The sequence below is a fragment of the Panthera pardus genome, unplaced genomic scaffold (genome assembly GCF_024362965.1).
Source record: "Panthera pardus isolate Hobbes unplaced genomic scaffold, ASM2436296v1 HiC_scaffold_22, whole genome shotgun sequence".
Classification (NCBI taxonomy): Eukaryota; Metazoa; Chordata; class Mammalia; order Carnivora; family Felidae; genus Panthera; species Panthera pardus.
In genome coordinates this window covers 47,679,593-47,740,540 of record NW_026526788.1, presented here as the reverse complement: position 1 = coordinate 47,740,540, position 60,948 = coordinate 47,679,593, and the positions used below count along the sequence as shown (strand labels likewise).

Below are 60,948 nucleotides of genomic sequence, written 5' to 3'. Positions count from 1 at the left end.
AGAGCTTTTTCCCTGAGATCAGGAACACGACAGGGATGCCCACTCTCACCGCTGTTGTTTAACATAGTGCTGGAAGTTCTAGCATCAGCAATCAGACAACAAAAGGAAATCAAAGGCATCAAAATTGGCAAAGATGAAGTCAAGCTTTCACTTTTTGCAGATGACATGATATTATACATGGAAAATCCGATAGACTCCACCAAAAGTCTGCTAGAACTGATACATGAATTCAGCAAAGTTGCAGGATACAAAATCAATGTACAGAAATCAGTTGCATTCTTATACACTAACAATGAAGCAACAGAAAGACAAATAAAGAAACTGATCCCATTCACAATTGCACCAAGAAGCATAAAATACCTAGGAATAAATCTAACCAAAGATGTAAAAGATCTGTATGCTGAAAACTATAGAAAGCTTATGAAGGTAATTGAAGAAGATATAAAGAAATGGAAAGACATTCCCTGCTCATGGATTGGAAGAATAAATATTGTCAAAATGTCAATACTACCCAAAGCAATCTACACATTCAATGCAATCCCAATCAAAATTGCACCAGCATTCTTCTCGAAACTAGAACAAGCCATCCTAAAATTCATATGGAACCACAAAAGGCCCCGAATAGCCAAAGTAATTTTGAAGAAGAAGACCAAAGCAGGAGGCATCACAATCCCAGACTTTAGCCTCTACTACAAAGCTGTCATCATCAAGACAGCATGGTATTGGCACAAAAACAGACACATAGACCAATGGAATAGAATAGAAACCCCAGAACTAGACCCACAAACGTATGGCCAACTCATCTTTGACAAAGCAGGAAAGAACATCCAATGGAAAAAAGACAGTCTCTTTAACAAATGGTGCTGGGAGAACTGGACAGCTACTTGCAGAAGATTGAAACTAGACCACTTTCTCACACCATTCACAAAAATAAACTCAAAATGGATAAAGGACCTGAATGTGAGACAGGAAACCATCAAAACCTTAGAGGAGAAAGCAGGAAAAGACCTCTCTGACCTCAGCCGTAGCAATCTCTTACTCGACACATCCCCAAAGGCAAGGGAATTAAAAGCAAAAGTGAATTACTGGGACCTTATGAAGATAAAAAGCTTCTGCACAGCAAAGGAAACAACCAACAAAACTAAAAGGCAACCAACGGAATGGGAAAAGATATTTGCAAATGACATATCGGACAAAGGGCTAGTATCCAAAATCTATAAAGAGCTCATCAAACTCCACACCCGAAAAACAAATAACCCAGGGAAGAAATGGGCAGAAAACATGAATAGACACTTCTCTAAAGAAGACATCCGGATGGCCAACAGGCACATGAAAAGATGTTCAACGTCGCTCCTTATCAGGGAAATACAAATCAAAACCACACTCAGATATCACCTCACGCCAGTCAGAGTGGCCAAAATGAACAAATCAGGAGACTATAGATGCTGGAGAGGATGTGGAGAAACGGGAACCCTCTTGCACTGTTGGTGGGAATGCAAATTGGTGCAGCCGCTCTGGAAAGCAGTGTGGAGGTTCCTCAGAAAATTAAAAATAGACCTACCCTATGACCCAGCAATAGCACTGCTAGGAATTTATCCAAGGGATACAGGAGTACTGAAGCATAGGGGCACTTGTACCCCAATGTTTATAGCAGCACTCTCAACAATAGCCAAATTATGGAAAGAGCCTAAATGTCCATCAACTGACGAATGGATAAAGAAATTGTGGTTTATATACACAATGGAATACTACGTGGCAATGAGAAAAAATGAAATATGGCCTTTTGTAGCAACGTGGATGGAACTGGAGAGTGTGATGCTAAGTGAAATAAGCCATACAGAGAAAGACAGATACCATATGGTTTCACTCTTATGTGGATCCTGAGAAACGTAACAGAAACCCATGGGGGAGGGGAAGGAAAAAAAAAAAAAAAGAGGTTAGAGTGGGAGAGAGCCAAAGCATAAGAGACTGTTAAAAACTGAGAACAAACTGAGGGTTGATGGGGGGTGGGAGGGAGGGGAGGGTGGGTGATGGGTATTGAGGAGGGCACCTTTTGGGATGAGCACTGGGTGTTGTATGGAAACCATTTTGACAATAAATTTCATATATTAAAAAAAAAAATATCCTGATCTAAAAGTCAGGAGATATAAGATAGAGCCTCAATAATACATTATGGAGTCATCCCTGTCTAAGTGCATTGTAACTTTCCCCCAAGTGAAGCAGATAAGATTAAAAAAATTTTTTTAATCTTTATTTATTTTTGAGAGAAAAAGAGAGACATGGTGTGAGAGGGGAAGGACAGAGAGAGAGGGAGACACAGAATCTAAAGTAGGCTCCAGGCTCCGAGCCGTTGGGCTCAAACTCAGGAAATGCGAGATCATGACCCAAGCTGAAGTCAGACGCTTAACCAACTGAGCCACCCAGGCGCCCCTGAAGCAGGTAGATATTGACTGTCTTTATCTACTTGGATAGTAAAGAATGCTGAGCACAAGTCTGTTACACAAGAATTTATCCTCAGGTAGGACTAAGGAAACTATGCTGTTTGGACGAGGCTATATAAAAAAACAAAGTATACTATTATATTAATTACACAAAAATATTGAACTGAGCCACAGTCTCGTCTATTTAGCCCTTATAGATAAAACAGAAGTATTACAAGGACCAGTGAAAGGGATGATTAGTTTTGCTTTTAAATAATGTGGGACACTGACTCTTCCCATTACCTTTTTGCTTATATAGCTGCACATATTATCATTAATAGTTCTTTAATTCTTAGATGATGGAGGGCCTTTTAATTCAATCTCTGTTTCAGGGACCAGTTGTGGGGTTTTTTTGGTTTTTGGTTTTTGGTTTTTTTATATCTCAAGGGCCATACATTTGTTGTTGGCCCTAAGCTTGTCAATTTTTCCAAGTGCATTTGAAAATGTTCAGCCAAATATTGGAGAACCTCAGAACTACAATTTCTCATATAATTTTTGACTAGGTTCCCTATTTCATATTTTAGCCCACTTATACAAAGAAAGGACAAGGATACTTTTACATTAGCTTAGAGTCCACCTGAGAATATTGTTTAAAATTTTCTTGAAACAGAATTCTAGAATCTGGTCTAGAGCTGTCTTTTTTATTTGCTTATAACTGTAGCTATTAATCTTGATAGCTTCAAAAATGACCTACTTTTCTTACTGCTTCTAAGCCTTGTTCAGTGTTTTCCATGATGGAATTTTAAAAATTATTTTAACTTTCCCACATGATAGGTTTCAATAAATTTTGTCTTCATCTGAGAAAGCTTAATTGGTTTAAATCTAGAGTCCCTGGCCAGTAAATTACTAATATAATTCAAAATCCCATAGCAATGTTTTGGTTTTTCTGTGATTTGGAAAGTTTTTTCATTATGGTTCTAATATAATTCAACTTATATTCATCTTCCTTTGATTTATGTTCTGGCAAAGCAATCTGGAGTGAGGAATGACCCACTAAATCAATAGTCTACTGGGGGAAGATGTTGAGGAGAGTAGTCTAAGTTGTGAAATCACAGCAGGTAGGACACAAGAAGGGACAATAAGGGCCCGTGTATGAAGATACGAATAAAGTGTGCTCTTAACTTTAGCTTTTCCCAGAGGAATTTTGAGGAAGGCTGTAATGGAGTCAAAATTTTGTTTTGAGCCCTCAGCATACCAATCAAAACAACTTCCTTCTGAGTATTTGGTGTGTTTCCTTCCTTCTGGAAGTCATTCCAAGATGTTTTAACTTCACCAACTCAAAAGTTCCCCATGATAAACTTTGCAATTCTAAATCATGTTTAGTGAAATTGTACTATTTTAGAATATAAGCACGTGAATTGTGGTTATAGTGAGAATACTTATGATTTCTGCTTGAAGAAGGTTTGGTGTGGGCACAGAGACACCCATTTGGGCACAAAAAAAGGAAAGTCTCCATAGCCAGCATCTAGTGGTCCTTATGAAATGGTGTGTCAGGTGTTTTATTATAAAACTGTAATAGCCAGGAAATCATTAGCTCTGAAGTAGGGAACTATGAATAAAGACCTCCTATATTTTTATCTTGTATTTCTTTCCCTTCCCCTCTGTTCATCTGTTGTGTTTCTTAAATTCCACATGAGTGAAATCATACATTTGTCTTTCTCTGGCCGACTTATTTCACTTAGCATAACACACTCTAGTTCCATCCACATTGTCGCTAATGGCAAGATTTCATTCTTTTTCATCACCAAGTAATATTCCATTTCCATTGCATATATACACCACATCTTCTTTATCCATTCATTAGTTGATGGACCTTTGGGCTCTTTACATAATTTGGCTATTTTTGATAGCACTGCTATAAACACTAGGGTGCATGTGCCCCTTCAAATCAGCATTTTTTTTTATCCTTTGGATAATACCCAGTAGTGCAATTGCTGAGTCGTAGGGTGGTTCTATTCTTAATGTTTTGAGGAACCTCCATACAGTTGCTGGAGGGGAGGTGGGTGAGGGGATGGGCTACATGGGTGACAGGCATTAAGGGGGGCACTTGTGATGAGCACTGGGTGTCATATGTAAGATGAATCACTGGGATCTACTCCTGATTTAAATAAATTTTAATAAATAAATTTAGTTTAAATTTTAAATTAAACTTTAAATTAAAGTTTAAATAAATAAATTATAAGGGGTGCCTGGGTGGCTCAATTGGTTGGGCTCAGGTCATGATCTCATGGCTTGTGGGTTCAAGCCCCACATGGGGCTCTGCGCTGACAGCTCTGAGCCTGGAGCCTGCTTCAGATTCTGTATCTCTCTCTCTCTCTCTCTCTCTCTCTCTCTGCCCCTTCCCCACTAGAGGTCTGTCTGTCTCTCTCAAAAATAAATAAATGTTAAAAAAATTAAATAAATTGTTACTCTAAAATTTTTTTTTAATTTTTAAAAAGGCCTCATGTGTTAAAGTGCTATCTTTTTTAAACAGACAAGATGGAACCTGCCCTTGGAGTGTTTTCTAGAGGAAGCATTTATTGTTCCAGCAATAAATAAAAGTAAAAGCTGGCCTAATACAAATTAGTCCCCAAAGCCAGCTGAATGGTGAATAAAAAAGTCTCAATCACTCCCCTGTCCTTATGAAGCTTCCCTTTTAACATTTAAGCTAGGGTCAAACAATATAGGCAAGAAAAAGGAGAGAGAACCTCAGAACTTCGTTAATAACAGTGAACTAAAATGACAATGTGGAAAGTCTGTACTTCTCTCAGGAAGGGTTTCTATCACAAGTTCCTATCTATTTATAATTTTAAAAACCTAAGTAATCAAATAAGGCATGTGCAAGAGGACTTACAACACCACCAGTCCTAGGAAAGCAAAATAAACACAGTTAGATTCAGTGGTAAGAAGCTCTGTTAAAGAACTGAAAGCTTCTGATGACCAACAGGAACATGCACCAATCATGATCGGACTGAGTTGACCTAAGTCACCATGATAAAAGGAACCATGGCTGATTACAATGTTTCTACAAAAAAGAACAAGGTGCCTGGGCAGCTCAGTTAGTTAAGCCTTCCACTTCAGTTAAGGTCATGATCTCATGGCTCATGAGCCCTGCATCAGGTTCTCTGCTTTCAGCACAGAGACTGCTTCAGGGCTCTGTACACACACACACACACACACACACACACACACACACACACACACGCCCCTCCCCTGCTCATTCTCTCTCTCTCTCAAATTAAATTTAAAAACTTTAAAAAAGATAAAAGAAAGAAGGGGCCCCTGGATGGCTCACTTGGTTAAGCATCCAACTTCAGCTGAGGTCATGATCTCGCAGTTCGTGGGTTTGAGCCCCAAGTCTGGGCTGACAGCTCAGAGCCTGGAGTCTGCCTTGGATTCTGTGTCTCCTTCTCTCTCTGCCCTTCTCCCGTTTGTGCTCTCTCTCTGTCTCTCAAAAATAAATAAACGTTAAAAAATTTTTTTAAATAAGGGCACTGGGTGATTCAGTCGGTTGAGCATCTGACTTTGGCTTAGGTCATGATCTCACAGTGTGTGAGTTCCAGCCCTGCATCAGGCTCACTGCTATCAGCACGGAGTCTGCTTCAGATTTCCTGTCTCCCCCCAACACTTCCCCTTCCTGGCTTGTGCTCTCTCTCTCTCAAAAATAAATAAATCTTTTTAAAAAAATTTTTAAGGGGCACCTGGGTGGCTCAGTCAGTTGAGCGTCCGACTTTGGCTCAGGTCATGATCTCGCAGTCTGTGGGTTCAAGCCCCACGTCGGGCTCTGTGCTGACAGCTCAGAACCTGGATCCTGCTTCAGATTCTGTGTCTCCCTCTCTCTCTCTGCCCCTCCCCTGCTCATGTTCTGTCTCTCTCTCTAAGATAAACATTAAAAAAACTTTTTAAAAATTTTTTTAAATAAAAATAAGGGCTACTGGGTGGCTCAGTCAGTTAAGTGTCCAATTTCAGTTCAGGTCATGATCTCATGGTTCATGGGGTCAAGCCCTGAGTCGGGCTCTGTGCTAGACAGCTCAAAGCCTGGAACCTGCTCCAGATTCTTTGTCTCCCTTTCTCTCTGCACTTCCCCTCCTCACACTCTGTCTCTTTCTCTCTCTCTCAAAAATAAATAAACATTAAAAATAATAATAGTAATAATTTAAAACATTTTTTTAAAGGAAAGAACAAGGTGAGGTCCTTGGGGTGTAAAAAAGTTAGGAGGTGCCCCCAAAATAATGGAGTCATGTCAAATGGCACATGGGGCTAACTTGAAGGGACTCCCAGTGGCCACGCATGGAACAATTTGAGCAATACAATGAACAGTGGTACTAACAGATAAAGGTCATTAAACAAAACAAATACCTGTGAGTTATCATACTGATATGAGTAAGTAATTGAATAAATAAACAAATATGGAGAGAAGGAAAACAGTAGAACTCTATTAAGTGTAGACAGAATGATGGAAATAGAATATCACCATTTGAAAATACCTCAGTAATAGTTGTTTCAAGCAAGAATCATCATTTGATACTAAATGAGTGGGCAAAAATGTAAGGATGGAATATTTACATAGTCTCAGAGCATTTTCCAATAAGATATTAATTACAAGGGGAAAAATAGTAGCTTTACTAATTTTTTTAGTTTATTTTATTTATTTTGAGAGAGAGAGAGAGAGTGCATGTGCTAGCTGGGGAGGGGCAGAGAGAGATGGAGAGAGAGAGAATGCCAGAGAGAGAATTCCAAGCAGGCTTTCTGCACTGTCAGCATAGAACCCAATTCAGGTCTTGACCCCATCACCATGAAAGCATGACCTGAGCCAAAATCAAGAGTCAGATGCCTAACTGAGTCCTGTAACTTCATTAAATTTTAAACAAACACCACTTTAAACAAGCGATTACCTGTAACTACTAGTAAACTAATACCACCAGTAATAAGATATGGTGACAACATATACCTGAGAAAGCCACATCATTTCTATGGGATTTTTGACAAAACTTCATAACTTAACTGTAATCAGATAAACCCACATTGACAATCATTGTATAAAATAAATAGCACTCTTCAAAAGTATCAAAGTCATGAAAGTCAATGAAATGTGGAAGAAACTGTCCCCAACTGGAGAAGGTCTAGGAGACAAGAAACTATGCCTGGATACAATATGTGCCCAGGATTGGATATTGGACCAGAAAAAGGACATTACTAGGACAACTGAAAAAATATAATATGCAAATTAAATATTACTTTCCTGATCGTGATCATTGTTCTGTGGTTATATGTTAATATTTGAGGAAGCTATATGAAAAGTGTATGAGATTTCTTTGCCTTCATTTTGCAACTTTTTTTGGTAAGTCTAAAGTTATTTCAAAGTGAAAAGTTTAAGAGGAAAAAAGCAAGCTTAAAAATAATGTAATCAATATGATCTGACTTTTATAAAGAGAAAAATGCCCATTGAATCTACTTAAGTATAGTTAATACATGAGTATTCAAGCACACAAGCATTTAAGGAAGGCTACAAACTCTGTAACTAACACTGGCTGCAGGAAGGGATTGTGTTGGGATGGAGATAGAGACATGAGACGGGAAGGGAAAGGAGAGATTAGTCACTTTTTTTTCTAAACACTTTCTGTGTAGAAGGCTAATAAAATCCATTCTCCTCTAAGGACAGATTTACCTTTGACCACCTTTCCAACTCTATTCCACTGGAAATCTTATAAAGGTGGTGTGGCATATAGACTCTCACATGGCCTCCAATTATCTCACCTCCTGGTATTCACACCCTTGTGTAATCTCCTTCCACTGAGTATGGGCAAGGCTTGCGACTTACTTATAACCATTTAACACTATAAATGTCCCTGGAAACACTGCTTTAGCTCCATCCCACAAATTTTGATATGTTATATATATTATCACTATTATATTAAAAATATGAAAATATTTTCCTTAATACTTCTTACTGGTAATAAATAAATAATAGATTAAAATAAATTAATAATTTCTATTTGGCCAAGAAATTATTTTGAGGTGTAGTATATAATTTCTACGTACCTGGGGGCACCTGGATGACTCAGTTGGTTAAGCATCTGACTTCAGCTCAGGTCATGATCTCGCGGTTCATGAGCTCGAGCCCTGCATCGGGCTCTGTGCTGACAGCTCAGAGCTGGAGCCTGCTTCAGATTCTGTGTCTCCCTCTCTCTCTGACCCTCTGCCACTCATGCTCCATCTCTCTCTCTCTCAAAAATAAATTTAAAATTTTTTTAAAAATTTCCAAGTACCTGAAAATTTTCCAGTTATCTCTGTTATTAATTTCTAGCTTAATATGATTATGGTCAGAGAATATATATGATTTGTATGATTTAAATTATTGTAAATTTGTTAAAATATATATTATAACAGAAAAAAGTCTATATTGGCAAATGCTCAAGTACAATTACAAATGATGTATATTTTGCTGTTGTTCAGTAAAGTATTCTGTGTCAATTATATCTGTTTAGTTAAGAGTGTTGTTCAGTTCTTCCACATATTTGCTGATTTTCTTTCCCCCAGTAATATCCATTACTAATAGAGGAGTGTTAAAGTCTTCAATTATATTTGTGGATTTGTTTCTCTTTAATTCTGTCCTTTTTTTGTCCCAAGTATTTTGAAGTTCTTTTGCTAGGTATGCATACATTTAGGAATTTTGCAGCTTCTTGGCGAATTGACAGTTTTATCATTATGTAATCTTTCTTTTTAATTCTTGGTAATTCTCTTTGCTCTGAAGTATAGTTTGTCTGATATTAATGTAGCTACTCCAACATTATTTTGATTAGTGTTTGCATGTTCTGTCATTTTCCATCCTTTTGCTTATAACTACCTGGGTCATTATATCTCAGATTTGTTTTTGTAAAGCACACATACTTTGGTCCTGTTTTATTTCTTCAATTTTATGTTTTTTAATTTGACAGTCTCTGTCTTCTTATTGTGGTAAAAATCACATAACATAAAATTTACCATCTGAACCTTTTTTCAGTGTACAGTACAATAGCATTAAATATATATCCACATCGTTGTGTAACAAATCTCTCAAGCTTTCTCATCTTGCAAAACTCAACCTCTATTTCCATCAAACAACACCCCTTTCCCTCTCCTCCCATCCTGTCAACCACCATTCTACTTTCTATTTCTAAGAGTTTGACTACTTGGGATACCCCATAAGTAGAATTTTCAGTATTTGTTAATGCCAATGCCAATCTCTGCCTTCTAGTTGGGTGAGTTTAGGTCATTTCCATTTAATGAAATTATTGATATGTTTAGACTTAGGTGGACCATTTTGTTATTTGTTTTATGTGTTTGTTCCTGTTTTTCCTTCATTCATTTCCCTATATCCTGCCTTCATTTGAGTTCTTTGAATATCGCTATTATTCCATTTTAATTGATCAGGTCTTTAAAAATAATATCTATTTATATAGATTGTTTTAGATGGTTTCTATAAAAATTACAATTTACATATTTAACTTTCCACAACTTAATTATAATCAACACTTTATGACCCGGTATGTGATCTATTTTAGAGAATGTTCCATGTGCACTCAAGAAGAATGTGTATTCTGCTGCTTTAGGATGAAAAGTTCTGAATATATCTGTTAAGTCCATCTGGTCCAATGTGTCACTCAGAGCCATTGTTTCCTTATTGATTTTCTGTCTAGATGATCTGTCCATTGCTGTAAGTGGAGTATTAAAGTCCCTTACAATCACAGTATTATTATCTATATATGTGTTTATGTTTGTGATTAATTGATTTATATCTTTAGGTGCTTACATTGGGGACATAAACATTTACAGTTGTTAGCTCTTCTTGATGAATAGACCCCTTAATTATGATAGTAATGCCCTTCTTCATCTCTTGTTACTGTCTTTGTTTTAAAATCTAGCTTGTCTGATACAAGCACTCCAGCTTTCTGTTGATGTCCAGTAGCCTGAGAGATGGTTCTCCTTCCCCTCACTTTCAATCTGCAGGTTTCCTCAGGTCTAAAACGAGTCTCTTGTAGGCAGCATATAGATGGGTGTTTTTATCCATTCTGATACTTTATATCTTTTGATTGGGGTATTTAGTCCATTTACATTCAGAGTGATTATTGAAAGATATGGATTAAGTGTCATTGTGTTATCTGTAGGTTTCATGTTTGTGGTGATGTCTCTGGTTCTTTGTAGTCTTTCCTGCTTTCCACTCACAGAGCCCCCTTAGGATCTTCTGCAGGGCTGGTTTAGTGGTCATGAACTCCTTTAGTTTTTGTTTTTCTGGGAAAGCCTTAATCTCTCCTTCTGTTCTGAATGACAGTCTTGCTGGATAAAGAATTCTTGGCTGCATATTTTTCCCATTCAGCACATTGAATATTTCCTTCCACTCCCTTCTGGCCTGCCAAGTTTCAGTGGGCAGGTCTGCTACTACTCTTATGTGTCTACCCTTGTAGGTTAAGGACCATTAGTCCCTAACCGCTTTCCGAATTCTCTCTTTATCTTCGTATTTTGCCAGTTTCACTATGATATGTCATGGCGTTAACCTGTTTTTATTGATTTTGAAGCAAGGTCTCTGTGCCTCTTAGATCTGGATGCCTGTTTCCTTCCTCAAATTAAGGAAGTTGTGTTTGGGCTGCTCTATCCCACTGGTCAGTCCTCTGCAAATCTCCTCTTTGCTCATAGTGGGGGAGTGTTTGGACCTTCCACCAGGTGTGCTTTGATTTGTTCACCGAAGTAACCCTTGAGTCCACCAAGCTGTCTCCCTCCACCTGCCACTCCTCAGATTGATTTCCTGGGTGTTCCAAGTGATCTGACCTCCATACAGCTGTTTGAGGGACCAGGGAAATCCCGGTCCCCCTACTTCTCCACCATCTTAACTCCTCCTCTGTAAGTCACCCTGAATAAACCCTGGTCCATGTCAATGCAGGGCTCCCTGCTGCAGTCGAGGCCACAGCAGCTGTGGTGCCGCCAGGCTGCTTGCAGCATGGAGGCCCTGCTCCCAAAGTGTTGGGTGGACAAGCACCTAGAAAAACACTCAACCACTTAAGTGGAATTTAGTAGCCTCCTATGTATGTTTTAATTATTTTATATATCATATATGTATACACTGAAACCCCTGCAGATGACATTTTTCCTGTCAACCATCATATATGTTTTTCAAGAACTCAAAAGCAGACTAGGTACCAACATATTTACCATTTCTCGTGCTTATTATCCTTGATGTACCATTTTCTTTTGGTATCATTTCCCTCTGTCTTTAAGAACTTTCTTTAAATAAATAATTTTAAAAATAAATTAAGAAATAAAATAATAATATCAAGAGCTTCCTTTACTCCTAGATTCTTTCACAGCAGATCTGGCGGCAACAAATTCTCTTAGCTTTCCTTCAACTCAGAATATCTTCACTTTACCTTCATTCCTAAAGGTGCTTTCTGCTAAGTATAAAATTTCAAGTTGACAGTTCTTTTCCTTCAGCAATTGAAAAATATCGTGACACTTCCTTATGCAGTTTTTGATTAGAAATCCACAGTCATTGAAATGGTTCTTCCCCTACAGGTAAAACACCTTTATTTTTCTGGTTCATTTCAATAGTTTCTTTTGTGTTTGGTTTTCTACAGTTTAACTATGTTTGGTCCTAGCATGGAATTTCTTTGGATTTATCCTCTTTAGGCTTTGTTCAGCCTCTAGAATCTATAGGGTTATATGGTTTTCCAAATATAGGAAGTTTTCAGCCATTATCTCTTAAAATACATTTTTCAGTACTGAATTCTTTGTGCTTGTCCTTCTGATGACAAGAAGTTATACCTTTTATTCTTCCACAGGTCCCTGAAGACCTGTTCATTTAAGTCTTTTTTTCTCTTCCTTTTCAAGGCTGGATAATTTCTACTGATCTATTTTCAATTTTACTGACAATTTTATCCATCATCTCCACTTAGCATCTGAGCTCAGCCAGGGAGTTTTATATTTTAGCCATTGTATTTTTCAGGTCTAATATTTCCATTTGCTTCTTTAAATATCAGTGCTGAGTCCTATTTTTCTATTAATTTACAAGTGCTTTTAATTTCTTGTTAGAATATTTTAAAATAATTGATTTAAGTCTTTGTCAGATACTTCCAACATCTCTGTCATGTGAGAGTTGATGTCATTATTACAGAGTTCATTATCATTTCTCATAAGAATTGAGATTTTCCTGGTTCTTCATGTGCTGAGTCATTTTGAACTGGGATATCATGTTTGCCGACTCTGAGTCTTTTTAAAAACCCTTTGGAAAGTGTTTATTTCCTCATTCTGGCAAGAAATGGACCTGATTTGGTTCAGGCCATAAGTTGCATCCCATCTTCTATAGTCTACAGTTTCAACGTCAGTGAACTTTTCAAAACCTTTGCAAAATATTCACATAAGTCACACATGTGCATCACCAGGGAAGTCTGGCTTCTGGCCAGAAATCTTTCTGGTAATTCTGTTTTCAAAGTCTTTATTATGCTGATCAAGATCAGATCTAGTCATGCACAGTTTGGGAGTAAATCTTTGAGTTTTTTAACAAGTTAATGTGATCTCTTTCCTCAGGTTCCCCCTCATCACAATCTCCCCAATACATCTCATTTCCCTAAAGTGCCTCTTCTAGCTTCTGTGGCCAGAAGCATGGGGACTTCATCACTCTTCTCTGCTGCTCTGCTTTGACTGGACCAAGAAGTGAGAGAACCAGAAGACAAAAAAACCATGGTAAACTCACCACTGATTTGGTGGTACTTCAAATTCTGATCTTCTTTTCAGTTCTTCCGCTACTATTCACAATGCAGAATCCTCTAATGGCTACCAGATCCATCCTGTTTTACAGCCATTTTCAGTGGGGGAGACAGGGCATATCATCTTTGCCCCAACCTACCTGAAATTGGTTCCTACAGTTATTTATTTACTTCTTTATTTCTGCCTATCACCTACATCCAATCTTGGACCTCCAGTGTTTGAACACCTTCTGATCTTGACTCATTTTCCTTGTTCCCCAGCCAAAGTCCAGTACTCAGTCACTGTAGTATTCAATCATTTGCACACCTTTTGTGTTGTAACTGCCTTGCCTAGCCCCATCCTGAGATCAAAGGGAAGACTCCCTGAGGTTTCTTGGGGGGAAATGCCTGATAACTACTTCCCTGCGTTAATTACCTAGAGCATCAGCAAGATAATGAAAGCAACATATTATGATTTCCCACAGGCATGTAAGTTTCACCGAAAAATATTTTCAAGTTGACCTAAACAATGGAAAAAGTACTCCCTGAAGAATTAATCATCTGCTAATTTATCCTCTCTGGAGTCACTGGTAGGCTAGAAAATGAATTTGTTACTTTTTATTATAAGCCCAAGTAGACAGAGAATTTCTGTATGGTAGCTCCTTACTCATGGTGTTCAGGGATGACTAGGGTCCTATGTAGCCCTGCAGAATTCCCTGATAATGCTATCACAATTACCACTAACTAACTCTGAAGCCACTTCTGCTCATGACTCTCAGAGCCACTGATACACAAAGTAAGCACAAATAAATAAACTTCCTCTTGCCTGTCACTCTGTTTCTTTGTTCTTTGTATTCCTTCTTCCTACAAACAGTTCAATTCTAATAATCCCCTCGCCTGAAGCTCCTATTCTCCACTGCATTCATTTGCTTATACTCCACTTTGTTCCTGGATATAAAACAGCTTATTATTTCCTTGGCTTAATTCCCCTCACTAGTCGTCTTCTTCAAAGACAAACTTATACTTACTGGAAGAGAATTGGGATGATGTCAAAGGAGTGAAATACTTCATCGGGTCTCAAAGTGTAGTCCCTACACCTGTAGGAATACATCACCTGGTAACGGGTTATAAATGCATATTAGTGGGCACCACCCATAGCATCAAAAACTCTTGGGGTGGGCCCAATAATCTGTGTTTTAGCAAACCCTCCAGGTGACAATGATGCATGCCAAAGTGTGGGAACCATTGCAACTAGGGACTTAATAATTGTCTGGCGGGGGTAGAATGAGGGAGAAGATTATTTCAGCTTTGGATCACCTGACAAATTGTGAGGACCTATTGCATTGGTTTTCCACCATGCTTGGAAGAAGACTTATTGTTAGCAACCTGAGTGGCAGGTAGGGTGGAGTAGGGGAGGTGAAGTATAAATATTGAGTAAGATGGGCTGACAATGCCAGAAGCTTTCATTCCCTCTCGTCTGCCTGCTCCATCTGTTGGCCTGGATATTAATCTCTCCAGCTACTGATAACACTTTGGCAATGATCCCCAGTGGCATTTTTCTAATAAAAATTCACTTCTTATTCTTCCAGGAGTTTTCTCCTTCAGGGGTCCTGGGAGCAGTGGACAAACACATTTTTAATGACAAGGCTTCACAAATACGGCATTATCATGCTCTCCACATACTACTTTAACAACCAACTGACACTTCTTGTCTGACTTTTTGCAGTACTTAATATCACATAAATTTGGATTCAACCAAAAAATGAGTTTGCTGATGTAATACTTATTTCAGTATTATAAATAATCTGAAAGCTGAATCATTATGTGTTGTGATGGAAACAGAATTATATGCTGCACTAGAATCTATAGAAGCACAAAGTTTGCCCTTGTGTACAAAGCATTCCTCCATATCACTGTAATCTTCAAGGGAAATAAGGAAACTTATTGACTAAATAAGTCAATAACTGAACTTATTCACTCAATAAAACTATTTCAAGAAAATATGTGACATGTAAAATATGCTCAACTTCAATATATTTCCAAATTTTACACTTCCAGCGTCAGTGAACGGCAGTCCAGTACTCTCATTGACGCTTGGCATTGTCTGAATTTTGCATTATAGTCTTTCTGGTTTGTGTGAACTATTATTGTACTGTGGTTTTATGTTATCTTTCCCTGGTAAATACATAACCTGCACATTTTAATATGATATTGGCCATTTGTACAATCTCTTTTTGTGAAGGAACACTGCAAATATTTTGCCCAGTTTTCTATTGTTCCATTGTCTTTTTCCTTACTGATTTATAGGTTTGTCAGGTTAAAAATAGCTTCTCCCAGACTGGCTCAGTTGGTTGGGCGTCCGACTTTGGCTCAGGTCATGATCTCACAGTCCGTGAGTTCGAGCCCCGCGTGGGGCTCTGTGCTGACAGCTCAGAGCCTGGAGCCTGCTTCATATTCTGTATCTCCCTCTCTCTCTGACCCTCCCCCGTTCATGCTCTGTCTCTCTCTGTCTCAAAAATAAATAAACATTTAAAAAAATAGCTTCTCCCAGACTGTGACTTGCCTTTCAATTTCCTTAATGCTGTTTCAATAAACAGAGGTATTTAATATAATTTTTAATGGTAAATTATTTTGTCTTGGTTAAGTAGCTTTTTTGCCTTCCCCTAAAGACATTAAGATATTCTGGCCTTTTTTCTTTTAGATGATTGTTATACCATTTACATTTAGATCTACAGCTCATCTTCTGGGTTTCTTTCCTTTTTGTCCCCTCTTTTAACATTTTTTGGTATGATATAAAGGAAGCATCAAATTGCATTTTCTCCATTTGAATACCCACTTGATGCAATACCGTTTATATTTATTGAAAGAACTATCACTTCCCTGCTTCATTAGACTGTCATCTTTGTCATGAACCTGATAATGCATATTTTATTGCTAAGTCAAATAAGCTCACACAGAGAAAGACAACTAGGGTACGATCTCATTTGTATGTGAAATCTAAAAATATCTAACTCATAGAAACAGAGAGTGAGATGGTGATTGTCGGAGGCTGAGGAGTGGGGGAAGTGGGGAGATGTTATTCAAAGGTACAAACTTTAAATTATGAAATTAGTAAGTTCTGAGCACCAAAGGTACAGCACATGGTGATTATAGTTAATAATACTGTATTGCACATTTGAAAATTGCTATGCAAGTAGAGTTTTAATATGCTTACCATAACAACAACAAAGTGGCAATCATGTGAAGAGAAGGATGTGTTAACCTTACTGTGGTAAACATTTCATAATATGTGTGTGCCAAGTCATCACTTGTACACCTTAAACTTACACAATGTTGGGAGAGAGGGAAGATGGCGGCGTAGGAGGACGCTGGGCTCACCCGCGTCCTGCTGATCACTTAGATTCCACCTACACCTGCCTAAAGAACCCAGAAAGCCGCCAGAGGATTAGCAGAACGGAGTCTCCGGAGCCAAGCGCAGTTGAGAGGCCCACGGAAGAGGGTAGGAAGGGCGGCGAGGCGGTGCGCGCTCCACGGACTGGCGGGAGGGAGCCGGGGTGGAGGGGCGGCCCGCTGGCCAAGCAGAGCCCCCGAGTCTGGCTGGCAAAAACGGAGGGGCCTGATGGACTGTGTTCCCACAGCAAGTGCGACTTAGCGTCTAGGAGGTCATAAGCTAACAGCTCTGCTCGGAAAACGGGAAGGCTGGAGGACAAAGGGAGGGAGAGCTGCTGAGCCCCCGGACGACAGAGCTCAGTTTGGCGGGGAACAAAGGCGCTCGCCAGCACCATCTCCCTCGCCCATCCCCCAGCCAAAATCCCAAAGGGAACCAGTTCCTGCCAGGGAACTTGCTCGCTCCGTGCAAACACCCAACTCTGTGCTTCTGCGGAGCCAAACCTCCGGCAGCGGATCTGACTCCCTCCCGCTGCCACAGGGCCCCTCCTGAAGTGGATCACCTAAGGAGAAGCGAGCTAAGCCTGCCCCTCCTGCCCCCGTGCACCTTGCCTACCCACCCCAGCTAATACGCCAGATCCCCAGCACCACACGCCTGGCAGTGTGCAAGTAGCCCAGACGGGCCACGCCACCCCACAGTGAATCCCACCCCTAGGAGAGGGGAAGAGAAGGCACACGCCAGTCTGACTGTGGCCCCAGCGGTGGACTGGGGGCAGACATCAGGTCGGACTGCGGCCCCGCCCACCAACTCCAGTTATACACCACAGCACAGGGGAAGTGCCCTGCAGGTCCTCACCACTCCAGGGACTATCTAAAATGACCAAACGGAAGAATTCCCCTCAGAAGAATCTCCAGGAAATAACAACAGCTAATGAACTGATCAAAAAGGATTTAAATAATATAACAGAAAGTGAATTTAGAATAATAGTCATAAAATTAATCCCTGGGCTTGAAAACAGTATAGAGGACAGCAGAGAATCTCTTGCTACAGAGATCAAGGGACTAAGGCACAGTCACGAGGAGCTGAAAAGCGCTTTAAACGAAATGCAAAACAAAATGGAAACGACGACGGCTCGGATTGAAGAGGCAGAGGAGAGAATAGGTGAACTAGAAGATAAAGTTATGGAAAAAGAGGAAGCTGAGAGAAAGAGAGATAAAAAAATCCAGGAGTATGAGGGGAAAATTAGAGAACTAAGTGATACACTAAAAAGAAATAATATACGCATAATTGGTATCCCAGAGGAGGAAGAGAGAGGGAAAGGTGCTGAAGGGGTACTTGAAGAAATTATAGCTGAGAACTTCCCTGAACTGGGGAAGGAAAAAGGCATGAAATCCAAGAGGCACAGAGAACTCCCTTCAGACGTAACTTGAATCGATCTTCTGCACGACATATCATAGTGAAACCGGCAAAATACAAGGATAAAGAGAAAACTCTGAAAGCAGCAAGGGATAAACGTGCCCTCACATATAAAGGGAGACCTATAAGACTCGTGACTGATCTCTCTTTTGAAACTTGGCAGGCCAGAAAGGCTTGGCACAATATCTTCAGTGTGCTAAACAGAAAAAATATGCAGCCGAGAATCCTTTATCCAGCAAGTCTGTCATTTAGAATAGAAGGAGAGACAAAGGTCTTCCCAAACAAATAAACTTACACAATGTTATAAGTCAATTATATCTCAATAAAAGTGGGAAAAAAAGAGAATATTGTGGTTCACAAATTTGGGGGGAAATTACATTAACTCTTTTCATACTTTTTGAAAGAGTACATAAGACTTGTATCGTGCCTCCCTTACACAAAGCACTGAGGTGTACCCCAAGAAAGTGTCACCGCCACTATGTATCTTGTCACTGAGAAAAGAGGGATAGAAATTAAGAGTATAGAGGACACTATTTAGTAGAAGCCCATTAAGGTGCAGACATGAAGACTGAGGCTAGAAGGAAAATGGAAAAGCAATGGAAAGAGGATCTCTACACCCAATGCTGAATGAAGTTCCAAGAGCTGTCTGAATGTAGAATCACTCTCCACCTTCAGTGTCCATAGGACCAGGCCTATTGTGACACCTGATTCAGGATTTTAATGAATGAGATGCTACTTGTGAAAGAAAACCCCTCGCTAGCCATGATTGATAGGATTTCCATTCAAGACAAAGAGTCAAACTAAGATGGGCATGAGGAGAAAGCAGAGCTGAGCTCACCCAGCTCCTCTATTTTTGGCTGGATGTATCTTTCCCCAGTAGCAGACATGATGCACCAAGGTGAGGCACACTGCCGGCAGAAGCCAGCCTTCTGAGGATGCAGCACATGTCACCCTGGCAGTATCCTCTCAGTCAATCTGAGCGTGGGCTTCCCCACTATGCCCGCACTGGCCACTGTCCTGCCCTGCTCTGTGAGTCGCCTGACCTCCCAACTAAGGAAGATGATGACAGATACCTCCACCCAAGGCTCAGCAGTCCAGTCATATTGGGGGGCTGACGAATTCCAATTTATCTCCTCTGGTTCCTGAGAACTCTTCTTAGGACCTCTGTCTCCAAGCAGTGATAAGTGCTGGATAAGAACACAGAATTTGATTGTGTGGTCAGTCGTGAGAACACTTTCCCAAACCAGTATCTATATAAAGGTTCTGATCACCCTTACATCCCCAGAGGCAAATGTGTGAAAAGAGATCAGTCTGGTTTACTGAATCTTAGGAATCTTGGACCCTGACTTTATGACACCAACCAATACAATACTAATTGATCAGATGATGTCTTAAGCCCAGCCAAAAAATCCCATTTCATAAAAGGGGATTGATTATATAAATTAGTTTTCTCTCCATTGCACACTGTTCATCTTCTCCTCTAAGTAGTTCCCCTCCATTAACAGCAAAACTATTTCATGTAATAAGCTCTAAGAATGTAATTGGAAAAGGTGTGAACTTAGAAATGTGAACTTTGCTCCCCCCCCCATTTCAAAGGAGTTTGCTTTTGCAGTGGGGAGGAGGTTATGGAGGGCTCTTCCATACTTTGTGTAAAATGTTAACCTTCCAAAACATAACATTCACATCTCATTCTGGAAAGGTACAGAGATAAAGATACTTAGGAATCTTGTGCTAAAAGCACCACCTAGAACCAACGGTTGTCCCCAACACCTGGAGCATCCACACATCAGATGTGGGACAAGTAGAAGAAATCTTACCAGGAAAGTTATAGAAGTGGAAGATCCAGAACCCTACAAAGTAGTTTCACTGCTGAGATTTATAGATAGCAATTTCCACCTGTTTCTACCCCACCCACATAATTCAACTCAGTCATTCTCTAGGTTCATCCCTTTCCTTACTCTAACTGGATAACTAAATCCTCAAAGCACAAGGAATGCTGGAAAATGTCCAAGATAAATAAGATCTCAAGGTATAATTTAAAAACATAAAGAAATTGTAGGTTTTGGAGAGCCATGAAGGCACTATTCAGAAAACGGGCACTAGATGAAGAGAATATGAAACATTTCTTGATGGCAGCTTACTATCCCTTATGTTACATAGTTAGTTCAGTCCATTTCCTTGAGTATGCCATTTGTAAACCTTTCTATCAAATCACATACCAGCCCCTTTCCTCCCACCTTCCCATAGTCGTGTTGGCGTTGGGGCTCGATTAGGAGTGAGAGGAATTTTGCACCATGAAGCTCACTCTGAATAAAATTAAAACCTCTGCCAATGAGACTTTATCTGAATACGAGGATGTATAGTCTCATATCGTTCCAGCTTCTGTAACTCATCTCCCATTATTCTTTATTTTTCCTCATGGCCAACTGAGAATATGACCATGAGGTCAGAGATTTGCCTGGATTTAAAGCAGAGTGTATAGATGGACAGATGTTATAAAAATGATTTTGTCTATTTATGGGAGAGTGGGACCTAGTTGACATTCCTGAACGTTGCTATAATATTTGCCTTGACCTGGTAGGATCACAATGATGAGGGCAGATTCAGGCACAACAAATTTCCATCGACCATATGCCTCAGGGTAGCATTCAAATACACTTTGAGAGTTTAGTCCACTTCTCTGGATTTCAATGAAGGCCAGAGACCACAGAAAAACAGGTCACTCCTGACACCAACAGCCCAACCCAGGAGAAGAAGCTGCTTTCCAAGCAGGTGCTTCCTATGGATAAAGCTTCTCCACCCTCAGACTCACATCTCTTCTTCATGTGCATCTAGCAAGAATCTGGGAATTCACTTCCCAGATTTTTTTTAAGGAGAGAGGGGTCTACCAGATTAGAGATGTTACAGAAACCACAGGTCTTCCTTTTCTTCCCTAAAGAGGAAAAAAATTGTGTGCTTTCTTTTACAAGGAGATCGGGGAGAACAAAAATATTCTTCATATGAAAATATGTAATGAAGAGAATCATAATGTTGGTGGAAGCATGGAGAATGACTGACGAAGAGAGGTGCCTTCCCCAGTATCCTCCCCAAAGCCTCATGAAAGCCAGGTGTAATCAAGCTCTTTCTCACCAAAAATCTATTCTTGTAACAACTATGCTCTGGCCTCAGTGCATACACCACACGGAGAAAATTGTAGTGTGGACTTTTACCTCAAATTAGTAGCAACATTCAACTTGGGGTTTTAGAAACCCTTGGGAAATTGTCATATAATTTCCTTGAAAAAATTGGCAGACAACAGTGGACATCTGGGAGTCAACGTCACCATTGACAATGGAAAGATAAATATGAGGGTAGAGCCGGTAAACTTTATTTTCAACAGTGACCAATTAGCTGTCCCCAGTACACCAATCATGCCTTTACTTTCTGTCTCTGTCTCTGTCTCTTCAGGATCTAATGAGGTTTGGGGACCTGCACTCTCTGTTCACTGGCTGGGTCCATCCTGCTGCTGACCAAACAGTCCTGTGGCAAAAATATCAGAGGGACTTCAAACGTGCATGTCAGCTGTTTCTCACTGTTGATGCAGGAAATGAAGGATGTATCTCACACAGACAGGTGAGGATATGATGGAGAAGCACAGTGCAGTAGAAGGTGTCTTGGAGCAGGTGTGCCCATGACCATGGAGTGCTGCAGCAGAAGGACCCTTGTCTCAGCAGCACCCAGGGCTGAAATAAGAAGAAGCTGCCTACTCCCATTAACTGGTATAGCAGGTGGACGGCAATGTTGCATGTTAGGTGGGCTTTTACCCATTTGGGGGAGCAGAGCCAGACCTTTCAGCAGAACCCTAAGTAGTCCGAGAGTCCAGCTCTAGCCCAGAACTGGGGGCAGCGAAATGTGGTTGTTTTAGTCTGTCTGCGCCTTTCTGGGGGTTCAGTGAGCAAGGCTGCCATGTAGCCTTGCTGTGGTAGGAAACATTCTGGGCTATACAAACAAGGCTTTATCAGCCAGAACACTGGCCAATGAGATGCATATTCACCCCACTCTGGGACAACAAGCTATGACAAATGCATTTACTTCTCCTCTCCTTTCCCCTCATCCCACAGCAAGCCTTTGCTTTCTTGAGACACAATGGCAGCTAGAGGAGGTAGCCCTGCCCACCATGTGGTGACTCCTGTGTGTGACAGCCTCAGGGACCATGGTGACATGGTGGACTTTCTGGGGTCAACTGGAAGAAGCAGGCGCACCTTGAGTTAGCGAGAGTGAGTGAGAGTGACACATTCCACACTGCCAAACTTTAGCTTAAATTGAGATGCTACAGCCAAACACCATCATGAGAGATGTCACTGATTGGGAGGACTGAAAAGAGAAGAATGTTCACTGAGCTTTCATGCAAGAGTGAATATAGGTTGCCAGCATATGCTCCTAAGTGCATTAATCCTGTGAACTATTGTCACTCCCACGGCCCTCGCAACCCAGCATGAACTCTGGGGGTGGGTGGTAAATCCCGCATTCACAGTTCATGTCATGATGTTGAGAAGCCCAAAATATCTCTGGTCTCCAGTCTCTTCTACAAACTGCTAGTGCTAAAGTAGATCGTCTCTGACCCCATGTCAATCTGCAGGTCAGTAACTCATCAGTGATACTAACCTGGGAGAGAAACAAGATAAGTAAAGCTAATCTTGCACTTAAGGTTGAGAGATCATCAACTATAGATTTGTTTCTATTTTAAAATATTTTGTCACTGCATTTAGAAAAAGCAGGTACTCTGGATTTGGACATTGTGGCTAAAGTCCCAGCGAAATGACCTAAGCTCTCTGGATCTCTCTAAGCCTCCGTTTCTGCTTCTTTAGAAGAGGCTCTTCATTACTGTGAAGAGTAATAGAAATAGTGAATTTCAGTGACCAGCACAGAACAAGTATAGGTCCTCAACAAATGATGATGATGATAGCTTGGACCTTAGAATGTGTTACATATTAAAAGAGACACTCAAAGTGAATATTACTAACATAACTGCTATGTTTACTACAAATAAATAATGTTGTTAAAAACAGTAAAGTGTTTTATAACTAAAAAATTTCAACAATATTGCCTACTGATGATGTTCTATTCAGCATAATAATAATGACCATCACATTACAATTAGACATTGAGAACACATAGAAACATTGGCATCATATGGCAAGTGAGCTACATGCTTTATCTTACTTATTCTCACAAGAACATGAACAAGCAGATCCTGTCATCTTCATTTTACTGAGGGTGAAAGTGAGGTTCATAACGGTTAACTACCTTTCCAAAGATAACCCATCTCTCAGGGGTTAGAACTCAGTGTTGAACTACTAATGAATTCAGGTCCTTCTGATTCAAGAACCAGCTGAGTAAACCACTTTGCTATCTGCCTAGCCACCTTCCGGGATAGGCAAATAACTTAATCATGTGCTCCGCTAAAACCTTTGCCCTCCTTTATGTCTTTATTGTGGGTTAAGACCAGCAGGGATGATGCTGTGGAAAGAGATGCCCATGGAAATGGGGAACGGGACCACCGTCCAAGAATTCACCTTGGAGGGGTTTCCTGCCATCCAACACCTGGGAAAGGTCCTCTTCCTGGTGCACCTGCTGGCCTACCTGGCATCCATTACAGGCAATGCTGTCATAGTCACCATCACCTGTGCTGACTCCCGGCTCCAGACACCTATGTACTTTTTCCTCAGCATTTTCTCCTTCTTTGAGAGTTGTTTCATAAGTGCTGTTATTCCTAAGTTGCTGGTCATCTTTCTTTTAGGCCGGCAAACCATTTCCTTTCTTGCCTGTTTCATACAAGCCTTTGTGTATGTATACCTCGGAGCCACAGGTTTCTTCCTCATAACAGTGATGTCTGTGGATCGGTACACGGCCATTTGCAAGCCTCTGCATTACCCAACCATCATGAACCTCAAGACTTGCTTCCTCTTGGTCACTGCCTGCTGTGTTTTGGCCTTCCTTCTCATCACTGGTCTGATAGTAAAGGTTTCCCAGTTATCGTTCTGTGGCCCCAATGTCATCCCCCACTTCTTCTGTGATCTTGGTTCCCTGATTCATCTCTCCTGTTCTAATACCAGGTTTGTTGAAATGTTGGCCTTTGTCATTGCTTTGTTTATCATTTTGACATCCCTTATCATAACCATCATTGCATACAGCAACATAGTAGTCACAGTTGTGCGACTCCCATCAGCCAAGGAGCGACAGAAAGCTTTCTCCACCTGCTCCTCTCACTTCATAGTCCTCTCCCTGATATACAGCAGCTGTGTCTTTATATACGTGAAACCAAAGCAAAGGAACAGGCTGGACTCCAACAGGGAGGCTGCCCTTGTGCATACGGTGGTGACCCCGCTGTTGAACCCTGTCATCTACACTCTGCGGAATAAGCAGGTCCACCAGGCTCTGAGAGAGACAATGTGCAGAATGAAAATATCAAGACAAAAATAAAATCACATGGCCTTGGAGTGGAATGGTTCAGAAAAACATTTGTCTTCATTCTGGCCAATGTAGCAGTCCACAGGGTCCTAGTGTAGCATTCTGGCAACCACACTTGATTTCTGCACATCCCGAGCAAAATGGAAATCTGTTAAATTACAACAAAGTTAAAAACATTGTTGAACTCACACCCCTGTTTATTACAGCATTATTTATAATAGCCAAGGTATGGGAGCAACCCAAGTGTCCATCGAAAGGTGAATGGATAAAGGTGTGATTTTATGTGTGTAATGGAATATGACTCAACCACAAAAAAGGATGAGATTTTGCCATTGTAACAACGTGGATAAAGCTAGGGGGAATCATGCTAAGTGACAGAAGTGGAGAAAGCAAACACCATGATTTCACTTATATGTGAAATCTCAACAAACATATAAGTAAACAAAAAGTATTAACAGACTCATAAATATGGAGAACAAATTGATGGTTGCCAGAAGGGAGGGGGTGGGGAATGGGCAAATGGGGGCAGGGGAGTGGGTGATATAGTTATGGAATGAATAGTTCAAGGGAATGAAAGGTACAACACAAGGGATGTGGTCAATGGTATTTAATAGTGCTCTGTTGTGACAGAAGGGAGCTACAGTTGTGGTGAAGATTGTATAAGAAATAAACTCATCAAATCACACACACACACACACACACACACACACATACAAACACACACAAAATCTTTTTTTGGAAGTCTTTTTGTAGCAATGTGGAGGGAACTGGAGAGTGTTATGCTAAGTGAAATAAGTCATACAGAAGAAGACAGATACCATATGTTTTCACTCTTATGTGGATCCTGAGAAACTTAACAGAAGACCATAGGGGAGGGGAAGGGGGAAAAAAAGTTACAGAGAGGGAAGGAGGCAAACCATAAGAGACTCTTAAAAACTGAGAATAAACTGAGGGTTGATGGGGGGGGGGGGAAGGAGGGGAAAGTGGGTGATGGGCATTGAGGAGGGCACCTGTTGGGATGACCACTGGGTATTGTATAGAAACCAACTTGACAATAAATTTCATATTAATAAAAGGAAGTCCACACTTTACCTTGATATGCATAACAATCTTCTCGCAAATATTCCACATTTCGATGACAATGTATTAATTGCAAAATCCTTTGCTGAATTTTGATTCTTCCCTCTGAAATAAGCCATGTGGTTGAAATGTCATAAATTTAGTAATTTCTCTCTTCTCTAGTCATAAACATGGCTCAGCAAGTATTAGTGTTTACAAAGGGCACTTAGATAATTAAAATGATATAAGTTTCAATATTACATTGTGGTTATGAAGGAAATGACAGAAATAGTACCAATGCTTGGGTCCACATTCCCTCCAAGGAAATAAGGGGCATAGTAACCTCCACCTTTGAATATATATGGTTTGAATCACATATGCTCTTAAATGCTGTTCTTGGCTCTTAGCTTAACTACATATGCATGTATCAATCCCATGCTGGAGAGTAACAGAACTGATCTCAGGCTTAGAGCATTCTCTAAGGAAAGGAATAACCACACAGCCAACAGCTTACCAATGCTCCTGTTGCCTAAATTATGTATTCTATCTCCAGTCTTTCAGAATCATAATGTATAATTATGACTAATTCTTATCTGAAAGCTTATCTTTATCAGAGAAAGGGAGCACTTATTTCATATTTCTATAATTTCTTCCAAAGAGTCAAGTTTACAGAATGTGAGTTATTTGCTTATCTACTTCATATTACTAATAAAAAAACAAACTAAGCCTTTTTTCCTGTTTGACCTCTGTTGTCAACTATAAGGTTATGTTCTGATTGATAACCTATCTTAAAACCAACGTTTCCATTACCTCAATCCTCAAATTCTTGTGCTCATCAGGCCTACTTTCCAGCTAATATGTGTCCTTTATTTATTTCATAAGAAACATCTCTAAAAAGATTAAGACCATTTTTTGACATTAGCCCAAACACTGTGGTTAGATCATCTCAAATACATGTTATGAAACACATTCTACACCGTGATTAGATCATACATGGCCTTGATGGTATTATTACAAATTTCATATTTCATCTTATTGACAATGAAGAAATACGAAACATGCCCCAAAAAACCACGTATGATTAGCTGTAGAAACTGTATTAAAAAAGAGTTTGGAAAAGCCAAGGTAAGAGTGGAAAACTGGGTACAGACTGTTATAGGAATTGGAAGAAAGAGAATGATGGCTTACAGAAGTGGCAGTGGGAGTGGATAACAAAGGGACTATAGTAGACAAGGAATCATTTGCATTGAAGAAGCCTGGTGCTGCCTTCAACTACCTGGTCAACTTACAAAAACACTGAAATAAACTTCTCCATAAATATTAGATCGAGCCACAGAACCTAGGGTCCACTTGAGAATACTCATCGAGATGCTGCGGAAACATGGAAGTATTCAGAGCTGAACTATTCAAGAGCGTATTGAAATGGCTGAGGTTCAGCAATGCAGGAATAAGTAAAGGAATTGTGGCCAAACAACTGCAAAGACTGTGAGCCTCCCCAAGGTTTTAGTCAGGATTTGATAATAATTTATTATACTTAAACTAACGTAATGTACTTTATATTACCTTGAGATAGATTATGCTTTTTTAAAAAATATAATTTGTTGTCAAATTGGTTTCCATACAACACCCAGTGCTCATCCCTACAGGTGTACTATGCTTAAAGGGTGAGCTTGACGAAAAGAAAAGTGAAGACCAGAAACTCACATTTTCTTTGTCCATTCTTCTTCACATGGACTTTTAGATTATTTCCACATCTTAGCTATTGGGAAAAATGTTACGTGAACATCAGAGTACAGATAGCTCTTTGAATTCTATATTTCCCTTCCTTTGGTGATATACACAGAGGTGGGATTGCTGGATCAAATGGTAATTCTATTTTGAAAATTTTCAGGAAATACTATATTGTCTACCGGAGTGGCTACACCAATTTACATTTTCAGTAATAGCAGACCAGAGTTCCTATGTGTCCACACCCTTGCTAACACTTCTTATTCTTTGTGGGGTTTTTTCTGTAATACTCATCCAAGGAAGTATGAGGTGGTATTTCACTGTGGTTTTATTTGTATTTCCCTTAGTGATGTTTCCATTTTCATTAGTGATGGTGAGCATCTTCTCACATACCTGTTGGCTATTTATATGTCCTCTTTGGGAAAATGTCTATTCAGTCTCCCTACCCATTTTTTTAATAGTTTGCTGTGGGTGTTTTGTTTTGTTTTGTTTTGTTTTGTTTTGTTGGTGTCCGCATGTACTTTGGAGACTTTATAGAAAAAGGTGATTTTCAAAGACACAAGTTTTCCATCTGGACAATGAAAATGGAGGGCATTTCAAGTTGGTCAACAGCATTTGTGAAGCATGCAGCTATAAAATCATGCTTCAGTATGCTTATCGTGATGGTGTGATGAAAAAGAAATAGAAAAGGATGAGCTGAAGGCATACACGGAGTCTAAATTGTAAGTGATGGCAAACACCACGTGCATAGTTTTTGTACTTGAATGGAAATAGACAGACTTTCAGGGACCAAAATATGAAGGCACATGGGTGCTATTATTACTTATCCTGAGGGCAATAGGGGACCCATTCCTGTTAAAATGCTGCTAAGGCATGGTCAGATTTGCATAAGTAAGATCACTTTGGCTTCCGTGGGGATATGAGTGGCTTTCACATTAGCCAGAATCTACAGTTTTATTAAATGTTTTGCCACAAGCACACAGTGTTCTCTAGCCTTCGATTCTTTGATAGTATTTTCTTTGTGGACCACACAGCAACCCACTTCTAGGGGAACAATAATGGCTCTGCTTTCCCTCTCCCTTCCAGCTATCACACAATGCCTTTCATTAGTGGGATTCAACCTGGACCCTTCTGGCCAGGGATTCTCTAAAATACAGTTCCCAGGGGGCCAGGTGCTGTGATCTAGACAGTAGGATCCAGGAGAGTGGAAATGATTGCAGCAACCTCTCCCCCCCGTCCCCCCAAAAAAAGAAAATGAAAAACAAAATCCAGCACAGGGTGCTCCAAGATAATATTGCATTCTAAAAACTTCATTAAGTTTTGATAAAGAATGGGTAAACAACAAAAGAAAATACGTTTTTATAAATTTAAAAATGTAATAGCTGAAAGAAAAGAATCATCCACATTGTGGGCAGAAAAATAAATGGAGAAGTTTCAGAAAGTAAAATACAGAGAGAAAAAGAGTTAAAAAACTTGTGGGGAAAGTAATTTAGTCCAGAATGCTGAACTTCTGTTTATTATGGATTTGGAAGAGAGAACACAGAAAAAAAGGGGAGAGTAAATTATTAATTACACAAAGAGGACAATATCCCAATGCCTGTGTGAACAACTCAATAAATTAAAATTTTTTGTATCTAGGCATGACACTATAAAATTTACAAACATGAAACATAAAGAAATCTTAAAACATCTTTCCAGATGAAAAAATAAATAAAGCATTTCTATGAAAGGTTATGGAAATCCATATATCAACTTCTTTTTCAACTTTTGATATTGCTTGAAGTAAGATAAGGCTTTTAAGTTTTGAGGGCATGATTTTCAGTGTAGAATCTTGTAACCAGCTTTCAGCAAAATGCTAAAATAAATTATTAACATTTAGGGAGACAAGGAATCCGTGAATTTGCTTTTCATACACCATGTCCTAGTTAAATTCTTGACAATTTGTTCCCTGGAAATAAGCAAATGATCTCCCCCTTCAAAAAAAGTAAAAACTGTGCCTTTGTTTTCTTATCTGTGAAATAAGATGAGGATTGAGTAAATTAATATGAGTAATGCAATTTTAAAATTGTTAAGGATTTAGCAGTGTGATCTACATATCTGTGGTCATGGTGGTGATGGTGGTTGTGGTGGTGGTGATGATGGGCTCAGAAATCTCTGGATCTAAAGCAGAAAAAAGAATTCCAAGGATCTTATTGAGAAACCATGATTATATTGAAAAATAAAAAGGGAAATAAAGCATAAAACCAAAGCAATGATGAAAGATGGGGGGATTGGGAGGGCGGGTAGTTAGAAGTTCCAGGAGTTTAAATCGCAGGTTAAATTAACGTGTTTAATATTCTACAGTGGTGACTTCAAATGTCATATAGGAATGTTTTTTAATTGCCAAGCAAAGTATTGCTTATAAAACTATTATTAACTTCTAGTTTTTGTACATTTTGTTTTTGTTTTTTTTAAGGTAAAAATTTTTTTTTAATGAATATAATTTATTGTCAAATTGGCTTCCATACAACATCCAGTGCTCATCCCAACAAGTGCCCTCCTCAATACCCATCACCCATTTCCCCTCTCCCCCACCCACCCATCCACCCTCAGTTTGTTCTCTGTATTTAAGAGTCTTTTGTGGTTTGCTTCTCTCCCTCTCTTTTTGTAACTATTTTTTCCCCCTTCCCTTCCCTATGTCTTCTGTTAAGTTTCTCAAGATCCACATGAGTGAAAAGATATGATATCTGTCCTTCTCTGACTTATTTCACTCAGCATAATACCTTCCACTTCCATCCACGTTGCTGCAAATGGCATGATTTCATTCTTTTTTTATATTAAATATAATTTATTGCCAAATTGGTTTCCATACAACACCCAGTGCTCATCCATGATTTCACTCTTGAATAGAGGATATGAATTCTATAATATCTGATTTAACAATTATTTTTAAATTGATATCTTCTTTATTCATTAATGTGGATCATGGGCACATGCAAAGAAACTGCTTTTTCTCTATGTAGGATAAACAGTTCCTTCTATAGAAACTTGTTCTGGATATTTTTTTCCATGTTTTTGTTGAATATCATTGAAGCAGTCTCTGATGGACCAAACCTGACCTACAAAATATGAAGCTAACAATTAACAGAGAACCCAATCTAATACACGAAGGGTTTGTGGTGACTGGTATGTGAACATATATCTATTAATCCAAACTTCACCATCTACCCTGCAAAACAATTTCCCAGTACAAAAACCCTCGCTATTAGTATTGAAACTTCAGAGAACATATCTCTCAGTAAAACTTGCCAACCAGTGTTTATGTGGGAAATATCAGTATTTGTAACTCCAAAAATCAATACAACAGGAAAACAAATTATATACAAGGAAAGGTTCAAATTCAATTACAAAGCCATAAAGGTCAACAAAGTGATATGGGGTTTTGGCATTTTGTGGTACTAAGAATGGCCACATTAATGCAGAGAAAGCAATGGTTTGCCAAGAATCAGATTAGTTCCTTGAAAATCATGAAGCAAAGTTTTAAGTATTATATGCCCTAACAAGATGGTTATTATTTATATAGTGATATTTTTAGTGTGTTTTGGAATATTGGTTGGGGGTTTTGACTGATCTAATACAGATATATTGTAATACGGATATAGTGTTTCCATTTAAAATAATGGGAAGTGGGTTTTTTTTTTGTTTTTGGTTTTGGGTTTTTTTTTGCTTTTAATTCCCTTGCCTTTGGAGATGTGTGCTGCAGCTGAGGTCAAAGGGGTTGTTGCTTGCTTTCTCCTCTAGGGTTTTGATGGTTTCCTGTCTCACATTCAGGTCTTTCATCCATTTTCAGTTTATTTTTGTGAATGGTGTAAGAAAGTGGTCTAGTTTCATTCTTCTGAATGTTGCCATTCAGTTCTCCCAGCACCATTTGTTAAAGAGACTGTCTTTTTTCCATTGGATACTCTGTCCTGCATGGTCAAAGATTAGTTGGCCATATTTGTGGGTCCAATTCTGGGTCCTCTATTCTATTCCATTGGTTTATGTGTCTGTTTTTGTGCCAATACCAGACTGTCTGGATTATTACAGCTTTGTAGTAGAGGCTAAAGTCTGGGATTGTGATGCCTCCCACTTTGGTTTTCTTCTTCAATATTACTTTGGTTATTCAGGGTCTTTTGTGGTTCCATACAAATTTTAGGATTGTTTGTTCTAGCTTTGAGAAGAATGCCAGTGCAATTTTGATTGGGATTGCATGAATGTGTAGACTGCTTTAGGTAGTATTGACATTTTAATAATATTTATTCTTCCAATCCATGGAATGTTTTTCCATTTCTTTGCCTCGTCTTCGATTTCCGTCATAAGCTTTCTATAGTTTTCAGACTACAGATCTTTTACATCTTTGGTTAGGTTTATTCCTAGGTATTTTATGGTTCTTGGTGTGATTGTAAATGGGATCAGTTTCTTTATTTCTATTTCTGTTGTTTCATTATTGGTGTACAAAAATTCAACCAATTTCTGTACATTGATTTTGTACCCTGCGACTTTGCTGAGTTCATGTATCAGTTCTAGCAGACTTTTGGTGGAGTCTGTTGGGTTTTCCATGTAAAGTATCATGTTGTCTGTGAAAAGTGAAAGTTTGACTTCTTCTTTGCCAATTTTGATGCTTTTATTTCATTTTGTTGTCTGATTGCTGATGCTAGGACTTCCAACACTATGTTAAAGAACAGTGCTGAGAGTGACATGCCTGTCATGTTCCTGATCACAGGGGGAAAGCTCTCAATTTTTCCACATTGAGGATGATATTAGCTGTAGGCTTTTCATAAATGGCTTTTATGATGTTTCAGTATGTTCCTTCTATCCAGACTTTCTTGAGGGTTTGTATGAAGAAAAGATGCTGTATTTTGTCAAATGATTTTTCTGCATCTATTGGCAGGATCATATGGTTCTTATCCTTTCTTTTATTAATGTGATGTATCACATTAATTGATTTGTGAATATTGAACCAGCCCTGCATCCCAGGAATGAATCCCACTTGATCATGGTGAGTAATTCTTTTTATATGCCGTTGAATTCAATTTGTTAGTATCTTGTTGAGAATTTCTGCAGCCATATTCATCAGGGATATTGGCCTGTAGTTCTCTTTTTGCTGGGTCTATGTCTGGTTTGAGAATTAAAAGCAAAAATGAACTATTGGGACCTCATCAAGATAAAAACGTCTGCACTGCAAAGGAAATAATCAACAAAACTAAAAGGCAATTGACAGAATGGGAAAATATATTTGCAGATGACATCAGATAAAGGGCCAGTATCCAAAATCTATAAAGAACTCACCAAACTCCACACCCGAAAAAGAAATAATCCAGTAAAGAAATGGGCAGAAGACATGAATAGACACTTTTCCAAAGAAGACATCCAGATGGCCAACAGACACATGAAACGATGCTCAACATCACTCATCATCAGGGAAATAAAATCAAAACCACACTGAGATATCACCTCGTGCCAGTCAGAGTGGCTAAAATGAACAAATCAGAAGACTACAGATGATGGCGAGGATGTGGAGAAACAGGAACCCTCTTGCACTGTTGATGTGAATGCAAATTGGTGCAGCTGCTCTGGAAAACAGTGTGGAGATTCCTCAAAAAATTAAAAATTAACTACCCTATGACCCAGCAATAGCACTGCTAGGAATTTACTCAAGGGATACAGGAGTGCTGATGCATAGGGGCACTTGTAACCCAATGTTTATAGCAGCACTTTCAACAATAGCCAAATTATGAAAGAGCCTAAATGTCCACCAACTGATGAACGGATAAAGATGTGGTTTATATATACAATGGAATACTACTTGGCAATGAGAAAGAATGAAATATGGCCATTTGCAGCAATGTGGATGGAACTGGAGGGTATTATGCTAAGTGAAATCAGTCAGTCAGAGAAAGACAGATACTATATGTTTTCACTCATATGTGGATCTTGAGAAACTTAACCGAAGACCATGGGGAAGGGGAAAAAAAGAGTTACAGAGAGGGAAGGAGGCAAACCATAAGAGACTGTTAAATACACAGAACAACCTGAAGGTTGATGGGAAGGTGGGGGAGAGAGGAAAGTGGATGATGGGCATGGAGGAGGGCACTTGTTGGGATGAGCACTGGGTGTGGTATGGAAACCAATTTGACAATAAATTATATTTTAAAAAGCTAATAAAATGAAATAAAATAAAATAAAATAAAATAAAATAAAATAAAATAAAATAATGGGAAGTAAGATCCCAGTTTCTGTTTTCACAAACTATATTTGATTCTCATAAATTGTTTTCTGACATTAAGCAGGGGTTGCCTTTATATTCCTAAGATCTGCTAAGCATGTATGCTAGATCCATCAAGGATATACTGTTTCTAAATATTAACTCTAATTAGGATCTATCTCTGACATTTTCTTATACTTCTACCCAGTTGTTGTCCTGTAATTTTAGTTCCACAGAGTATTAAATAGTCAGGGATATGTGTTTGTTGGTGAGGTTCCTCCAGGATCTTTGTGTACTTACCATAATACCACATGACCAGTCAGGGAAGGGAAGGAAAGGGAAGACTTGGCCCCGGTTAACTTTAAAATTTCACACACAGTTTTTCCCCCCTAACATAGTATCTTAAGCATTACTCATTATTGTATACATTATTATGATTTAAATGTATGCATAATATTTACTTATATTTATTTCATCAATTATTCAGCTATATAGTTTACAGTTATAACTTGTCACAGGCCATGGTTAAATTGCCATATTATTAACATATTCTTTGATGGCATTAGGCCAGGGAACTCAGGAATGCTACCTTGGCCTGGAAAAATTCTCCATTCAGTTAACTTCTTGGGGAATATACGCACAAAGAAATCCAGCTAAGACATGATCACTGACTAGAACTACAGTTCTATGATGCTCATTTTTTTTTTAATTTTCCTTAAATTTTAGTTAGTTAACATACAGTGCAATTTTGGTTTCAGGAATGGAATTCAGTGATTCATCACTTACATATAATACCCAGTGCTCATCACAACAAGTTCCCTCTTTAATACCCATCACCCATCTAGCCCATCCTCCACCCACCTCCCCTCCATCCACCTTCAGTTTGTTCTCTATCATTAAGACTCCCTTGTGGTTTGTTTCCCTCTCTCCTCTTTTTACCCCTCCCATATGTTCATCTGTTTTGTTTCTTAAATTCCACATATGAGTGAAATCATATACTTGTCTTTCTATGATTGACTTATTTCGCATAGCATGATATACTCTAGCTCCATCCACATAATTGCAAATGGCAAGATTTCATTCTTTATTATGGCTGAGTATTATTCCATTCTGTGTGTGTGTGTGTGTGTGTGTGTGTGTGTGTGTGTGTACACATATACACGTCTTCCTTATCCATTCATCAGTTGATGGACATTTGGGCTCCCTCCACAGTTTGGCTATTATTGATAATGCTGCTATAAACATTGGGGGGAAGGTACTCCTTCAAATTTGTATTTTTGTTTTTGTTTTTTCAATATATGAAATTTATTGTCAAATTGGTTCCCATACAACACCCAGTGCTCATCCCAAAAGGTGCCCTCCTCAATACCCATCACCCACCCTGCCCTCCCTCCCACCCACCATCAACCTTCAGTTTGTTCTCAGTTTTTAAGAGTTTCTTATGCTTTGGCTCTCTCCCACTCTAACCTCTTTTTTTTTTTTCCTTCCCCTCCCCCATGGGTTTCTGTTAAGTTTCTCAGGATCCACATAAGAGTGAAAACATATGGTATCTGCCTTTCTCTGTATGGCTTATTTCACTTAGCATCACACTCTCCAGTTCCATCCACGTTGCTACAAAGGGCCATATTTTGTTCTTTCTCATTGCCATGTAGTACTCCATTGTGTATATAAACCACAATTTCTTTATCCATTCATCAGTTGATGGACATTTAGGCTCTTTCCATAATTTGGCTATTGTTGAGAGTGTTGCTATAAACATTTGGGTACAAGTGCCCCTATGCATCAGTACTCAAATTTGTATTTTTGTATCCTTTGGATAAATACCTGAGAGTGCGACTGCTGGATCATAGGGTAGTTCTAGTTTTAGTTTTTTGAGGAACCCCCATACTGTTCTCCAGAGTGGCTACACCAGTTTGCTCATTTAATGCCTTTTATAGGCAGACAAAAATTCATTAGGAAAGAGTCAGGTATAAGGTACCAAACAGGGGGTCTGGAAAATTAATATTCATTCTAACACTAATTCTTGACATTCTAAGAACCTAGCCAAACATCACGTTGAAGGAATAATTAAATCTAGATATTGCATGTGAATTAGAATTTTGAGTGACCACATCCAACCCAGATAAATAGTTATTCTAGGCCTTACTATTCATTTCTTTAATAAAAGGGAAATAAAACTAACTAGAGCAAAGGATCATCATGGGGATAATGAGATAAACCCAAATTAGCACAGTATTATGCAAGTATTAAATATTCAGTAAATGCCATTTTCGTTCCTTCATTTAATCTTTCAGTATATATTTACCAAGCACCTATACTTGCTTGGACTGTGCTAGGCAACCAACACCACTACACTTTCCATCATTATCTGCACCACCATCATCATCGTCACCATCATCATCATCGCCATACTCCATTGTTCATGAGGGTTCTACCTGCATTGAAGTTCACAGATCATTACCATGGAGGATTCAGAAATGTAAATAAAGGTTAGGTTTTAATTAGATCAAAACTGAGAATCAGAGAATAAATGTTTTGTGATAATAGTAAGTAGACTATTTCAAATTGGTGGAAAGTTATGTTTTGCTATAAATTCTTTAGCCTCTAAAATATATATCACAATTTCTCCTTCATTTTGTTGCTGACACAGTCCATCCTCAGAGACCTAGGAATTGGGGGGAAGCATTTATGGAAACATGAGTATACTCCTCTGTGAGAGAGTCAGAGTTGATGTTTCCTTTGGTGTGCAATAGGCAGTCAGCAAAAAAATATACAGGAATACTGAATTTTATAGATATGCTCTAAGGCTTTTTCTGAGAGGCTCTAATATATGATCTATACAGGAGGCAAAATTAACTTTTTCTTATACTTATGAATTTAAAAATTATAATAAAATACAACATCACTGGAATGGTTAAACGTTCAAAGTGGATAAAACCCAGGGTTAACAAAGGTATGAAGCAACAGGAATTTTAACACATTACAGTGGGAATAAGAAACAATATAATCACTTGAAAAACAATGTGGCCATTTCTGATAAAATTAAATATGTATTTATCATATAACTTAGCAATCTCACATCTAAGTACTGACCTAAGAGCAATTAAAATGTATATCCATGGTAGTATTTAGTGTTTACAACAGCTTTATTCATAATAGCCAAAAAAACCAACAAATTGTCCATCAATAGGTGGCCTATCCAGAGAATGAAATACTACTCAATCATAAAAAATGAACTGATGCAATGAAATAAATGAATCTCAAAAACATCATATTGAAAAGAGAAACCAGGCCCTAATGAGTGCACATTCAATTTCATTTATGTGAAATTCTAGAAAAAGCAAAACTAATCTATAGTGATATAAAACAGCATGGAATGCCAGGGCCTGGGCACGATGGGGGTGGTGTTGACAACAACAGGAACGAAAGAACTTTTCTCAATGATAAAAATGTTATATATCTTGAATGAGGTGGAAAAAAAGATGAAAGAAGTCAGTGGATATATAGGCAAGGATAACTGACACTGATTAACAAGAGGAAACAGGGTTTCTACAATATAACAGAGGAAGGAAGAAATATGGAAACTAATAGGATTCACTAGGATGCTTCTTATTTATAATTATAATTATAATTATATTTTTAAATTATTTTTTAATATGAAATTTATTGTCAAACTGGTTTCTATACAACACCCAGTGCTCATCCCAACAGGTGCCCCTCAGTGCCCATTACCCACTTTTCCCTCCATCCCACCCCCCATCAACCCTTAGTTTATTCTCAGTTTTTAAAAGTCTTTCATGGTTTGCCTCCTTCCCTCTCTGTAACTTTTTTTCCCCTTCCCCTCCCCCATGGTCTTCTGTTAAGTTTCTCAGGATCCACATAAGAGTGAAAACATATGGTATCTGTCTTTCTCTGTATGACTTATTTCACTTAGCATAACACTCTCCAGTTTCCTCCACATTGCTACAAAAGGCCATATTTCATTCTTTCTCATTGCCAAGTAGTATTCCATTGTATTTATAAACCACAACTTCTTTATCCATTCATGGACATTTAGGCTCTTTCCATAATTTGGCTATTGTTGAAAATGTTGCTATAAACATTGGGGTACAGTCCCCCTATGCATCAGCACTCCTGTATCCCTTGGGAAATTCCCAGCAGTGCTATTGCTGGGTCATAGGGTAGTTCTATTTTTAATTTTTTGAGGAACCTCCACACTGTTTTCTAGAGTGGCTGTACCAGTTTGCATTCCCACCAACAGTGCAAGAGGGTTCCCATTTCTCCACATCCTCTCCAGCATCTATAGTCTCCTCATTTATTCATTTTAGCCACTCTGACTGGCATGAGGTGATATCTCAGTGTGGTTTTGATTTGTATTTCCCTGATGAGAAGTGATATTGAGCATCTTTTCATGTGCCTGTTGGCCATCTGGATGTCTTCTTTAGAGAAGTGTCTATTCATGTCTTCTGCCCATTTCTTCACTGGATTATTTGTTTAATGCTTCTTGTTGCTTCCATGGTAATAACTTTGGAAATTAACAGCAGCCATGGCCATGATCTGCTAAGGACATTGTAACCAGGGACTCAGACCCCTCAGGTATGAAGGTCCATGTTACCCTATAGGGCAAGCAAATGAAGCCAGCGGTCATGCTGGCGAAAGATGAAGAAAAACATACAGAATGAATGATCATGAAATGAGATGACGGAATATTTATGTGGCCTGATGACCAATGGCAGCAGCAGAGACTATAGCTTACCTACTTACACTTCTGCTGTAAGTCAGGTTTTTATTTGAAAAAAATATGACCAACCACTACACTGAACAATAAGTAATAGGACAGGGTGAACTTAAGGTGGTAGGCAAGTAAATCTAATTAGTGTAAAGGGCAGATTGAAGAAAACACTGCTAGGCTCCACCCATATAAACTTGGTATTCAACTTGACAGGCAACCCGTAGGATGTCTACTGAAAACTCTGCTAGCGCACTATTTTCTGGCCCTGGCGGCATATTTTGCCATGCACAAAACAAGCCAGAATGTCTAGAGAATGAATGTTGCCACAAGCAATCCTCAGTGGATGATGGGTGATAAATTGTTTTATACACACCCCACTTTCTTTCCTTCTGGGTTTGAATAACTCTGAAGAGTGTTCTACACTGCTAGGCAGAATTCCACAGTGACATTGGGCTCCAATTTCCCAGAAAAGTAACTGGCTTTGTAATACACAATTCTTTTTACTATATCACTTTCCCCCCTTCCTACTGGTCATTCATGGAATTAACCCTCTAGTAAACTACTTGTCTTCAAATCCTTGCTTCTGGGTCTGATTCTGGGGTAACTCAAACTAAGAGAGTTTTCTTCTACTACCTAGTTTTATTTCTCCAGAAATTCACGCCTTTTGTGCAAATTATATACATAGTAACAATATTAAGCTTCTTCTGTGAATCAATCCTTCCCTTCATTTTCATGGGCTGCCTTATGAGAAATGCCTTTCACGAAGAAATGCCTTTCATTTCAAAGTAACTTTGACTTCAAGGAGTTCATTAAGGACTTCCTGTTCCACCAAGGTAGAATGGCCCCTTTTTCTCCATGTCTTCTCTTTTTAAATTTAAACATCCTGGAAAAGGGGGTGGGAGGTGGGAGGGCAAGAATGGAGCAAGGGAATAGGAGGACCTTAGGCTCATCTTGTCCCACAAACACAATTGCTTAATAATCAAATCATCCTAAATACGCTGGGAATCAACTTGAAGACTAACAGAGCAAACTCCACAACTAGAGAGAGAGAAGAGACCACATCAAAGAAGATAGAAGGTGTGGATATGTGGTTTAGGGGAGAAATGGATCTCAGGTACTGCAGACCAGAGCAAACTGTGGTCACAGAGAAGGGTAGGAGAGAGTAAAGCACACGCACACAGAGGAATACACAAGAAGAACATTTCCCCAAAGCCACTGACTGGGGAAAAAAGAGGGGCTGATTATCATGAGTTTTTGCAACCAGCAGAACCTAAAGTCTGCAGTTTTAAATGTAAGCGGGCTTGTCTGCGATAGAGCCTGGAGGATGCTGTCCTACTCGTGGACAGAAGGCAGACAAACAACCTGGGAGATAGACTGTGTGGAAACACTGATTTGAAGAACTCCTGGGACACAGAGGGGAGATAATTCACTCTTCTTGGAGCAAGTCCCTAAGAGGCAGCATTCTTAGAGAGGATGCCTCACTGGAACAAAAGATCTTGCTGGAGCTGTTTGTGTCCCCTCTTCCCCACAACATAAACACAGAACCACTTGTGGGAAGCAGTGCAGCATTGACACTGGCTGCTTAACTTGCTTACAGCAAGTCCCATATCCCTGCAAACAAGAAGGACTGCCCCTCTCACTCAAGCTTGTCTCAGACTCAGCATGGAGGGCCTCTCCCCGAGAAGACCAGTGCAAGCTCCTGCCCACACCACATCTCCTAACCAGAGAGTTCTGCAGGGCTTCAGTTCTAGTGGAAGTATATCAGATCTCATTTCACAAGCAGCCAGAGCACACGTAGTTGAAACTCTCCACATTCTGGCCAAGGACCACTGCCCACTACAGGCAAGGACAACCTCTGCCAATGATGGCCCTGTGGAGAGAGCAGCCAAAATACAACAGCGGAGTACACACAGCACACATCAGGGACACTCCTTGAAGCTCTAGGCCCTGGACACTACATGAGCTCTTTTTCATAGCTATTACTCTCAAGGGCAAGAACCATAACTGGCTTTTCCAAGGCACAGAAGAAGGCAGAGACTTAGACAAAATGCCAACATGAAGGAATTCATTCCAAATGAAAGAACAAGATAAGGCCATGGCCAGAGATCTAAGTGAAGTAACATGCCTGATGGAGAATTTAAAACAACAATCATAAGGATACATGATGGGCTTGAGCAAAGAATGGAAGACTTCAGGGAGACCCTTACCACAGAGATAAAAAAGTCAAAAAGAATCAGTTCAGTCAGAAATGAAGAATGCAAAAACTGGGATTGGAAACGGGCTTGACACAATGAACAGCATGCTGGAAGAAACAAAGGAATGAGTTAGTGATACAGAAGACAAAATAATGGAAAATAAGGAAGCTGAACAAAATAGAAAAAGAAGAATTATAGAACACAAAAATAGACCTAGGGAACTCAGTGACTCCATCAAATATAATATTCATATCATAGAAGTTCCAAAAGAATAAGAGAGAAGGGGGGGCAGAAAATAGAGGAAGTACTAGCTTGAAGACCTCCCTAATCTGGGGAAAGAAACAGACATCTAGATCTAGGAGGCACACAGAATTCTCATCAAAATCAACAAAAGTAGGCCAACACTAAGATGTATTGTAATTAAACTGCAAAATACAGTGATGAAGAAAAACATCTTAAAAGCATCAAGACAAAAGAATTCCTTAACTTACAAAGGAAGACCCATAAAGCTAGCTGCAGATTTCTCAATAGAAACTTGGCAACCAGAGGGGAATGGCATGATATATTCAAAGTATTGAATGGGAAAAATATGCAGCCAAGAATGCTCTATCCAGCAAGGTTATCATTCAGAATAGAAGGAGAGATGAAGAGTTTCCCAGACAAACAAAAACTAAAGGAGTTCATGACTATTAACCAGCCCTGCAAGAAATATTAAAGGGGACTCGGAGTCTAAGGAAACACCAAAAGTGACAAAGACAAGAAAAGATCTCCAGAAATAATGACAAAACAAGTAATAAAATGGCATTAAATACATATCAACCTATAAATACTCTGAATGTGAATGGACTAAATACTCTGATCAAAAGACATAGGATGTCAGAATGGACAAAAAAGAAATTCCATCTGTATGCTGCCTACAAGAGACTCATTTTAGACCTAAACATTTGTGCAAATTGAAAGTGAAGGGATGGAGAAATATTTATCATGTATATCAATGGACATCAAAAGAGAGCTTGAGTAGCAATACTTACATCAGACAAACTTGACTTTAAAAACAAAGCCTGTAACAAGACATGAAGAAGGGCCCTATATCATAAAAAGGTTGGGGGGGGGGGCAATCCAACAAGATCTAACAATTGTAAATATTTATGCCTTCAACATGAAAGCAGCCAAATATCTAAAACTATTAATAACAAATGTAATGGAACCCATTGAGGACAACACAATAATCATAGAGGACTTTAACACCCCACTTATCACAATGGACAGATCATCTAAACAGAAAATTGACAAGGAAACAGTGACTGAATGATCCACTGGACTAGATGGACTTAACAGATATATTCAGATCATTCCATCTTAAAATAGCAGAATATATATTCTTTTCAAGTGCATATGGGACATTGTCAAGAATAGATCACATACTGGATCACAAATCAGGCCTCAACAAATACAAAAAGGTTGAGATAAAGCCTGCATATTTTTCTGAGTAACACTATGAAACTTGAAGTCAACCACAAGAAAAAATTTGGAAAGACCACAAATACATGGAGATTCAAGAACATGCTACTAAAGAATCAATAGGTCAAGTAGGAAATTAAAGAAGAAATTAAAAATACATGAACCAAATGAAAATGAAAACACAATGGGTCCAAAATATTTGGGGTGCAGAAAAAGTGGGGCTAAGAGGGAAGTATATAGGAATACAGACCCACCTGAAGAAGAAAAATCTCAAACAACCTACACTTAACATCTAAAGGAACTAGAAAAAGGACAACAAATGAAGCAAAAACCCACCAGAATGGAGGAAATAATAATCTTTATAGCGGAGAGGTGCCTGGGTGGCTCATTCGGTTAAGTGTCCGACTTCAGCTCAGGTCATGATCTCCCAGTTCATGGGTTAGAGACCCTCGTCAAGCTCTGTGCTGACAGCTCTGAGCCTGGAGCCGGCTTCAGATTCTGTGTCTTCCTCTCTCTCTCTGCCCCTCTCCCATTCACACATACTCTCTCTCTCTCTCTCAAAAATAAATAAACATAAAAAAATCAAAATGTATTATAAAAAAATAAAAATAAAAAAATAATCTTTATAGCAGAAATGAGTGATACAGAAAGTAAAAAAACAGTAGAACACATCAATGAAACCAGGACCTTTTTCTTTGAAAAAATTAGTAACATTGATAGACCTCAAGCCAGACTTATCAAAAAGAAAAGAGAAAGGACCCAGATAAATAAAATCACAAATTAGAGTGAAGAAATAACAACCAACACCACAAAAATACAAATAATTATAAGAGAATATTATGAAAAACTATATTCCAACAAATTGGACAACCTGGGAAAAGTGGATAAATTCCTAGAAATATACAAACTACCAAAACTGAAAGTGGAAGAAATAGAAAACTTGAACAGTCTATAATTAGCAAAGAAATTGAATCACTACTCAAAACTCTCCCAACAACAACAACAAAAAAGTCCAGGACCAGATGGCTTCACAGGTAACTTTTACGAAACATTTAAAGAAAAGTTAATACCTATTCTCCTGAAATTATTCCAAAAAATAGAAAATCAAGGAAAACCCAAATTCACTCTATGAGGTCAGCATTACCCTAACACCAAAATTAGACAAAGATTCCCTAAAAACAGAGAATTATAGGCCAATATCTCTGATGAACATGGATGCAAAAATTCTCAATAAAATACTAGCAAACCAAATCCAACAATATATTAGAACATTCATCACAACCAAGTGGGATTTAGTCCTGGGTTGAAGGGTGGTACAACATTCACAAATCAATCAACATGGCACACCACAGTAATAAAAGAGAGGATAATAACCATATTATTATGGTTGCAGAAAAAGCATTTTAGAAATTACAACATCTATTTATGATTAAAAACCCTCAATCAACAAAGTAAGTTTAGAGGGAATATACCTCAACATAACAGAGGCCATATAAAAAAAAAAAAAAAGAAACCACACAGCTAATATCATCCTCACTGGGGAAAAACTGAGAGCTTTTCCTCTAAGGTCAGGAACAAGACAGGGATCTCCAGTCTCACCATTGTTATTTAACACAGTACTGGAAGTCCTAGCCACAGCAATCAGACAACAAAAAGAAATAAAAGGCATCCAAATTGGCAATGATGAAGTCAAACTTTCACTATTTGCAGATGACATGATACTCGATAGAGAAAACCCCAAAGACTCCACCAAAACATTGCTAGAACTGACACACAAATTCAGCAAAGTCACAGGATACAAAATCAATGTTCAGAAATCTGTGGCATTTCTGGACACCAATAAAGAAGCAGCAGAAAGAGAAATCCAAGAATCAATCCCATTTACAATTGCACCAGAAAACAGTAACATGCCTAGGAATAAACCGAACCAAAGAAGTGAAAGACCTGTACTATAAAAACTATAAAACACTGATGAAAGAAATTGAATGACACAAAGAAATGGAAAGACATTCCATACACATGGATTGGAAGAACAAATATTATTAAAATGTCTACATTACCCAAATGGAATCTCTATCAAAATGCCAAAAGTATTTTTCTCAGAACTAGAACAAACTATCCTAAAACATGCATGGAACCACAAAAGATGCTGAATAGCTAAGCACCCATGAAAAAGAAGAGCAGGGGTGCCTGAGTGGCTCAGTTGGTAAGAGTTGGTGATCCTTGATTTCAGCTCAGGTCATGATCTTATACTTCGTGAGATTGAGTCCCACATTGGGCTCTGCACTGACAGTTCAGAACCTGCCTGGGATTCTCTCTTTCCTCTCTCTCTGCCCCACCTCTCTGCTCATGCTCTCTCTTTCTCTCTCTCTCAAATTAAGTAAATAAACATTTTTTTAAGAAGGAAAAGAAAAGATGGGGGCATCACAATTCTGGACTTCATGTTATATTAGAAAGCTATAGTAATCAAAACAGTATGGTAAAGGCACAAAAATAGAACATAGGTCAATGGAAAAGAAGAAAACCCAGAAATGAATGCACAACTGTATGGTTAATTAATCTTTGACAAAGCAGGAAACAACATCCAATGGGAAAAATACAAAATACATTTGTCTCATCAACAAATGGTGTTGGGAAAACTGGACAGCAACATGGGGAACAACGAAACTGGATCACTTTCTTACACCAAAAACAAAAATAAATTCAAAGTGGATTAAAGGCCTAAACATGAGACATGAAACCATTAAAATCCTACAGGAGAACACAACTCATAACCTCTTTGACATCAGCTAGAGCAACTTCTTACTAGATATGTCTCCTGAGGCAAGGGGAAATAAAGCAAAATTAAACTATTGGGGCTACATCGAAATAAAAAGCGTTTGTATAACAATTAACAACAAAACTAAAAGGCAACCTACAGACTGGGAGAAGATATTTGCAAATGACATATCTGATAAGGGATTAGTACCCAAAATCTATAAAGAACATGTAAAACACAACACTCAAGAAATGAATAATCCAATTTAAACATGGGCAGAAGATGTGAATAGACATTTCTCCAAAGAGGACTTACAAATGGCCAACACAAGCATGAAAAGATGTTCAACATCACTCATCATCAAAGAAATACAAATCAAAACTACAGGGGCATCTGAGTGGCTCGGTCAGTTGAGTGTCCAACTTCGGCTCAGGTCGTGATCTCACAGTTCATGAATTCAAGCCCCACGTCAGGCTCTGTGCTGACAGCTCAGAGCCTGGACCCTGTTTCAGGTTCTGTGTCTTCCTCTCTCTTCCCCTTCCCCACTCATGCTCTGTCTCTCTCTGTCTCTCAAAGGTGAATAAACATTAAAAAAAATTTAAAAAAACAAATCAAAACTACAATGAGATATATCCTCTCACCTATCAGAATGGCTAGAATTAACAACACAGAAAACAATAGTTATTGGTGAGGATACAGAGAAAAAGGAACCCTCTTACCCTGTTGGTGGGAGTATAAACTGGTACAGCCACTGTGGACAACAGTATGGAGGTTCCTCAAAAAGTTTAAAATAGACCTACCCAATGATACAGCAATTGCATGACTAGATATTTACTAAAAGAATACAAAAATACTAATTCAAAGGAATACATGCAGCATTATCTACAATATCCAAATTAAGGAAACAGCTCAAGTGTCCATCAAAAGATGAATATATAGGGGCCCCTGGGTGGCTCAGTTGGCTAGGCATCTGACTTCAGCTCAGGTCATGATCTTGCAATTCATGGGTTTGAGCCCCACATCATGCTCTGAGCTGACAGCTCAGAGACTGGAGCCTCTACTTCAAATTCTGAGTCTCCCACTCTCTACACCCCTCCCCCAACTGTGCTCTGTCTCTCCCTCTCAAAAATAAATAAACATTAAAAAAACTTTTTTAAAAGATGAATATATGAAGAAGATGTGGTATATTGTAGAATGGAATATTACTCAGTCATGAAAAAGAATGGCAACTTATCATTTGCAACAAGGTGGATGGAGCAAGTGAGTGTTATGCTGGGTGAAATAAGCAGGCAGAAAAAGACAAATACCATGTGATTTCACTCTATGTGGAAGTGAAGAAGAAGAAGAAGAAGAAAAAAGAACATAGGGGAAAAAAGAGAGAGAAATGCAAACCAAGAAATGCATTCTTCATTATAGAGAACAAACTGATGGTTACCAGAGGAGAGGTGGGGAGGAGAGGGATGGGTTACATAGTTGATCCGGATTAGGAGTGCACTTGTGATGAGCACCTGCTGCTGTACGTAAGTGTTCAATCACTATAGTTTACACCTGAAACTAATATGACACTGTATGTTAACTAACTGGAATTTAACTGAAAACTTTAAAAAAACAAGTGGAGGATCCAGAACCTTACAAACTAGTTTCACTTCTGAGATTTATAGGTAGATTTTTCTACCTCTTTCTATCCCACACAATTCAACTTAAGTAATCATTCTATATATAGTAGGAGGTTCATTAAAAAGGAAAAGACTTCCTTTGTCCATACATGAATAAAAAAGAAAACCAAGAAACCCAGAGAGGATAAATTACCCTATACCTTCAGCTCCCCCTCCTGGTCCCAAGTTGGAAGCAACTAACACACACTACCATGCTTTTCCTCACATGGACGGATGGGCATTGGATGCGATATTAATGAACTCTCTGCATCAGAATCGATGTGCCCTGGGTCCCTGTTGCCATTACTGCCTTACTTTTATGGAAATTCCATGAAGGGACAGGGGTCCTCAAAGTAGTATTAGTATTCCAGCAGCTCCACCTTCTGCCTAGAGTTCCGCATAATGAGTGTTTCTCTCCATCCCAGTCACCACTTGCCAACCTAGCATCCCCATTCTCTGTCGTCCCCCAATAACACAGATGACAGGATTTGCCTTTCTTCAAGTCTTAACTTAGCCTTCTTCCTTACGGATATAATACTAGAAATTGGAATGTTTCTAGGAATAGACCGTATTAACCAGATACACTATAAACCAAATATTCTTATTATGTAAATCCTGAATATAGCTTAGCCTAATTTTTCAAGGGTGGCTGGGGGACAGAGTAGCAAACATAATCATATTCTGCAGAGGAGCATCCACAACCTGATTTTGCTTTATCCCTCCATGTTTTGATAATCACAAATACAATTTTAAGTACTATCCTTTTCCTTATTCTAACTAGAGAACTAAACACTCAAACACAAGGAATACTGGAAAATGTCCAAGATAAATAAGATCTCAAGGTATCATTTAAAAACATAAATAAATAGTGGGTATTGGAGAGCCATGAGGGCACTATCCAGAAAAGTGGAACAATTTGAAACATTTTCCTGATGTCATCTCACCACCCCTTACGCTAGATGCAAAGTGTGATTAGTTCAGCCCATTTTTTTGAGTGTCCCCTTTGTAAACCTTTCCATTAAACCACACGCCAGTTCCTCCTCCTTCCCATGATCATTTAGGCACTGGGACTTACTCAGATGTGAGAGGTATTTTTGCACCAGGAAGCTGGCTCTGACTAAAACTAAAACCCCGTGCAAATGTGTCTTTATCTGAGAATTAAAGTGTACAGTCTCACTTCCCTCTAGCTTCTGCAACACTTCTCCAATTACTCCTTATTTTTCCTAACTTCCAACTGAGAAAATAATCATGAGGTCCAAGTTTGGCCTGGACTGAAAGCAGAGTGTGTAGATAGACAGCTGTTATAAAAATGGTATGTCTATTTGAAGGAAGGTGAGAGCCACACGAATACTTGTGAAAGTTTCTATAATATTTGCCTTGACCTTGTAGGATCAATACTGATGAGAGCAGATTCAGGCACAACAAATTTCCATCTAGTATATGCCCAGGCCTGGCTGCAAATACACTCCGGGAGCTTAGTCCAATTCTCTAGATTTCAATGGGAAGCCAGAGGCCACAGAAAAAAGGATCACTCCTGCCACTGCAGCCCAGCTGAGGTACCCAGAAGAAGCAGCTTTCTAAGCCTTTGCTTGCTATGGATACAACTTCTCCATCCTCAGGCTCACAACTGTTTCTCATGTGCATCTAGAATGAATCTGGGGATTCACTTCCAAAATACCATTTAAAAACAGAGGGACCTGCCAAGTTAGAGATGTTACACATACCACATAGCATTCCCCTTTCTTCCCTGAGGAAGAAAAAATTTGTGATTTCCTTTTTCAAGGAGATTTAGGAGCACAACGAAAATACTCTTCAGATGAAAATATGCAATGAAAAGAATCATAACGTTGGTGGAAGCATGAAGAACAATTGGCCAGGAAAGGAGGGAGGATACTTCCCTAGTATCCTCCCAAAAGCCTCATGAAGGCCAGGGTGTAATCAAGCCCTTTCTCATCATAAACTCTATTCTTTTAACAACTATGCTCTGGCTTCAGTGCATGTGGAAAATTGTAGTTTGGACTTTTACCTCAAGTAAGTAGCAACATTCAGCCTGGGATTTTGGAAACCCTTGGGAAACTGTCATATAATTTCCTCGAAAAATCTTGGCAGAGAACAAGGCAGACATCTGGGAGTCAGCATCACCACAGACAATGGGAAAATAAATAGGACGATGGCACCAGTAACTCTTGTTTTCAACAGTGACCAATTACTGCCCCAGCACACCAGCCATGCCTTTACTTTCTGCTTCTGTCTCTTCAGCATCTAATAAGGTTTGAAAGCTTGCACTCCTTGCTCCCTGGCTGGGTCCGTCCTGCTGCTGACCAAACAGTCCTGTGGCAAAAATGTCAGAGAGACTTCAAACTTGCAGCTTCTCATTGTTGATGCAGGAAAGCAAGGATGCTCCTCTACATGGGAGGTGAGGATATGCGGAGGAGCATAGTGCAGTAGAGGCTGTCTTGGAGCAGGTGTTCCCATGACAGTGGAGCACTGCAGCACAAGGACCTTGTCTCAGCTGCACCGAGGCATAAGCCTATAAGCAGCCGTCTGCTCCCAGCAACTAGGATAGCAGGTGGACAGCAATGTTGCAGGTTAGGTGGGCTTCCACACACTTGGGGAGCAGAGCCAGACCTTTCATCAGACCCTAAATAGTGTGGGAGTCCAGCTCTCGCCCAGAATTGCAGGCAGTGAAATGTGGTTGTTTTAGTCCATCTGCTGCTTTCTGGGGTTTCAGTGGTCAAGGCTGCCATGTAGCCTTATTGTGGTATGAAACATTCTGGGCTATGGAAGCAGGGCTTTGTCAGCCAGACACCGGCAGCATTGGATGTATATTCACCTCACTGTGAGTCAACAGGTTATGACAATTGCGTTTCCTTCTCCTCTTTCCCCTCAGCCCACAGCAAGGTCTTGATTTCTTAGAGGACAATAGCTGCGAGAGGAAGAAGCCCCTCCTGCCAAGAGTTAACTCCCGTGTGTGACTGGCCTCAGGCACCGTAGTGACTTGGTGACCTTCCTGGGGTCAACTGGAAGAGAAGCAGGTGCACCCTCAGGCTGTGCCACTAGGGGATGAGCAGTTTGGCTTCACGAGAGGCCCTTCAGGGGGCCTGGCACACTGTGGGGTAATGAGAGTGACACATTCCACACTGCCAGCTTTTAGCCTAATATTGAGATGCTAGAGTCAAACACCATCGTGAGAGAAGTCAGTGATTGAGAGGACTGAAGAGAGAAGAATGTTCACTGAGCTTCATGGAAGAGTGGATGTATGCATTCCAGGTTCCCAGCATATCTTCCTAAGTGGGTTAATTGTGTGAACTACTGTCAGCCCCCCTCCCTCACAGGCCAGCGTGAACCAAAGGGGCAGGTGGTAAATCCTGGATTTACAGTTTATGGCATGTTGTTGAGCAGCACCCAATGTCTCTGGTCTCCAGTCTCTTCTATAAAATGCTTGAGCTAAAGTAGATGCTCTCTCAGCCCCGTGTCATTCCACAGGCCAGTAACTCAACAGGGATTATAACTAAGGGTAGAAACAAGTAAGATCAAGCTAATCTTGCACTTAGGTTGAGAGATCAACAATAGATTTGTTCCCGTTTTAAAATATTTTGTCACCTCATTTGGAAATAGCAGGCACTCCAGATTCAGGCATTCTGGCTAAGGTCCCAGCTATGTGACTTAAGCTCTCTGGAGCTAAGCCTCAGTTTCTGCTTCTATAGAAGAAGGGGTTCATGGTTATTGTGAAGACTCATAGAAATACTGAATTTCAGAGACCAGCATAGAACAAGCATAGATCCTCAACAGATGATGATGATGATAACTCAGACCACAGAATGTGCTGCATTATTAAAAGGTATGTTCAAAGGGAATATTACTAAATAACTGTTATGTTTACTTACAAATTGATGATAGTATTAACACAATGAAATGTTTGATAACTACAAACGTGCCAATAAGTCTACTGATGATGCTCTATTTAAGCATTATCTTAATGATCATAACATTATAATTAGATTATAAGAACCAGCTGGCTAAGTGCCAGTGGGTCAGTCAATTGAGCATCCAATTTCGGCTCATGTCATGATCTCACAGTCTGTTTTCCAGCTTCACATCGCTTTGAGCTGACATTGCAGAACCTGCTTTGGATTCTCTGTGTCCTTCCCTCTCTGCCCTTCGCTCCTTCCCTCTCTCTCTCTGAAAACTGAATAAACATTAAAAAAATGTTTTAAGAACCAACTAGCTAAACCACTTTGCTATCTGCCCAGCCACTTTCTTGGATAGACAAGTAACTTAATCATGATCCCCTCAAACCTTTGTGCTCATGGTTGTTTTTATTGTAGGTTAAGACCAGCAGGGATGATGCTGTGGAAAGAGATGCCCATGGAAATGGGGAACGGGACCACTGTCCAAGAATTCACCTTGGAGGGGTTTCCTGCCATCCAACACCTGGGAAAGGTCCTCTTCCTGGTGCACCTGCTGGCCTACCTGGCATCCATTACAGGCAATGCTGTCATAGTCACCATCACCTGTGCTGACTCCCGGCTCCAGACACCTATGTACTTTTTCCTCAGCATTTTCTCCTTCTTTGAGTGTTGTTTCATAAGTGCCGTTATTCCTAAGTTGCTGGTCATCTTTCTTTTAGGCCGGCAAACCATTTCCTTTCTTGCCTGTTTCATACAAGCCTTTGTGTTTGTCTATCTGGGAGCAGCAGGTTTCCTCCTCATAGCAGTGATGTCTGTGGATCGGTACATGGCCATTTGCAAGCCTCTGCATTACCCAACCATCATGAACCTCAAGACTTGCTTCCTCTTGGTCACTGCCTGCTGTGTTTTGGCCTTCATTCTCATCACTGGTCCACTAGTAATGGTTTCCCAGTTATCGTTCTGTGGCCCCCATGTCATCCCCCACTTCTTCTGTGACCTTGATCCTTTGATTCATCTCTCCTGTTCTAATACCAGGTCTGTTGAAATGTTGGCCTTTGTCATCGCTTTGTTGATCCTTTTGACATCGCTTATCATAACCATCATTGCATACAGCAACATAGTAGTCACAATTGTGCGACTCCCATCAGCCAAGGACCGACAGAAAGCTTTCTCCACCTGCTCCTCTCACCTCATTGTCCTCTCTCTGATGTATGGCAGCTGTGTCTTTATATACGTGAAACCAAAGCAAAGGAACAGGCTGAACTCCAACAGGGAGGCTGCCCTTGTGAACACGGTGGTAACGCCACTACTCAACCCTGTCATCTACACTCTGCGCAATAAGCAGGTACAGCAGGCTCTGAAGGAGACAATGTGCAGATTGAAAATATCAAGATGAAAATAAAATCACATGGCCCTGGAATGGAAGGCTTCAGAAAAACATTTGACTTCATTCTGGCCAATGTAGCAGTCCACAGCTTTCTAGTATAGGGTCTCTGGCACACCCACTTGACCTCTGTACATTCCTGGAAAAATGGAAATCTGTTTTTCAAGGCCACATTTTATCTTAATGTGCTTACTTGTCTTCTCCCTAAATATTCCACGTTTTGATGACAGTTGATTAATTGCAAAAACGCTTATTGAATTTTTATTCTTCCCTATGATATAATCCATGTGCCTGAAATTTCCAAAATTCAGGAATTTGTATACTTATTTCACTTCTCTCTAGCTATAAACATGGCTGAGCAGAATTAATAAATATTTACCAAAAGGCATCTAGATAATTAAAATGATAGAATGCTGTATATTACGTTGTGGTTATGAAGGAAATCAAGTTAATAGTACCAGGGTTTGGGGCCGCATTACCTCTATGCCTATCCCTAGGCAATAATTGTCATAGTATCCCTCACCTTCAAATATATATGGTTTGCATCAGGTGTAATGGTGTGTAAAATGGTGTCCTCAGTCCTTAGCTTAGTTACATATGTATGCATCAATCCCATTCTGGAGAGAAACGGAATTGTTCTCAGGTTTAGACCATTCTCTATAGAGAGGAGATAACCACAGCTTCCCATGGTTTACCAATGCTCCTATTTTTCTAAATTATTTATTCTAGCTACAACCCCTCAGGTGCATAATACATACTTATGATTGGTTCCTATCCAAAAGCTATTGCCACAGAATGCTTCTGTGTATCACTGGAAGAGAGCACTTATTTCTTATTTCTATAATCTCTTCCAAAGATTCAAGTTCACAGAATGTGAGTTTTGCTTATCTACTTCATGCTACTAATGAAAATAAACAAATCAAACATTTTTCCTATTTGTCTTGTGTTGTCAACTAAAAGGTATCTTCGGATTGATAACTTATTTTAAAACCAATATTTCCATTACCTCAATCCTCAAACTTTGTGTAGTTTTTATACCTATTTTCCAGCTAGAATGTGTCTATTATCCTTCAGAAGCAACATCTCTAGAAAGATTAAGGCAATTTTTATTTTGTTTATTATCCCAAACCCTGAGGGTAGGTAATCTCAGGTACATTTTATGAAACACACCCTAAACTATGACTAGAGCATATTTGTCCTGATGGTCCTATTACAAATTGCAGATTTCATCTTATTGACAATGAATAAGTAGCAAACAGCCCTGAAAAATCACAGATGATTAGCTGTATACATTGTATTAAAAAGTGTTTGGAAAAGCTGAGATCAGAGTGGGAAAGTGGGACTGTTATAGAATTAGAAGAAAGGGAATGATGGCTTAGAGAAGTGGCACTGGGAGTGGAATACAAAGGGACCATAGCAGACTCTGAATCATTTGCACTGGAGAAGCCTGGTGCTGCCTTCACCCTACCTGGTCAACTTCCAAAAACACTGAAGTGACCTTCTTCACAAAATATGGAAATTGGCCCAATAATCTCTGGCACCCACTTGAAAATACTCATGGAGAGAGCAACAAGATGCTGTGGGAACATGGAAGTAGTTCAGAGCTGAACTACTGAAGGCTGTATTGAAATGGTTGAGGTTTGGCAAGGCAGGAATAAGTCAAGGAATTGTGGTCAAACTACTGAAAAGAGTGTGAGCCTTCCCAAAGGTTTAGTCAGGTTTTGATAATTGTTTATTATACTTAAACTAACTAAATGTGCTTTATATTACCTTGAGATAGACTGTGCTTGAAGGGTGAGCCTGACAAATAGAAAAATGAAGACCAGAAATCCAAAACTGAGTCTATAAATCCAGGATGGTCGTTACCAGCCATAGATGGTACCCAGGGCAGGACAAACCCTAATGAGCAGATTAATGCTCTAGATTCTGGTGTTAAAAAAAATTTTGTTTAGAAAATCCCTTAACCTAATTCTATGTTGACAATATTTCCACTCACAATTTTTAAACCACTTCCTTGAAGTATGACTGACATACAAAAAGCTGTAGATATTTGAGGTATACAACTTGATGTGTTTGGAGATAAATATAAATCCTTGAAACCGTCATCACTATCATTGCTAGGAACCTATCTAACACCTCCAAAACTTTCTTCCTGGTCCCCTTGTTGTTGATTTTTTTTCCGTGTATGCTAGGTAAAAGCACTTAATACAGATGGTGGATAAGTGTACTCTAAGCTTGCCTCATCCTGTGAACACAGCTAGACAATTATCAAATCATTTTGAACACCCACGAGACAAAACTGAGGATTTAAAGAACAAAACTTCAAGTCTATAAGTAGAAAAGTGACCACATTCTGGAAAGTAGGAAGTGCTGAGAGTTTTTTTGGGGGGGAGATAAAAAACTGTGTGTGCTGCAGAAGGGAAGTGCCCTGTTTATGGAGACGACCACAAGGTTTGATAAGCAGCGGAACACAAAACCTGAAGTTTTAGAAGTCCACCACTACCTGGGTCATTCCTTGCTTAAAGGTTCTCTGGTGGTGAAGGAGGGTAGACAACATGTCTAGGAGTAGACAGCATGGTCTGAGGATGCCCTGGGTCACAAAAAGAATGGGTAGTGCCAACATGCTGCACTGTTCCCAAGCATAGGAGCAGGGAGGCATCATGATTCAGAGAGCAACCTCTTTGACATCAGCCATAGCAACTTCTTACTAGCCATGTACCCTGAGGCAAGGGAAACAAAAGCAAAATGAACTATTGGGACTTTATCAAGAGAAAAACATCTGCACAGTGAAGGAAATAACCAACACAATTAAAAGACAGCCTATAGAATGGGAGAAGGTATTTGCAAATGACATATCTGATAAAGGGTTAGTATACAAAATCTATAAAGAACTTATCAAACTTAACACCCAAAAAACAAATAACCCAGTTAAGACATGTGCAGAAGACATCAATAGACACTTTTCCAAAGAACACATCCAAATGGCTAACAGACATATGAAAAGATACTCAACATCACTCATCATCAGAGAAATACAAATCAAAACCACAATGAGACGTCACCTCACACCTGTCAGAATGGCTAAAAGTAACAACACAAGAAACAACAGATGTTGGCAAGGATGCAGAAAAAGGGGTACCATCTTGCACTGTTAGTGGAATGCAGACTTGTGCAGCCACTCTGAAAGCCATATGGAGATTTCTCAAAAAGGTAAAAATAGAACTACCCTAAGATTCAGCAATTGCACTAGTAGGTATTTACCTAAAGGATACAAAAATTCAGATTTGAATGAGTACAAGCACTCTGATGTTTATAGTAGCATTATCAATAATAGCCAAACTGTGGAAAGAACCTGAATATCCATCAACTGATGAATGGATAAAGAAGATGTGATTATACACACACACACACACACACACACACACACACACACACACACAATGGAATATTACTCAGCCATCAAAAAGAATGAAGTCTTGCCATTTGCAATGCTGTGGATGGAGACAGAGTGTATTATGCTAAGCAAAATAAGTCAGAAAAAGACAAATACCACATGATTTCACTCATATGTGGAATTTAAGAAAGAAAACAGATGAACATATGGGAAGGGTAAAAAGAGAGAGGGGGAAGCAAACCATAAGAGACTCTTAAAGATAAAGAGCAAACTGAGGGCTGATGGAGGAAAGTGGGTGGGGGACAGGCTAGATGGGTGATGTGTATTTAGTAGGGCACTTGTAGTGTTGTGCCCTGGGTGTTGTATGTAAGTGATGAATCACTTAATTCTACTCCTGAAACCAATATTGCACTGTATGTTAACTAATTAGAGTTTAAATAAAGATTTGAAGAAAAAGTAAAGAAAAAAGTATGACTTAAAGTTTAAATTACAAAGGTAAATAAGAATGTTTCAATTACCATTTTAAATCAAAAATGTTTATTTTAAAATACAACAAATAGATCTTTGGCTGAGGAACCAGATACCTCTGCTCACCTCTTAGAAAAGAATGCACATGATTCCAACATGAAGATGATATAAACAACTACACGGACAGGGTCCTCAAATATGGCGCCTATGGACTCGGGAGGAGAAAGATAGTACAAGGCCTCCCACTGAGTGAGGACGAGCAGGTCGTCCCCCACAGACATCCTACATATCAAGAATAAAAAGGACAAATGGTCGACCCAACTGGTCAAGATACATTTTTATTACTTTTCAAGCTCCTCAAAAATTGTGACAGCGTTTTAAGCTCAGGGCACCTACATTTAATGATTCTATGTAACTTAAAGATTGACTTTTGTGTATAATATTTTCACTTCCTTGAATATTATAGAGTGAGCATCTATTACATAAAAAACATTGTGAATATATTATTAACGGAAGAGTGGGATCTTTTAAAAACCAACATTTGAATACATCTACAAAAAAAAAAAAATCTGCATTCTCTTCCTAAAGATAGGAAGATGATTACATTTACGGTCAATCTCTGATTACATTTAGAATCTGAAACTTTCTGCACTATACAAGAGTATGCAATATATTCTTTCACTTCAAAGTATTCTATGAAGAATATAATCAATTGAAATATTGACAAACAACTAACCCCTGCCTAAATTTTATATGTTTTTTTATAAGAAATACCCTTTTTAAATGTTTATTTATTTATTTTGAGAGAGAGAGAGAGAGAGCTCTAGAAAGAGAGAGAATGCAAGCAGGGAAGGGGTAGAGATGGAGAGAGAGAGAATCCTAAGCAGGCTTCACATTGTCAGCATGGAAACCGACATGGGACTCAAACTCATGAACTGCAAGATCATGACCTGAGATGAAATCAAGCATCAGACACTTAACTGCCTGAGCCACCCAGGCACCCAGAAAAAGTCTTGTAACAAATATTCATAATAGAGTTTTTATCCAGAGAAACGTTTAAGAATTTTTATAGTAACAGAACTGGGAACAGCATAAGTTCTGGGGTACACGGGGAAGGAAAGCAATTTATGGCCACAGTGATTAAAATATCTGGTCCCTGGGGCACCTGGGTAGCTCAGCCAGTTAAGCACCTGACTTCAGGTCATGATCTCGCAGTTCATGAGTTTTAGTCCTGTGTCAGGCTCTGTGCTGCCAGCTCAGAGCCTGGAACCTGCTTCACATTCTGTGTCTCACTCTCTCTCTCTCTGCCCCTTCTCCGCTCACTCTGTGTGTCTGTCTCTCTCTCTATCAAAAATAAATAAATGTTAATATTTTTTTTAATGTCTGGTACCTGAATATAAATTTCAAATGACTTCTTTCCTGTGCCCCTAGAATCACTAATCCCCAATCAAAAGCACTGTTCATAGACATTACTCAATTTTCCAACAATCTTACCATTAAAAAGACTCTTATTTGAGATCACAACACACACACACACACACACACATACACACACACACACACACACACAGACACCACTTAATATAAGATCTACCCTCTTAGCAAATTAGAATGAAATTGGACTACTTTCTTATATCATACACAAAAACAAATTCAAAATGGATTAAAAACCAAAATGTGAGATGGGAAACCATAAAAATCCTGGAGGAGAACATAGGCCATAAACCTTTTGACATCAGCCATAGCAACTTCTTTTTTTTTTTTTAATGTTTATTTATTTTCGAAGAGAGACAGAGCATGAGCAGGGGAGGGGCAGAGAGTGGGAGACACAGAATGTGAAGCAGGCTCCAGGCTCTGAGCTGGCAGCACAGAGCCGGACGTGGGGCTTGAACTCATCAACCATGAGATCATGACCTGAGCCAAAGTTGTACACTTAACTGACTGAGCCACCCAGGCCCCCAGCCATAGCCACTTCTCACTAGGTATGTCTCCTGAGGCAAGGGAAAGAAAAGCAAAAATAAACTATTGGGACTACGTCAAAATAAAAAGCTTCAAGTATAGAAAAAAAGGTGTGTGGGGGGGGGCAACCCAAGAAACATACTCTTAACTATATACAACAAAATGATGGTTACCAGAGAGGAGGTGAGTGGAGGGATGGCTAAATACATGACAGGGATTGAGCGCACTTGTGATGAGCACTCGGTGTTGTATGTAAATGTTAAATCACTAAATGGTACACCTTAAACTAATATTATACTGTATGTTAACTAACTATAATTTAAATAAAGACTTAAAAAAAAACAGTGGGTCATTGGTGAAGAACCAAAGTCTACAGACTTGCCAAGCATGTGGAGCCCTTTGGGCACACAATGAAAGCACATAAATAGATGATACATACATACATACATAAGATGGGATATTGAGTCTTCCCATTACTTATTTGCTTATATAGCTGCACAAATCCTCATTAATAGTTCTATAATAGTTCTGTAATTCTTAGATGATGGAGGGCCTTTCAATTTCTGTTTCAGGGACCGGTTGTTTTATCACAGTGGCAGTAAGTTTGTTGTTGGCCCTACATTTATCAATACTTTTTTTTTTTAAATATAACTTGTTGTCAAATTGGCTAACATACAGCGTGTAAAGTGTGCGCTTGCTTTTTGGGGTAACTTCCCGTGGTTCATCGCTTATATACAATACCCAGTGTTCATCCCAACAAGTGCCCTTCTCAATGCCCATCACCCATTTTCTCCTCTCCCCCACTCCCCCACCAGCCCTCAGTTTGTTCTCTGTATTTAAGAGTCTCTTATGGTTTGCCTTCCTCCCTCTCTGTTTGTAACTATTTTCCCCCCTTCCTTTCCCTTCCTCCATGGTCTTCTGTTAAGTTTCTCAAATTCCACATGAGTGAAAACATATGATATCTGCCTTTCTCTGACTGACTTATTTCACTTAGCATAATACCTTCCAGTTCCATCCACGTTGCTGCAAATGGCATGATTTCATTCTTTCTCATTGTCAAGTAGTATTCCATTGTATATATAAACCACATCTTCTTTATCCATTTATCAGTTGATGGACATTTAGGCTCTTTCCATAATTTGGCTATTGTTGATAGTGCTGCTATAAACATTGGGGTTACATATGTTCCTATGAATCAGCACTCCTGTATCCTTTGGATAAATTACTAGCAGTGCTATTGCTGGGTCGTAGGGTAGTTCTATTTTTAATTTTTTGAGGAACCTCCACACTGTTTCCAGAGTGGCTACGCCACTTTGTATTCCCACCAACAGTGCAAGAGGGTTCCCGTGTGTCCACATCCTCGCCAGCATCTGTTGTTTCCTGAATTGTTAATTTTAGCCAATTTGACCAGTGTGAGGTGGTATCTCAGTGTGGTTTTGATTTGTATTTTCTTGATGATGAGTGACATTGAGCATCTTTTCATGTGTCTGTTGATCTGGATGTCTTCTTTGGAAAAGTGTCTATTCTTGTCTTCTGCCCATTTCTTCCCTAGATTATTTGTTTTTTGGGTGTGGAGTTTGATAAATTCTTTATAGATTTTGGATACTACCCCTTTATCCAATATGTCATTTGAAAATATCTTTTCCTACTCCATAGGTTGCCTTTTAGTCTTGTTGATTGTTTCCTTTGCAGTGCAGAAACTTTTTATCTTGATGAGGTCCTAATAGTCCATTTTTGCTTTTAATTCCCTTGCCTTTGGAGATGTGTTGAGCAAGAAATTGCTGAGGCTGAGGTCAAAGAGGTTGTTGCCTGCTTTCTACTCTAGGGTTTTGATGGTTTCCTGTTTCACATTTAGGTCTTTCATGCATTTTGAGTTTATTTTTGTATATGGTGTAAGAAAGTGGTCTAGTTTCCTTCTGCATGTTGCTGTCCAGTTCTCCCAGCACCATTTGCTAAAGAGACTGTCTTTTTTCCATTGGATACTCTTTCCTGCTTTGACAGAGATTAGTTGGCCATACATTTGTGGGTCCAATTCTGGGTTCTCTATTCTATTCCATTGGTCTATGTCTGTTTTTGTGCCAATACCATACTGTCTTGATGATTACAGCTTTGTAGTAGAGGCTAAAGTCTGGGATTGTGGTGCCTCCTGCTTTGGTTTTCTTTTTCAATATTACTTTGGCTATTCAAGGGTCTTTTGTGGTTCCATACAAATTTTAAGATTGTTTGTTCTAGCTTTGAGAATAATGCCAGTACAATTTTGATTGGGATTGCATTGAATGTGTAGATTGCTTTGGGTAGTATTGACATTATATTCATTCTTCCAATCCATAAGCATGGAATGTTTTTTCATTTCTTTCTGTCTTCTTCAATTTCCTTCATAAGTTTTCTATAGTTTTCAGCCTACTGATATTTTACATCTTTGATTAGGTTTATTCCAAGGTGTTTTATGGATCAGTACTTTTAAGTCCATCCTAATGTTCAGCTAAATGTTAGACATCCACCAGATCCATAATTTCTCATATAATTTTCTGACCAAGCTTCCTATTTCAGGTTTTAGCCCATTTATACGAAGAGAGAATAGGGATCCTTCCACATTAGCTTAGAGTCAACCCAAGAGTATTGTTTAAAGTTTCTTGAAACAGAATTCTAGAATCTTTTCAAGTCTTTTTTGTTGTTGTTTATAATCATAGCTATTCAAAAAGGACTACTTTTCTTTTCTTACTGTTTCCAGGCCTTTTTAAAGTATTTTCCATGATGGAACTTTAAAAAAATTTTTTAATGTTTATTTTTTTTGAGAGAGAGGGACAGAGACAGAGCACGAGTAGGGGAGGGGCAGAGAGAGGAAGACACAGAATCTGAAGCAGGATCCATTCTCCAAGCTGTTAGCACAGAGCTGGATGCGGGGCTCAAACTCACTAACTGTCAGATCATGACCTGAGCCTGTGTTGGATGCTTAATCAACTGAGCCTCCCAGGCTCCCCTCCATGATGGAATTTTTTAAATTGTTTTCACTTTCCAACATGATAGGTTTCAATAAATCTTGTCTTTAATGGGAAAAGAGGAATTGGTTTAGATCTAAAATCCCTGGCCAGTAAATGACTAATATAATTCAAAATCCTGTAGCAATGTTTTGGTTTTTCTGTGGTCTGGGAAATTCTTTATTATGGTTCTAATATAATTCAGCTTATTTCATCTTCCTCTGATTTACCTTCTGGCAAAGCAATCTGGAGGGAGGAATGGCCCATTAAATCAATAGTCTTCTGGGCAAGACCTTGAGAGTAGTCTAAGTTGTGGAATCACAGCAAGTCGAACATAAAGAATGCACAAGAAGGGCCAGTGTATGAAGATCCAAATAAAGTGGTTTTTTTTTTTAATGTTTATTTTTTGAGAGAGAGATTGACAGAATGTGGGCAGGGGAGGGGCAGAGAGAGAGAGGAAGACACAGAATCTGAAGCAGACTCCAGGCTCTGAGCTGTCAGCACAGAGCCTGACGCGGGGCTCAAACCCACGAACTGTGAGATAATGACCTGAGCCGAAGTCGGACACTCAACCGACTGAGCCACCCAGGTGCCCCAAATAAAGTGTTTCCTTCA

The 60,948-nt window shown here is 39.2% G+C and overlaps 2 protein-coding genes across 2 annotated transcripts; both read left to right on the top strand.

Moving 5' to 3' along the window:
* Positions 1–23,454: 23,454 nt before the first annotated feature.
* LOC109264258 (olfactory receptor 6C75-like) lies at positions 23,455–24,440 on the top strand. The gene has a single exon (XM_019444212.2). The coding sequence runs from the start codon at positions 23,472–23,474 to the stop codon at positions 24,438–24,440; it is 969 nt and encodes a 322-aa protein (XP_019299757.2). The 5' UTR covers positions 23,455–23,471.
* A 26,126-nt stretch (positions 24,441–50,566) lies between these two features.
* Positions 50,567–51,631, top strand: LOC109264285 (olfactory receptor 6C74-like). Its single transcript, XM_019444219.2, has one exon. It carries the CDS (start codon positions 50,584–50,586, stop codon positions 51,544–51,546), a length of 963 nt encoding a protein of 320 aa, XP_019299764.2. The 5' UTR covers positions 50,567–50,583; the 3' UTR covers positions 51,547–51,631.
* Positions 51,632–60,948: the final 9,317 nt, after the last annotated feature.

Bases quoted from the DNA above. Each gene is read 5' to 3' on its own strand.
- LOC109264258 (XM_019444212.2), top strand. From the start codon at position 23,472: ATGATGCTGTGGAAAGAGATGCCCATGGAAATGGGGAACGGGACCACC.
- LOC109264285 (XM_019444219.2), top strand. From the start codon at position 50,584: ATGATGCTGTGGAAAGAGATGCCCATGGAAATGGGGAACGGGACCACT.